The 67,328-nt window shown below is 56.1% G+C and overlaps 4 protein-coding genes and 1 long non-coding RNA gene across 11 annotated transcripts; 3 read left to right on the plus strand and 2 right to left on the minus strand.

Moving 5' to 3' along the window:
• Positions 1-9,659: 9,659 nt before the first annotated feature.
• Positions 9,660-30,818, minus strand: LOC111097476. 4 transcript variants are annotated; one of them, XR_005364837.1, is made up of 4 exons: positions 29,614-30,818; positions 27,502-28,374; positions 25,310-25,392; positions 24,806-24,962 (listed from the first exon to the last, which is right to left on the minus strand). It is a non-coding gene; the product is annotated as an uncharacterized LOC111097476 (long non-coding RNA). The 4 variants fall into 4 exon arrangements; XR_005364836.1 differs by having other exon boundaries at positions 29,303-30,818; XR_005364835.1 differs by lacking the exons at positions 24,806-24,962; positions 25,310-25,392 and adding exons at positions 9,660-12,408; positions 21,631-21,729 and having other exon boundaries at positions 27,502-30,818.
• A 1,213-nt stretch (positions 30,819-32,031) lies between these two features.
• On the plus strand, positions 32,032-39,807 carry PPP1R26 (protein phosphatase 1 regulatory subunit 26). Its single transcript, XM_038548869.1, is given in 3 exon segments — positions 32,032-32,237; positions 34,224-37,251; positions 37,253-39,807. Coding segments are annotated over 2 exon segments (3,549 nt in total). The 5' UTR covers positions 32,032-32,237; positions 34,224-34,746; the 3' UTR covers positions 38,297-39,807.
• A 3,194-nt stretch (positions 39,808-43,001) lies between these two features.
• C9H9orf116 (chromosome 9 C9orf116 homolog) lies at positions 43,002-46,637 on the minus strand. Of its 2 annotated transcripts, none has more exons than XM_038548870.1 (3): positions 46,475-46,637; positions 45,291-45,369; positions 43,002-43,422 (listed from the first exon to the last, which is right to left on the minus strand). In XM_038548870.1, exons 1-3 carry the CDS (start codon positions 46,618-46,620, stop codon positions 43,234-43,236), a joined length of 414 nt encoding a protein of 137 aa, XP_038404798.1. In that variant the 5' UTR covers positions 46,621-46,637; the 3' UTR covers positions 43,002-43,233. The 2 variants fall into 2 exon arrangements, with proteins under 2 accessions (XP_038404798.1, XP_038404799.1); XM_038548871.1 differs by having other exon boundaries at positions 43,320-43,376.
• A 627-nt stretch (positions 46,638-47,264) lies between these two features.
• MRPS2 (mitochondrial ribosomal protein S2) lies at positions 47,265-49,941 on the plus strand. The gene is made up of 5 exons (XM_038546057.1): positions 47,265-47,304; positions 47,433-47,558; positions 48,097-48,226; positions 48,820-49,329; positions 49,602-49,941. Exons 1-5 carry the CDS (start codon positions 47,265-47,267, stop codon positions 49,921-49,923), a joined length of 1,128 nt encoding a protein of 375 aa, XP_038401985.1. The 3' UTR covers positions 49,924-49,941.
• Positions 49,942-52,453: 2,512 nt separating this feature from the next.
• Positions 52,454-55,447, plus strand: LOC119873351 (collagen alpha-1(VII) chain-like). Of its 3 annotated transcripts, none has more exons than XM_038548872.1 (4): positions 52,454-53,639; positions 53,832-54,030; positions 54,428-54,676; positions 54,927-55,447. In XM_038548872.1, exons 1-2 carry the CDS (start codon positions 52,779-52,781, stop codon positions 54,012-54,014), a joined length of 1,044 nt encoding a protein of 347 aa, XP_038404800.1. In that variant the 5' UTR covers positions 52,454-52,778; the 3' UTR covers positions 54,015-54,030; positions 54,428-54,676; positions 54,927-55,447. The 3 variants fall into 3 exon arrangements, with proteins under 3 accessions (XP_038404800.1, XP_038404802.1, XP_038404801.1); XM_038548874.1 differs by having other exon boundaries at positions 53,934-54,030; XM_038548873.1 differs by lacking the exon at positions 54,428-54,676.
• Positions 55,448-67,328: the final 11,881 nt, after the last annotated feature.

The following is a 67,328-nucleotide window of genomic DNA, read 5'->3' on the forward strand; positions in this document are numbered from 1 at the left end:
GGGACGCCTGGGGCAGAGGCAAGGTGGAGCAGCCTCACGGGTGGTGGAGGTTGGGAGTCCCCCACCCACAGCAGCCATGAATCTGGCATTTTAGGGCCCAGGGGCCCCAGAGTCATCATTCACATACTCATTCAAGCCATTTTATCAAGTACCCAGGGTGCCAGGGACTCCACCAGGGACCAGACTAGGTGGCCTTGCTCACAGAGCACCAGTTTGGGGGAGATAGATGTGTGTGTCACCCTGGCCCACACACTCCTAGAGCCCCATGGGAGCCCCAAGGAGGAATGTATCTCTTCCAGGTCAGGTCTGTGGGGCGGGGGACACACTGGCTGCGTGGGCTGCACAGATCAGGGGCAGGACAAGTGGTCCAGCATCACAGGAGTAAGCAGAGAGCAGTCTGCAAGTCACTCCGGGGGGCTTAAGGGTGGGGAGCTTCAGGGTTCTCAGCAGAAGTGGACAAGGCCAGACTGATGAGCTAGGGAGAGGATTCTGGCTACCAGGGGAGGGGACTGTCACAGCATCCACAGCTAGTGGGGCACAACCTGGGGCCATAGGTAGGCACAGTGGGCCTGGTGACTGGGCGAGTGTGGGATGAGGGGAGAGCAGAGGGGACCCCAGGTCAGGGCAGGAGCTGCAGGAGAGCTTTCTAGAGGAAGAAGGGGCCTGTAGGTGGGGCTGGGGCCATCAGGTGGCTCTGTGGTCTCAGGTGGCCTGGGGGAGGCACTCAGAGGTGCAGGGTGACTGCGTGGGGCCACCATAGCCTCACAACCCTACCCCTTAGCCGTTGTCATTCTCTCTGACTCGATAGAGACCCCAGGGTGAGGGCCCTGCTCCACTGTCCGTGCCGGAGCCCCGGCACCTACCTCCACACACCCAGCAGGAAAGCAGAGGATGAGTCACGTATAGAAACCATGAAAGAAGCTGTGTTTGGCATGAGCCAGCCCACAGGAAGGTGCCTGGTGGAATGTGGGAGTGGGGTTCTGCTGGGACACCCTTGGGGAGGAGCCTGTGCACTGTTCCTGCAGGTCCACCAGCAGCGGTAGCAGAGACCCAGCCCCCCCCCCCCGTAGGTGCATCCCACTGGACCCTGCTGCCCAGTTTCCCTGTGTTCCCAGTGGAGGAGTAGCAGGGCTCACTCACCTGGGAGGAGGAGATGGGGGCCTTCCTCCAGTCCCTGAGTAGGACCAGGAGTCACGCTGGGAAGCCGTGGGGGAAGCTGGGACCATGAGCAAGAAAGCCTGTGCTCCTGGGCAGCCATGGGGAAGGGAGTAGCCATGGGGAAGGGGAGCGGCCACAGGGAAGGGGAGCAACCATGGGGAAGAGGAACAGCCATGGGGAAGGGGAGCAGCCACGGGGAAGGGGAGCAGCCACGGGGAAGGGGAGCAGCCACGGGGAAGGGGAGCAGCCACGGGGAAGGGGAGTGGCCACGGGGAAGGGGAGCAGCCACGGGGAAGGGGAGTGGCCACGGGGAAGGGGAGTGGCCACGGGGAAAGGGAGCAGCCATGGGGAAGGGGAGCAGCCACGGAGAAGGGGAACAGCCACAGGAAAGAGGAGCAGCCACAGGGAAGGATCCCAGGATTATTATCAATAGCACCCCATGCCCAGATATGTGCTCACTCTCCCATGGTGGTCCTAGGTGCTCTGGCCCCGTGTGACCCCCCTAGCCCTCTCAGGTACTAGATGGGATGACCCCTGCCATCAGGTCTGCTCAGCCCCAGGACTTGGCCCCAATATTGGGGCTGCCCTGACCTCTGAGCCATTTGCCAGCATCCAGCCATGGGCAAGCACCTCAGGCTGCTTTGGGCTGGACGCGGGGCACTGAGCCTCAGAGGGAGGCAACCTCACCAGAAGCAGGGCGGGCCAGGCACCCAGGGAGATGGCCCATACCACGTGAGAGCCCACCACACAACATGCAGGGCGCAGGACCCCTCATCCAACCCCTCAGCAGGACACTAGCAGGCCCCCAAACTCACAGCCCCACACTGCTGGGGAAGGGCCCTGACCCCAGCTGGGAGGAGTTAGCCCAGCCACACTCCAGCCACCTCCAAAGCCACTGCCCAACGGGCAGCTGCCCCAGAGACAGCTGAACAGTTTCCAGGGCCAGCTCAGAAGTACAGAGGCCACCAGGCTTTGCGAGGATTCATGCAGGTGACAGCCTGCCCTGAGCCCAGGATGGGCCAATGCCCAGGCTGGGGCTTCCTATTGCCAGAGGAGCCCCATCCAGCTACCAGCACTGCACACAGCCCTCCAGGGAGCGCCTCCATTGGACACACAGTTTTGCTAACTGGATCCTATTGAGTTCTCCTATTTGAGCACTAGATCCTATTCTGTGGGCCCCGGGGCCCAGACCACCGAGCTCTGCAAACTGTGGCCTCATCACCAGCATTCGGCCTTGTGGCTCCCCCAGGCCCACAGCCATGTCCCTACACACTGGGAAGCACGTGACCCAAACAAGTCCCACTCTGGGGATCAGACTTGCATCATGTCAAGCTCCTGTTGGACTGTAGGGAAAAAGTGTGCAGTTTGGAGCTGGATAGAACTGATCCCCTTCCGAGGCCACTCCCTGTGTGACTTCAACAGACTTCACTTGCCAGGCCTGGCCCCAGCCTAAGGGGACTGTCCCTTCTGAAGATGGGGGCTGTGAGGTTGCCCACCGCAGGGGTCGAGACCGGAGATCACATTCCCAGTGTGCGCTCAAAATCTGGTGGGAGAGGTGACCGAGGGGACAGTCCAGGGCAGGAGTGCTGGGCAGTAGACAGCCAGGACCCCTCTGAGAACACTGGCCGGTACTTAGGGTGGGCTGCCCACCCCCCTCCCCTGGTGCCAAACCCCCTTCCTTCTTCTAGGAGGTGGGTCCCATCCTGATGGGCAACTGTCTTCGAGAGACAGAGGGTGGGCAAGGCCCACCAGAGACGGCATTTTCAGAGTGGGCTCCCTCCCAGGGCTTCCCAGGAAACATCCCTTGGGGCAGACACACCAGAAAGTCCATGCTCGGCCCCCACAGCAACTCCCGAAGTGCAGAAATGTGCTGTCAGCCAGGAAGCACAGGGGACGTCGTGCAGAGTGACCCTCCCCAGATTGATGTGACTGGAGCTCTTTTCTCCAGGGCTTGCAGACTGGCCTCCCTGAGCAGGTGTTCTGAGTAGGATGCTCGGGACTGTCCGACAGAAGGGGGCTCACAGCTGGTCCGTCTGCGCCTGAGCTGTTCTGTGACATCCTCGTCCCCCAACCCCTGGCCACACTGAGCACAAGAAAGAGCCAAGTGTGGACCTGTCCAACGGCAGGATCTCCGTTCTGTGCAGCCCACCCAGGGACAGGGAATCTAACGTAATGAAGCTGCTCACACCCATGTCCACGTATGGGTCAGAACCAGACGCTCCCCCAAATGGACTTTCCAGAAACAGAGATGGGCTGGCCGTCTTCCCACAGGCTGGGAGGGGGGACATGGAGCACGGTTGACAGACAGAAGGCCCCCAGAGTCCCCTCCCACCCCGACTTCCCTTCTCAGCTGAAGGGACTCCCGTGAAGGCACGTCTGTCGTGTAAACAGGCATCTGGAGGGAGAAGGCACTGCCACCAGGTCATCCTGTGGCCTCGGGCCAGCCTCTCCCCTGCAGCCTGGTCCTCAGCCGTGGACACCAAGCTAGACTGGGAAAAGCTGGAAAAGACACACAGCATGAGAGAGCAAGCGATGGGGCAGCCGGTTAACTTCTGTGCCACATTTTAACCCTAAGCAGATATCAGGTTCCTGGCAGGTGACACTTGTGTCCATGTGCCATCTGGACTTGGGCTCAGATGCAATGGAGCACACTCTCCAGGGAGAACTTGGCAGGAGCCCAGAGCCGGAGGGGACAGAAGAGGAACTGTTCCCAGCAGAGGCAGGGGGACAGGGGGGTGCAGCTGAGGACTGACCTAGCCCACCACCAAGACTCGGGTGCCACCAGGCCCCCAGAAGCTGCGCACCCCCAGGACAAGTGCAAGGGCGATGTGGAAGGAAGAACCTTGATGTCTCCCGAGAGGGGCCAGGAAAAGTCCTGAAGAGACACAGTCACCGTGAACCAGCACGATTAAGATTCTCCCACGGGTGGGGATGGCGCCTTCAGAGCCAGTTTGCTCACCGGGCGATGGGTTTCCACCTACCCCGACGGACACTCGCACCTGCTCCTGCTTCGGGGAGCTTCCCACGGTCCTCCCCACTGTTATCACTGCTGTCGCTGCCCCTGCCGAGGGAGGAGCTGTGTGAGGACGCCAGGAGGGCTCCGCTGGGTTTCGGGGGTCAGGCGTGCCGGGCATGCTGGGCGTCTGGCCCGCCATCCAGACTCTGGGCCCCCTTGGGGGACACACTCCCTCTGGGGCCCAGCTGCCCCCTCTGCAGCAGGAAGGGACCCCCTGAGTGATGCTGAGAGTGCTCCCCACATGCAGCAGGGGCCGGGGTGGGGCTGGAGCCGCCAGGCTGGCAGCGGAGCAGCAGGCACACCGAGGCCTGGGCTGATCCTGGCAGGAGGGAGGAGCCCGAGGACTCCATCCAACCCGCCACCCAGGGCCACCCTCCCTAAGACCCACAGCGGCTCGGCTCTGCCCTGGGCTGGGCTGTGCTGAGACTCAACAGCCTTCTGCCCCACTCAGACTGGCAAAGTGCCACATTGCGGGGCCAGGGTCGGCTTCCAGGACTCGGGGCCAACCAGGAGGAGGGACGAGCTTTGACCAACCAGCCAAGGGACGGTGCCCCTCCCTCCGACCCTGACGGACAGCTCCAAAACTGGGCCTCCCTCTCCACACCTTGTGTGGCCACGGGGGACAGCTCCTGTTGGGCCAGCTCTGCCCACATGCCCCCTTCCGGGTCCCCCACCCCTGCTGGCCTGCAACCCACCTCCTGTTACAGGTCGACCTGAGCACCCCCCATTCATGTGGAAGTCCTGACCCCCAGCCTGTTAGGATGTCACTGTGTGGAGACAGGGTCTTGACAGAGGTGCTCAAGGTAAACTGAGGTCACTAGAGTGACGTCATTCAACCTGATTAGTGTCCTTATAGGAAGAGACCAGGACACAGAAGCGCAGAGGGATGCCTGTGTGTGGACACCGGGAGGACACAGCTGTCCGCGAGCCCAGGAAGGAGGCCTCGGGAGGAACCAGCCCTGCCCATACCCTCCGTCTAGGACTCCTGCCTCCAGGATGCGGGGATACCCTCGTGTGCTCTGAGCTGCCACCAGGGGCAGACCAATAACTCTTCCAATCAGCCTCGCCTCTGGGGACCCCAGTGCCCTGAGAGGTCTCCACAAAGCCCCAGGCTTGTCTCCCCATTGCTGAGAAAGTTCTGGAAATAGGCCCGGGGTCAGACAAGGCAGGTTCTTCGGGACTGGGTGCTCCTCTCCCGAGCAGAGCAGACGGCCAGGTGTTGCCAGAAGCTTTTCAGCAGCAGGCTGCCTCTGACAGTGCCCTCCTGGGGGGCAGGGGGCAGGTGGCAAGTGCTCCGTGCTCCCCTCCCCCCTCAGGGTCCCACCCCCAGAAAGCCACAAGGACGTTACAGGTCACCTGTCTCCAGCCCCTGCCTCTCCTCCTCCCCAGGATTTCTTTCCCCCAATCCTGCCCACATGGGCCTCCCCAGGGTCTCCAGAGCTGAGAGGGAGGGAGCTTTATTTGTCAGCTCAGGTGCAGCTGCAACGGGGGGCTCTGGGGGTTTTGGGCAGAGTGTGGGTGGGGGCAAGGTGGCGGTACCCTGAGGGAGCAGCCGGCCAGCGCAGGGTCTGAGAGCCCCGTCCTGTCCACCTTGCTGCGCCACCTCCCTGTGGCTGAAAGGTCCTGCATGGGCACCTGCTGCCCACGGGACCTCCCTCCCTGGCTCCCCGTCCCCCCAGGAAGCTGGCCCCCCTCAGCACCCCACCCCAGGCCCCTGATGTTGAGCTGTAGTGCCAAGGCTGAGGATGGAAAGAGGTGCTGGCAGTGAGGGCTGCCCGGGTCTGGCACGTCCCACATGGGCAGCAGGTGTTAGCCGAGATAGAAATCCTCACCAGCTTGAGCCCGGGCCCACCCACTCCCTCGACACTCTGGCCCAGCCCTCCTCCCCGCACACCTGACCACCTGGAAGCCCTGCCTCCTGCCCTTCTGCCCCCTAAGAGCTCCCTTTGGGTGGGTGTCCCCTCTCGCATGTATGCGCTGGCTCTCTTGCTGGCCTCCAGGCTGGAGCAGGCGCCCCTGCTCTCCCCCCATGCAGTGCACCCCGAGGCCTGCCCAGTCATGGTTGCTGCGTCCTCCTGCTGCTCACCGGGTCCCCTGCTGGACTGGGAGCGTGCCCAGAGCCCCGCTGAGCCTCGGGCACCTGTGTGAGCCCAGAGCGAGCAGGGCCCCCGGAGTCAGCGGCTGCACCCAGGCTGCCTTGTAGCTCCCTCCCGGCCGCCGGCTGCCCGGCACCATCAAACCTGGAGGGAGGACTGCCTGGGGCACAGGGCAAAGAGTGCCTCCCTCCTGGGCTTGCAGCTGGCTGTGTCCTACACGCGGCCATCCCTCTGCGCTTCTGTGTCCCTGGCCTCTTCCTATAAGGACACCAATCGGGTTGACTGAGGTCACCCTGCATCCTGGGACCTGCCTCCACCACGGGGGGTAGGGAGCACATCGAGGCATCCTGCCCCCTAGGGTGCTGCTCTGGGACCAGAGCCCCGAGGGAGGCAGAGAGTGGGGCAGAGCCACACCCACAGGGACTAGGGGTCCCAGCTCTGGGGGGACGGGGGGCACCAGCACCCTGACTCTGCGAGGCATAGAGAACACAGTGTCCGCAGCACCCGGGTCTCCGTGCAGCACCGTCCCGCGGAGAGGGACTGGAACCACACTTAAATAGGCAAGACGCCCGGGTAGCTCAGCGGTTGAGCATCTGCCTTCAGCTCAGGGAGTGATCCCCGGTGCTGGGATCGAGTCCCGCATCAAGCTTCCTGTGGGGAGCCTGCTTCTCCCTCTGCCTGTGTCTCTGCCTCCCTCTCTGTATCTCTCATGAATAAAAAAAAAAAAAAAAAATCTTTAAAAATACAATCAATCAATCAATAGGCAAGAAGAACAGGGAATGGGAATTCTGGGAATGGATTCTATTCAGCCAAAATATCTGAGTTGTCAATACCAGGGTGCGATCTATCACGTTACTCGTGAGCCACTTTGCATTTTCTTTACAAAAGTGGTCTTCGAGTCAGGGCGTATGCGACCCTTGGGGTGGGGGAGGGTGTTGCTGCATTGGCTGCATGGAGCAGGAGGGGCCAAAGACCCCGCTGGCCCACCAGGGGCAAGGACACGAACAGGAAAGACTGCAAAGGCGCTTTTATGAAACGAGAAGCATCTGGTCCACGCGGCAAGCGTGGGAAGGAGGTGTTTCTTGCTCCACTTACTTGGAGCTGGATTTTTCAAGCCCTGAAGCAACAGCCACCCCGCCCATTGCACCCGCTCCGAGGAGGCGTGAGTGCCCCCTGCTGAACGCGCACCCTCCTGAGCATCCTGGGCGAGGTGAGGGTGGAGCGGCACCCCTGCAAGAGGCGGCTAGGGTTCAGGTGGGGGGCTTGGAAAAACAGGCGCAGGGAGTCAGAGGTTCAAGCCGGGACAAACAGGTCCTGGGGCGTCACAGCCACCGTGAATCAGACCCCACTGCAAATGTGAAAGCCACAAAGAGAATAAAACGTTGTGTAAGGATGTGAAGCGGCAAGGTGGTAACGAGAGGTAGGGTCCTGGTCATTTTGCCGTACGTACCCACATCGAATCATGACATGTGTCCACCTGAAGTTAGTATCATGTTGTTGGCTGATGCCCAGAGCTGCAGGACCGGGAGGGAACGTCAGAGGTGGGGCTGAATGAGGTCAGGCCAGTGAGGCTCTGGCCTTGAGCACAGAATCATTTAAAACACCAGAAAACTCAGTCATCAAGATTTTTAAAATATGTTTAATGTAATTTTTAAATCAAAGGTAATGCAAAAGTATCCACTCTGGGCAAAATGTCAAATGTTAGGGGAGCCTGGGTGGCTCAGTGGTTGAGCATCTCCCTTTGGTTCAGGTTGTGATCCCGGGGTCCCAAGATCAAGTCCCGCATCGGGCTCTCCACGGGGAGCCTACTTTTCCCTCTGCCTGTGTCTCTGCCTCTCTGTGTGTGTGTCTCTCATGGATAAATTAAGTAAAATCTTAAAAAAAAAAAAAAAAAAAAGAACATTAAATAAATATGGATGGGACCCTGGCCTCCCCCTTGCCCAGCTCCAGTCCCTCTCAGTCTCAGGGAAATCACCCTGGGTTCACCTGAGGGGCCCAGGGCTCTCCCAGCCACCAGTGGGGAAGGGGCCCATTAACTCATGTTGTACCATAAAAGACCCCACAGATGGGGCAGCTAAAACTACAGAACTTGATTTTCTCCATTCCAGAGGCCAGAAAGTCCCAGATCAGGGGGCTGGTGAGTTTGGTTTCTGGTGAAGCCTCTCTTGCTGGTAGAGGGATGCCACCCCCCAGCCATGTCCCCACAAGGCCCTTCCTCAGAGCTTCAACCCTGGGAATACAGGCCAGTAGACGGACCCCAGAGCCTGCCTGGTACCTAGCACCTTTGGCAAAGATGTGGGTGAAGCATGAGTCCACCTGCCCCACTTGCCTACACGAGCCTCGACATCCCCACAGCACAGGACAGGCTCCCCTGCCTCTCTTCAGCAGCCAGGCCCTGGCACCACAGGCGTGACCACCTGCCAGCCCACAAGGCCTTCTGGGTTCAGGGCCAGCAGCAGGCCTATCCTCACAGGGACTGTCTCTGCTCCCATGAGGGTCCCAATGGTCCCAATGGCCTCTGAGCTGCTGGACGTTTGATTTCCGTGATCTGCCCCCCGATACCCCCAGAGGGGCCTATGGTCACCCAGGAGCCAACCTGGGACAGCCCAAATCATGCAGACCCCCAGCCCATGTCCATGCTGGGGCCAGCTCTGCCCCATGACGCCAGCCCACTGCAGAGATGGGACAGCAGCCTTGGCTTCTCCGGGCACCTCCAGCCAAACAGAACTGATCCCTTGAAACATGTTGCAGGAGGTTCCAGCTGCCTCTTCCCACAAATGTGGCCTGGTCCCGGGTGCAAGGAGCATTCAGCTTACAGTTTTCTCTCCAGGACACATGCTGGTCCCAACCTGGGGCTGCCTCAGAGAAACATTCTTGGAGCTGACGACAGACAGACCTCTCTCTCTCTCTCTCTCTCTCTCTCTCTCTCTCTCTCAAGTGCTTTCCCAAAATAATTGAAAACAGACATTCGAACAAAAACCTCCACACAATCCTTCAGAGCAGCACAATTCACAATGGCCAAAATTTGAAAACGATCCAGATGTCCCTCCACGGGCAGATGGATAAACACAACAGGACCTGCCCATCCAGCAGAGCATCACTCAGCCGTGGACGAGCCTGGAAACACGATGCCAGGGCAGGAAAGCAGACACAGAGGCCACGTGCTCTATGATTCCTTGCAAACGAAGTGTCCAGAACCAGCCAGTCCCTGGAGAGGAGAGGCCGAGGGGTGGTTCCCAGGGAGGGGAGGGGTGATATGGCTGTTCCGGAGCCAGACACAGAAGGTAGTCCTGGAACATGGTGAATGTGTGAGATGCCACCAAATTGTGTCTTTTAGAAAGGTTTGTATTTATGTTTCATGACTTTTGCCTTGGGTTTTTTTTTTTTTGTTTTTTTTTTTTTTTTAGTGCTTTCACAGTTGGACGGCACTCTCTCTCAGTGGCAGCAGGGAGCCAGCTTGAAGGCTGGGCGGTGTAAAGATCTGGAGAGCTCCAGGTTTCCTGGTGCACTCCAGAGGTCACCATGCACTCCTAGCACTGCAGAGCTGGTCCCCACTGTCCCCCGACACAAAGGACAGAAGTGTGTTCTTCCTTAGGAATTTTTGCACGAAGCTACATTCCTGGCTTGAAGAGGTCTTAGGAGCTCACGTGTGGCAGCAATAAAACATGACCCTGAAGTCTGGGACCCTCTTTCCTTGGGGTGGTGGGGTCTCTGTCCGTCTCCCCAGAGCGGGGTGGGCTCTGGCCGCTTCCTCCCTCAGCCGAAACCCGGGCAGCCCTCACCAGATGCTCCTGGAACGCCAGCTCCTCCTGGAAGCTCCCTCTCTGGACCCGGCCACAGCTGGGAGAGGCCCAAGCCCATGGAGAGGCGGATGGCAGGTGCTCCCTGCACTGCAACAGCGCAGCCTCAGTACGGCCCCAGCACTGGCTTGCCCCCAGCAAGGACTCACACGTTATGGTGAAACCATCCGGCTAGGTGGCACGCTTCACAGAAGCGGTCACATCCGGGACTCATCGACCGATAGTTGTCCCACGGCTTCCTGTCTCGAACAACCTGAAATTGGTTCGCTATCTAAACACTCACGTCTTACAAATGTCTGAGCTCACCCATGTAAGGACTTGGTGAACGTCAAGATCCTCAGGAGTACGGATCTGCTGGAAAGGTCTATTGGCCAGAACTTTCCATTACAAGAGGTGGAGACAAGGCAAAGCAGCTTACCCCAGGAAGGAAGTTTCCAGCAGCGGGGAGCTGGGGTCCAGAGACCAAGCAGAGGCTATGGGGCATTTCTGTCTCCCTCCTTCTCTGTCCCTCCCTCTGCAAATGAGCCTTCTCCACGTGGCCACAGGGTTCCAGGTTGGCACGATCCCACATCAGCCACCTAGAAGGGGAAGCTCTCCCCTTCACACGTGCACATGCATGAACACGCATGCACATTAACCACACCACCCATGTAGTGAACCTTTGGATCATAATTTGCATTTCTTTATGACCTGCATACACACACACATGCACAGGTGTGTACACACGCGTGCAGCATCCATGCACACTCATGTGTGCATACATGTGCATGCACGCAGACACACACACACTGGATTTTACGACCTGCCTGCATTTGCATCTTAGCCATCTGCCCTCCTCTCCCGACCAGAGCCCTGGATATCAGCTGGCCTGTGAGATTTTACAACCCTAGGCAGAGGGTCTAACTACCATGTCCTAAGAATACTTTCTATGAGGAAGGATGACACACTTTTGTAAAAGACACTTAACAGAGGGAAGCACTTGTGCTGAAATACATTAATATAAAAATTCCTACTCCAGAGAGCATTTTTTAATTATTGCTCTGAAGTTGGGAGCTGTGGAGCTTGGAGAGGGTTTTCCAGGCCTGCCGCATCCTCCCATGGGAGGGCTGGCACCCCGCTGTCCAGCTGTGGGAGCAGGGAGGGTTACTGGTCCCCATTGGGAGTTGGATCTCACACTCCTGCCTTTTCCCCATGCCAGCCAGGATTGCACACCTTCATTTATCCTACAAATATTTATTAAGCGCCTTCTGTGTGGCAGATGTGCATCCATCAACCAAAACTCTCCTTCAAGTTGGAACATTTAAACCAATTAATTCTCCTTTTGCCTTAAATCATCACGGTAGACGAGCAACCATGATTTTTGAGTTCCAAGAGACTCTGAGAGGAGGTAGTTCAGTGGGGGAGGGGAGCTCTTTCCTTGATAATAAACATATTTTTACACAAAACTATAAAACCCTCTATATTTCTTCCTGCCAAAATTCATATTGCTACTCTGCTTTTCCTGAAAGATTCACTGAAAGCAGGGTCCCCAGCCACGGCCCTCCTCCCAGTGGGGCTGCATGACTTCCCATGCTGGGGTCCCCGGTCACTGGATGCCAAATGTGGGCAGCAACCCCAGTTGTGACGGCCAGCAGTGTCCCTGGACGTGACCACATGTCCCCAGGAGGCCCTACCACCTCCCATCGAGAACCTCTGGTTTAGAGGGAATACTTTTCCTAGACCTTGGATCTTTTTTGAGTCTGGTTAGAGGGATTCATGTACTCGCCGTCAGGCCGGTCTTCATAAATCACTTGGCAGAGCACATACCTGGCAGCAAGGAGTCCCATGGGACAGGTCATTTGCACCTGGCAGTGGTTCAAGGCAGGCAATCCCCACCCCATTCACGTCCTCATTTTCCTCATTGTCTCCATCAATATAGGAGAACTCTCTCAGGTTCCCATTTTTTGGCTGAGCTTTATCATTCTTGACACATTTTCAACAGCCTCTTCCACTCACAAGGTTTGGATGAATTTGCTGGGAGGGAAACTTTAAGCTGGGCCTTTTACCTCGAATCTAACCACAAAAGAGCATTCCTATAAGAGAGTCCCTGGAAACCCGACATGTAGGTCATTTCCACAAGAGGAGGCCCTGGGGTTCGGGCTGGAGTAGACGGCTCACACCTCAGGATACTGGCCTGGCTTGAGAGTTCTGGCTCCTGTGAGTCCTTCTGAAGTTCAGCCTCCTTGTCCTGGAGGAGCTTCCCTCCCGTCTCCATCTCTGTCTCCATCCTGGTACAATTTCTCGCCTCCAAGCTTCACAGGGTCCCAGGGGGCACCCAGAGCCAGGAGTCCCCATCTGTCTGTAGACATAGATGATCTTTGAATCACTTTCCTTCTGTGAAGTGTCAGCAAGGAAAAATCATTTGTTTTCCCTCAAGGCTGTTCTACAAACAAGCATAATACCAAGCAGCCAGAAAAGAGGAGACGTGCCCGGTTCTTTTTTTCTCTTTAAAAATAAAAAACTAAAATAAATAAATAAAAATAAATTTTAAAAAATACATAAAAATCTAGTAAAATGTGTCCTTTTAGTTCACTCTTCTGGATGGGTTTGTTTAAATTATTTGTACTTAATAAATAATCTTAATAAGTTACTCAAAGTAAGTAACCTGGAATTATCACTGGGATGGGGTGGGAGGGTGGGAAATATACCCCTGACACAAGCATCTGGAAAGATTGAAGGTCCCAGGACAGATAAGATAGCATAAAATGCTAACCGAAGGAAAGCTGCTATAGTAACGTTAGAAAAAAAAACTTTAAAACAAAAAGCATTACTAGAGATAAAGAGAACCACTTCATGCTGACAAAACAATCCATTTATCAGGAATATGTAACAAGTCTAAATTTTTATGCACCTAATAAAATAGTTGCAAAATACATAAAGCAAAACCTTTCAAATAAACAAAGAAAAATAGAGAAACCTATGATCATAATGGGAGATCGTAACATATTAGAACAATCAGACAGAAAATCAGTTCAGATATTGATCAACATAAGGAACGAAATTGACTGACATTTTATTACTTCTTATGACTATAGGGTACATATCCTTCTCAAATGCTCCCAAAACTTAATCTATAAAGTCTAAAAAAAAATGCGAAAGGACTGATATCATGCAGACTATATCGTCTGACTACAATGAATACAATAGATTGTATTTTCCAAAAATGGCTGCAACGCTAGTTCTTTTCCAGAATTTTTCAGAACCTTGGCATTTCCCATTGAGAGAGGAACCTAATTCCCTGTTTTTGAACCTGGTGGGTCTTTGTGGCCAGTGGAACTGATGCTAGGGGACACCTGAGGCAGAGTTTAAAAGGTAACACCACTTTTACCTGGCTCTCTCTCAGAAAGATCTCACTGGTAAAACCAGCCATGATTCTATGAGGAAGCTCAGGGCACATGCAGGGGTCCTGTTCTGCCTGAGAGCCCCCAGTGGCAGACAGGATGGACCTTGAGATGATTCAGCCCCAGCCTCTGAGTCCCGCCTACTAAGCTCCACCCAAACTTGGAGTCATGAGCAAAATCAATGCCATTGGCTGTTGTCATTTTAAGACACTGTTTGGGGGGTACTTTGTCAAAAGCAACACATAACCAAAATAACAAAATTAAGCTGGAAACATTTTTTAAATTAATTTCAGAAATGGCCATGCTTGGAAATTACTATAAAATTACTATAAAAATATTTTTAACTGATCATGAAAATTTAACATATCAAAACTTGAGATGCAGGGGCACCTGGGTGGCTCAGCAGGTGAAGCATCTGACTTTGGCTCAGGTCATGGTCCCAGAGTCCTGGGATGGAGCCCTGAGTCGGGCTCCCTCCTCAGTGGGGGGCCTGCTTCTGTCACTCCCCCTGCCTGTGCTCTCTCTTTCTGTCTCTCAAATAAATAAATAAATAATAAATAAATAAATAAATAAATAATCATTTAAAAAAAATAATATGCAGCTTACTTAAGTCATGCCTAGAAATTTATAACCTTAGGAAGTATGTAGAAATAAATAAGAAATGCTAAAAATTGGGATGCCTGGGTGGCTCAGTGGTTGAGCATTTGCCTTTGGCTCAGGTCATGATCCCAGGGTTCTAGGATCAAGCCCCACATCAGGCTTGCCCACAGGGAGCCTGCTTCTCCCTCCACCTGTGTCTATGCCTCTCTGTGTGTGTCTTTTATGAATAAATAAATCTTAAAAAAAAGAAAAGAAAGAAATGCTAAAAATTGATGACTAAGCATTCATTAAAAAAAAAAAAAGACTTGAAAAAAAAGAGTAAACTAAGCAAAGAAAGTGGAAGGCATAATGGAAATAATAGAAATGAATGCACTAGAAAAGCAGTTCATAGAAAGTGTTAACAAAGTCAAAACACTTGGGAAGAAGAAGAAGAGGAAGAAGAAAGAAGAAAGAAGAAAGAAGAAGAAGAAGAAAGAAGAGGAGGCGGAGGAGGAGGAGAATCTAGTCCAGAATGACTAGGCTCTGGATACGTCGCCCTCCTCCTCCTCCTCTCTACTCCTCTCCGCTTCGTCATCTCCCTCCCACTCCCCTCCTCCATCCTCCCTCCCCCTCCCTCCCTCCCTCTCCTCACCCCTCCTCCCTCCTCCTCCTCCGCTCTCCCCTCCTCCTCCCCCCTCCTACCTCCTCCTCCTCCTCCCCCTCCCTCCTCCTCCGCCCCTCCCCCGTCCGCCTCTCCCCGGCTAAACTGATAAACCCATAGTGAGAAGATCAATACTGAAAACAGAGGGAAGGTAACCAAATACCAAAAATGGAGAGGGGCCATTGCTTCAAATCTCATAGAGTGCCAAAGATCCACAGTGATATTACACCCAACTTTAGGCCAAAAGGCTTGAAAACTACATTAAATGGACACATTCTATGAAAAATGAAACTTGCCAAAACTGATACAAATGTACATCCTGAATATTCCTAAAATTCCTCTAAAAAAGAAGCTTTTAAAAGAAATCCACAAGCTTTTTCAAAGACAGACCAAGGAACACAAAGGTGAAGACTTCCTCCTACCTGGTGTCAGGACAGCAAATGAGACCATGAGACCACGTGGTACTGGTGGGAGGGTGAGCACATCCATCAGGGGAAGGCCATAGAGAACGCAGACGCAGACATAAAACACACATGACCAACTGCTCTTCAACAAAAGTGCCAGGGCAACTTCACAAAGAAAGGACAGCATTCTCAAAAAGTGAGAAGGCCAGGACTGTTAGCTCTACCCATATGCCAAAAGAAAGAATCTTGACCTACATCTTGAACCACCTACAGGAGTTAACTTGGAGTGGGTCATAGACCCAACGTAAAATTTTAAACTCCAACCTCCTTAAGAAAACATAGGAGAGAATCTTAACGGCTCTGGCAAAGATTTCTCAGGTCTGACTTCAAAAGCATAAATCATAAAAGAAAAATATTGCAAAATACACTTCATCAAAAAACGAAAAATGTCAGCTCTTCTGAACGTACTGTTAAGAAAGCGAAAAGAGGAGCCATAGACCGGGGGAGAGGGGAAATACTGGCAAAACACGTAGCTGATAAGAGACCCGTATCCAGGATGTAAAAGAACTTCAAAGTACGAATGAAAACAAAACAAAAAAAAATTGTTAACTTCAGAAGTGGGGGAAGATTCACTAAGGAATAAGAATAGAAATGAATTCCATTCAGATAAGCGCACAGAACGAGACTCAGCATCTTTCGTCCTTAGGAGACACAGCCTGGGACCACGCTGCGATGCTGCTGCACACGGCTCAGAATCATCGAAACCCCCGCACGTGTGCGCTGACCATCCGGAGAGCAGAGGAGAGCATGGAGAGACTAGAACTCTCACTGCTGGTCGGAACGCAGCTACCGGAGCAAACAATTTGGCGATTTCGTAAAAATGTACCCAACGACCCAATGGTTTCACTCTTTGCTATCTACCCGAGAGAGGGAAACACCGGTCCATACCATGTTCCGTACAGTTTATGGCAACACTGTAGCAGCCTGAAACTGAAAACCACCCAAATGTCCATCAGCCGGTGAACGACAAACCTACCGTGGTACATCAGCAATTGACTATCCAAAACTTAAAAGGAAAAAATCAGTAGGAAATGCAGAATCGTGGATGGATTCCTAATGCATTACGCTAAGCGGAAGAAGCCATACTCAAATGGCTGCGTAATTGCCCCAAATTAGACTGTCCGTCAGCTGCTGAATGAATAATTAAGACAGTAATTAAGTAACTGAGACAACGTGGTTTGGCAATAGAAGATGGAGCTTAGAAACAAGTCTTTGCCTAAGTGGGTACTTGATTTATGACAAAGGTGGCATTGCAGAACATTGGAGAGGAAGTATTTCTTCAGTTAGTGGATCTGGACAAAGAAATATTCATAGTTTTAAAAATGTATGTCATCCGTAATTCACACAGTGTGCACAAAAACCAGTCCCACGTGGCCTGTAGCACTTAAACGCGAAAGGCAAAAATATAAAGATTTTAAAGGATGATAGGAAGAGGGATGCCTGGTTGGCTCAGTGGTTGAGCATCTGCCTTTGGCTCAGGTCACGATCCCAGGGTTTGGGATCAAGTTCCACACTGAGCTCCATACGAGGAGCCTGCTTCTCCCTCTGCCTATGTCTGTGCCTCTCTCTCTCTGTGTCTCTCATGAATAAATAAATAAGATCTAAAAAAAATTTTTTTTAAATAAATCAGTGAGAAAAAGATCATCGACACAGTGTACACATGGACAAGAGACTCAAATGGGGTCTTTACCCAAGAGCGCTTCTGACAACCACAGACCCACTTGAGAAAGCGCTGGACATTTCTAGGAATCGCAGAGGGGAATGTTTCAGGGGCGGGAACACATCGCATCCGCTGGGGGCACTGAAGACAAAGAGGCAGCAGTAACAAGTGTCAGTAAGGATGCAGGTCTGCTGGGACCCCCCGCCCTGCCTGGCCAGTGGGAGTGTGAGTGGTGTGACCCCTCTGGAAAGCTGGCAGTGGCTACTCGCAGTAAGGAAGTGCCTGCTGTGCTCCCCCAAAGTGTGCGAGCATGGGGACGTGTGCTGGAACATTCATAATCTGTCCGGTAGAAGAATAATGGATGAATTGTGACGTTTATGAAATGGAATTGGACAGAACTCAACAACTAATCCTTTAAAAAATGTGATTAGGGCAGCCCCAGTGGCTCAGCGGTTTAGCGCCACCTTCAGCCCGGGGTGGGATCCTGGAGACCCGGGATTGAGTCCCACATCCGGCTCCCTGCATGGAGCCTGCTTCTCCCTCTGCCTGTGTCTGCCTTTCTCTCTCTCTATGTCTCTCATGCATGAATAAATAAAATTTCTTTAAATAAATAAATAAATAAATAAATAAATAAATAAATAAATAAATAAATAAATAGATTAAAAATAGTGAAATGCTCTGCATGTATCTTCCAGCATCATACTTTTTCTTACAGAGAGCAGACTCAGATTTAAATCTGGTAATGGCAGGTGGGTTGGCCAGTGGCCAGACGATTGAGGTGTCCTTGGCTGGGACAGCTCCTTCCTGCCCTGGGGTCAGTAACGCATCATTCTCCCAGCCTGGGGGGGGTCTTCTTCCCACGGGGGTCTCAGAGTTCCGAGACCAGCAAGATCAGCAAGCTCCAACGTGCATGGACACTCAAGCCTCTGCCCACATCGCATTTGCTGACACCCATCAGCCCAGGCAAGCCACATGGCCAAGCCCAGAGTCAAGGGGTGGAAAGAGACCCCAGTTCTGGGTGGGAGGAGCAGCAAAGTCACCTTGAAAGGAGCAGGTATATGGGGTAGAAGCAATCACCACCCTCATTTGCAATCTCCCCCACCCCCACCTTGGGGTTTGGCTTAGGCGACAGTGTGGATGGGTGAGGATGGGTGACAATGGGAATGGTGAGTGATGGACAAGGAGCTGGTCCGCTCGGGGTCATTTTCAGTCCCAGATACCTGCTGGGCACCTAATGCTCGACTCCATTTCCCAAGTGGCTAACCTTTTATTACCCAGCATTCCTTCTGGATGTTGGCCTCTCCCTACAAGGCCATCCACCCTCTAAGCTAGTTGATTGGAGTAGACACCTGACCCAAGCACAGCCAGCCAGCCCCAGAGCGGTCTCTGACCTGTGACCTGTGACTGGGAGTCTGGGTTGGAAAAACGACCCCTGCCAGCCAGACTCCTTCCCCAGGAGCTGAGTTGGAGCAGTGAGGACAGAGCTGCTGGTTGTGGGGGAGCCCAGGGGACCAAGCGTCTGGGATGCAGCAAAGGCTGGCGGCAGCTTTTTGAGAGAAGCTGGTCAAAGTGAGCAATGACCTGGGACAGCGGCCCAGAGAGGCCACAGAGCTGTTGTAGGATAAAGCCTGATGCATCTGCACAGCCAGCCCTGGGGCTCCATCCAGGAGAGAGCATTGCACCCTACAGAAACAAACACCCTGCCACTGGAGCCCATTTGAACAACGTTGTGCTCCCTCGTCCTCCGGAGTGACGGTGGTGGTCTCCCAACTGTCCTGGACCTCGCTCCCATCACCTGGATTTATTATCCAAGCAGCCAGCTGACCTTTCTAGAACACAAACAAAAACCTGCCATTCTCCTTCCCAAAATGTTCTTACAACCATAGACCTCATCAGAAATCTGACACTCGACCACTGCGCCGGATGCTTCCCCTCCACCTCTGTCCACCATCCTCTCTCCCTGCCCTTGGATTCTGGGCTCCCCTCCCCCTGGTTGGGATCATCCAATGGGGGCCAGAGGAAGGAGGTGGGTTATACATCACCCCTCCCCCTTCCGTGCACCCTTGTCACTGATTGAAAGTTTACTACTAACCATGATGTCACATAGGAACAGTGGCCCCTGCCGGTGGCCATCGCCCATGGCCCTGGTGCCACCAGACCAGCCGGTTGGGGAGCCCTGGCCAGTCCCGGGGTCACTCTTGCTCCAGATCCCCACAGCCCAGCCCTGTCCTGGGTGCTTCTCTCCCTGCTTCCAGCTGAACTCTTTCACTACAGAAAAGTTCGGGCCTCCAAGGGAGTACAAGGAGGTTAGAAACGGTTGCCCATCCTCAGTGCTTTTAGGTCTCTTTTGTACAGATCCACTACCTTTTAGATTTTCCACAAGAAGCCCATATTGCTTTTATAAGTTGGGGAATAAAATTCAAATATTTTAGCAGACTAAAGATCAAATCCTTCCCCCCACCCTACCCCTGAGAAAGATGCCCACTCTGGAGGATGGCCCTCTGGGCCCTGTGAGTTGGCACACAGCAGTGCTGTCCAGGAGGATTTCACTTCTGCAGACATGAAAAGTAATCCAGGGAGAATTTGGGAGAAAGGTTTGAGTCACCAGGCAGGTTGTGGGTGTCAGGTGCAATGCGGGGCTTGATGAAATCACCCCAGGACTCATTTCCCAAAGTGGGCCATGATGGCTGTCCTGTGTCATGGGAGTGGGAATGGGGGTAGGGGGTGCTTGCAGCACAGCCTGCTGCTGAGTGGGGTCTGGTCTGTAGGAAGCAGCAGGAGCACGGACTCACAACAGGTTACCATCGACGTGGAGTCGGTTCACGGAGCTGGGGAGGGGGCTGAGCGTGCGGGAGGCCGGCTGCACCATGCAGCTGGTCCGTCCACCATGGGTGTCCTGGCGCTAGGAGGGAGCCTGCACCGTACGTGTCCACTGCCCCTCTAATGAGTGTGCAAAAGAAAGGAATGACTAGAACAGCTGTCTGGGAGGGCGGGTGGCTCTGTCCCTGCTTCTGAGCCCTGGGGACCACCTGCGGGCAAAGCTCCTTCCTCACCTGGTTGCTTAGCTTCCACATAAAAAATCAAACCCAGCCTGTCTCCCCGCCACAGAAAGGGTACCAACTTCACCTGGATGGTAACCGCCCCTGTGCTCTCTTCTTCCTGGAGCCTCAACCAGCCCAGAAGCTAAATTCCCAGTAGGGCTGGCCCCTTGCTCTCCCAGGGGTCCCCAGCACTCCGCAACAACAGAGGCTGAGTGGGCAGTGCCCGCAGGCGGGGCAGCCTCTTGGGTTGTGGCCCAGGGAGGCCGGGTCCCCTGGGGCCAGCTCAAGGGGGCAGCCCCACGGCTGGTGGGTGTCTACCTATCTGGGCGTTAGGACAACCGGGAGCCCCGAGGCCCACCCCAGGGCTTCTGATCTGATTGACCTGTCAAGGGCAAGACTGGCCGGGGGCAGAGCCGACCCTGGGGCAGATTCTGTGCACACAGGAGCCCCGGGGGACAGCTGTGAAGGCTGGAAGTCACGCCCCCACCCCCCACCAGGCCCACTGCACCTGCCCCTCTAGGGCGGCACCGGCCCACCTGGGCGGGGGTCCCAGTGCAGCTGCTGAATCAGAGCTCAAGGGAAGGAGGGGCTTTAGAACTTCCTAAGTGTGTTCAGGTCTCCAGCCTCGGCCACTCTGTTGCCCTGTGTGGGTGGCAAGTCCTTCACAACCGGGGCCTCTTTTCTTTAGCGGCCCGAATGCCACTCTGCAGCCCCGAAGAGGCCCCAGGGGGGAAGGACCCCATGTTTCCCCGAGGGGTCTGTCCAACACACTGGAGGGGGCAGGGAGGACCCTTCGGCCCGCCCCAGCCTGAGGTCACAGGGCTGGTGTGCCACCCCCAGGGCCACTTTGCACAACAGGAGGGCAGTTTTATAAAAGCTAAACCTGCAGCAATCGTGTGACCAGCAATTCCACCGTGACCAGCAATTCCACCCCCGAGTGTGAACCCAGGAGAAGTTACTGTGACCTGTCATGGCAGAGCTCACAGCGACCATGTTCATAAGAGCCCCAAGTGGGAAGCAGCCTGCGTGTGGGCAGCCAAGCACGTTCAAGAACTCTGGTCTTTCCGGCGCTGCCAGACACACAAGAAGGAACCCGCTTCTGACACACCTGATGAGGGCGCGACGTCTCAAAAATAGCACCGCAGGTACAAGAAGCCAGGCACAAGAGAAGAGCCCCGTGCCGTCCTATGGACAAGCTTCTAGAACCCGCGAAGTGACAGAGGGCCTCAATGGCACCTGCTCTCCAGACAGCTGCACCAACACCGTGCGTTCCCACCGGCGGCGTCCGAGGGTTGCAGCTGCTCCGCGTCTGTGCCGGCCCCTGCCCTCACCCCTGGTCCCAGCTGTCGCCACCGCGGGATGTGCCCAGCAGTGGCTGTCTGGGGCTCACAGGGGTCCTCTTAACACCGGAATCGAATTGTGATCCTCCCTCGTCAAGACTCTCCAAAATCCTCCTGGCCAAAGCAGTGACAATTCCAAAAACAACAACAGAAGTGTTAGGAACTAAGTACGACACATAAAATCAGTCATGAGTCCGGGCTTGCACAGACACATGGAAGGGAAAACGGAAAGCCTGTCTCTGCAGAACGACAACTGATAAAGACAGATGATGGAATTGGGAAAACCACCATCTGACAATCATCGGGGTCCTTTTTTTTGGGGGGGGGGGGGGGGGAGAATTGTCAGCAGGTAGCGACAGCAGTGGGCAGAACTGTGACCAGAAGCAGGATGTTGACATCGCCCCCGAGTACCCGTGTCCCCACCCAGATACTTACTTACTCAGGCCCGGAGGGGAAAGCATTTTCAGGCTGCAGGATCCCCTGACACTGCCCTGGACAGACGGCCATGCCTGCTGGAGGGACCAGGACACAAACCTGCTGACACATCAGAAAGAAAACCCATCGGGGCTTGCCCCACCTGAGCTCTTCAACACCGCCAGGGTCATGAGGACAAAGACCAGCAAAGGAGCGGAATCAAAGTGGGCTGGGGCCGGGGGCGGGGGGATTGAGGGCACCCACAGCCTCTGAGCCTCCTGGGGCACACGACCTGCTTGTGTTTGCCCCAAAGGATGAGGCCGGGACAGCTGGTGCCAGCTGAGTGCGGTGTGCAGGGCAGATAAAGGGGCTGCACAGGCATGAACGTGTTCCCGTCCACCACTGTGAACGTCCTGTCCCCCGACCCAGGGGACGGTCCCATGCACAGGGAAGGCAGGGTCTCAACTCTCCGGGGAACAGCAGTGAGGGGGTGGGAGGAAGACGCAGGTGCACCACGAGGCTCGTATCTGGGAAGGTCCGGGTTACGGTCTAAGCGACAGGTGTGTCCTCCTTTCACAGCTTCTCTCTGTATCTAACATTATTTCAAAATCAAAATTTATTAAAATAAAACCTCCAAATGGCATCATATGGCTCTTAGAAACCAATCAAGGCCTGCTCTTTCCTGGCCCTGGCCACCTTTCCTGCCTCCAGCCTCCTCCCTCCAGCCTCCTGCCTTCACCCTCCTGCCTCCAGCCTCCTGCCTCCAGCCTTAAGCCTCCTGCCTCCAGCCTTCAGCCTCCTACCTCTAGCCTCCTGCCTTCAGCCTCCTGCCTCCTGCCTTCAGCCTCCTGCCTCATGCCTCCAGCCTCCAGCCTTCAGCCTCCTGCAAACCAGCCTCCTGCCTGCAATCTTCTGCCTTCACCCTCCTGCCTCCTGCCTCCTGCCTCCAGCTTCCTGTCTTCAGCCTCCTGCCTCCAGCCTCCTGCCTGCAATCTTCTGCCTTCACCCTCCAGCTTCCTGCCTCCAGCCTCCTACCTCCAACCTCCTGCCTTCAGCCTCCTGCCTTCAGCCTCCTGCCTTCAGTCTCCAGCCTCCTGCCTGAAGTCTCCTACCTCCAGCCTTCAGTCTCCTGCCTCCAGCCTCCTGCCCTCAACCTCCTGCCTCTAACCTCCTGCCTCCAGCCTCCTGCCTTCAGCCTCCTATCTTCAGCCTCCTGCCTTTACCCTCCCACCTCCAGACTCCTGCCTTCAGCCTCCTGCCTCCAGCCTCCAGCCTTCAGCCTCCTACCTCTAGCCTCCTGCCTTCAGCCTCCTGCCTTCAGCCTCCTGCCTCCCGTCTCCAGCCTCCAGCCTTCAGCCTTCAGCCTCCTGCAAACCAGCCTCCTGCCTGCAATCTTCTGCCTTCACCCTCCTGCCTCCTGCCTCCAGCCTCCTGCCTTCAGCCTCCTGCCTCCAGCCTCCTGCCTGCAATCTTCTGCCTTCACGCTCCAGCTTCCTGCCTCCAGCCTACCTCCAACCTCCTGCCTTCAGCCTCCTGCCTCCAGTCTCTAGCCTCCTGCCTTCAGCCTCCTGCCTCCTGCCTTCAGCCTCCTGCCTCCCGTCTCCAGCCTCCAGCCTTCAGCCTTCAGCCTCCTGCAAACCAGCCTCCTGCCTGCAATCTTCTGCCTTCACCCTCCTGCCTCCTGCCTCCTGCCTCCAGCCTCCTGCCTGCAATCTTCTGCCTTCACCCTCCAGCTTCCTGCCTCCAGCCTACCTCCAACCTCCTGCCTTCAGCCTCCTGCCTTCAGCCTCCTGCCTCCAGTCTCTAGCCTCCTGCCTGAAGTCTCCTACCTCCAGCCTTCAGTCTCCTGCCTCCAGCCTCCTGCCCTCAACCTCCTGCCTCCAGCCTCCTGCCTTCAGCCTCCTATCTTCAGCCTCCTGCCTTTACCCTCCCACCTCCAGACTCCTGCCTTCAGCCTCCTGCCTCCAGCCTCGTCACTTACTCCTTACACACAACTTGCCCCAGGCTCCTTCTGTGTCCCAAAGCCACCAAACCCATTCCTGCCTCAGTGCCTTTGCACTTGCTGTTCCCTGCAGGGAAACCCTTCCCTCACATGCCGGAATTGCTTACTCCCAGGTATCATTGTGGTCTCCGTTCTGATGTCACCTTCCCTAAGCAGCTCTGTCCCGCCTTGTTGCCTGGCTGTACTTCATAGTGCCTTCCCCTTCAGCCCTCAGCACGTGGGCACGATGTCTCCTTCAGGCTATATTTATTCACTCGTTGTCACCCCACACACACACACCGGTCCCACTGTGCACTGCCCTCCCCCTGCACTTCCCCTCTGGGACCCCCCACCCCACCAGTATCTGACGAGAGGCCACCCTCTCTGCTAGCCATTCCTCCCCCTCTCTTCTTCCCAGGACAGCCTCCATTTGTCCATATAGAACCTTTGTGTGAATTAGCCTTCCTTGTTCAGTGAGCAATCTACACACCTGCACATGGCCACCCTGCCCAATTCAGCAGCCCAGGAGGGGAGAAGAACTCTGATCCTGCCACTCTCCTGCTTGCAGCTCGCCTGTGACTCCTTGGTGCATTCCAGTCCAAACCTGGATGTGCCTGACTCTGAGCTCCCCCGGCCTTACTCACACTGTACTGGCTGATTCTCACCGTCCACTGTGGCTCTTGGGGGACAGGGCTGGACTCTAACTTCCTCCGCACTGCCAGGCTCTGGCACCCAGAAGGCACTAAGCAAATGCATCCTGAGCCCATTTTCACCTTCCGTCGGTATCTGCTGGGTTCTTACTCCATCAAGTCCATGCCGGGCTCAGAGGACGCCCCGCACATTCTCAATCCTCCCCTGGGGGGCTGCGGGGTGGGGGGGGGGGTCACACACACAGCCTGTTGTTGCAGCCTGCGCCAGGAAGAAAAGTGGCAGGCTGCGAGAAGCCTCCGCCTGGGATGAACCAGTGAACCAAGTTGACACTGGAGCACCTGGCACTGCCTCGCAGGCCTCCCCACCATCCCTGCTCCCCAGGGCTTTGTGCCACAGGCCAGGGACCCCGGGTCCCCAGGTCTAAAGAATGAGCCCACGTTCTCGTGACACTCAGGTGGGTAGAAAGATGCCCACCTGGAAGGGACTCCCGGGGAATCCCACAGGAGGAGCCCCGCCCCACACTGCACCTGGCTCCAGCCCACCCAGCTCCTTCCTCACCCTCCACTTCACACGGTCTACATGCTTGGCCGCCCTGAGAGCGTCACCGGGCGGGTGTGCACCACTAGCAGCTGAGTTACAGGCATCACATGGCGGGGAAGACGGGGCTGGGGCCAGTGGGCGTTCAAAGGCAGCCGACCCTAACACGGAGCTTCGTCTACACCTGCAGACAGACACTTCACACTAAGGCAGCCCGACAGAGATCTCTCATCCCCATGTCTCCACGTTAATGACACTTCCCCGAGTCAGGCACTGGAGGGGACATTCCCACATGTTCCCAAACTGTACTGCCGGGGTATATCTCTGGAGGTGGCATTAGTTTGACGTTAGGGCCCTCCGGGATGTGGAGGGCCTTGGGCTCTCGCTTCTCCCTCCCAGATGGTTCACCTTTCTATCAGCTTCGGGTCCCAGATAGGCCCCAGTGGGCGTGGAGGGCACCACTCCCCATGCACCCCTTCCTACACCGCAGCAGCCCCCAAGGGTCACCACAGAGGACCCCAAGCCTTTTACCAAGCTTGCAGGATACTTCTCACCATCTCACATCTCAGAAAGGGACTGCGTGATTCGGGATACACATAGGCATCTTTACAGACCTAAGATTTTATTTTTTTTTTTTTAAATTTTATTTATTTATGATAGTCACATAGAGAGAGAGAGAGAGAGAGAGGCAGAGACATAGGCAGAGGGAGAAGCAGGCTCCATGCACCGGGAGCCTGACGTGGGATTCGATCCGGGGTCTCCAGGATCGCGCCCTGGGCCAAAGGCAGGCGCCAAACCGCTGCGCCACCCAGGGATCCCAAATTTTTCTTTTTTTTTTTTTTTTTTTTTTATGATAGTCACACAGAGGAGAGAGAGAGAGAGAGGCAGAGACACAGGCAGAGGGAGAAGCAGGCTCCATGCACCGGGAGCCTGATGTGGGATTCGATCCCGGGTCTCCAGGATCGCGCCCTGGGCCAAAGGCAGGCGCCAAACCGCTGCGCCACCCAGGGACCCCCCAGACCTAAGATTTTAAAAGCAGATTTAAAATATATATTTTTTTTTAATCGAACATTTTCGGTGTTGCCTTTTCAAACCTCAGAGAGTGCACGGCAGATTACCTCTCCTTTCTGCCAAAGGAGAGCTGAAATAGAATATTTTCCGTGGATGTGGGGAACTTTTTTGAGCCCGAAGTGCCGACTGTCTCGTGCACAGACCCCCCACGGGACCAGTTTTGCCAGAATTTGTTTCTTGTCTCACGTTTGCCATCAGGTTAATTCTGATGGTTAAAATTCTGCCTCAGGCCTTTATACCTAAGCTACCTCTACGTAAATCTTATAATTTCTTGGCCCATTTTCAGCAGCCTCTTCCACCAAGGGTGGTTTGGATAAAATGTCTGAGGGGGATGGAGCGAGGGGCCCAGCCCTCTGCCTGGGCCATGGAGACAGAGCTGCTGGAAGTCCTACAAGATTCAGTATATGTGATGAAGGGATGAGGTCCTGGACGGGTCACAAGGGGACACAGGGCAGCTGCCTGGATGCCTGTGGGCTGAGCCCCAGCTGAAAGGACACTCTTGGGCCACGGTCACCCCCTGCCTGGGGGCAGCTCACATACAGCAGCCCCCGGACAGGGGTGCAGAAGCCAGGCCCCTCGCCCCCACTGAGCTGATCCCCATTGCATCCACAGCACAGCCCCCATCTAGCCCTATACTTCAGGGGTCCCCCTGCACCGAGCCCCAGAGCACACTTCTCCTCGTGTGGCCCGAGGGGCAGTTCCCGCCCAGAGTTCCTCAGGTCGGGGGCATCTAATTACTGCTGGTCTTTGTCCCTTTTGCCTTTTTCTCAGAATGTTTTTCCCACCTTGGAAGGGGGCTCCCCATCCTGGCCCTGCGCCCCCAGTCCCACCACCTCCCAACGCCGCCCCCAGGTGCCAGTGGGCCTAGCAGGCAGAGGACAGGACAAACTTCCCAACATTGCCTGCTCAGGGGCTTCATCTACCCCATTTTCTGCCAAGAATCAGAGCAAGAAAATCATTTTTTCTCTCAAATCTTGAATTGGAAACTCTCCTGCTCCCTCTTGAATAAATCTGGGGTGACATGTCCTCATTCCTCATATACGATGTACTGGGCCCTCCAGAATAATTTCGTCTCAGGAGGCTTATTTTGTGTTCTCATTTGGGATGCCATCTTATAAACAAGCAATCGTAAAAGTCACGTTAGCCCCTGCAACGGTAAGTAATAAATTGGGTAAAATCCATGCCAGGGTGATTCTACGAACCTGACGCTCAAGAAATAAAACTGAGCAAAGCCATTAAAAGCCATTTCTGAGGTGAAAGATGTTTATAGTGGTTTGGAAGGAAAAGAATTTCCAACAACGGAATGGCACGGGCCGAGCCCCATCCCTGGCTCTGGGAGGAGCACCTGTACGACCCCACCTGCAGATAGGAGCATGCAAGCATGCATCCATGTGCATTAAACATCTCACCTAAGTTTTGTATGCATAGAAGCAAAAATGCCCATGACTTCAAAGGAAACGAGCATGAAAGCAGTCGGCAGGAACACGCAGCAGCTGGGCATTGCTCCCACTGCAGGCCACACCCCACAGCCTGAGATTGGAGGTCTGTCCGGCCACTGCCACCACCTGGGGTGGGGGGCTTCACCTCCACCTGTCCTAGGGGCACAAGGGCAGACCCCACTCTTTCCCAACGAGGTTCATGCCCATACTTACCTGACTGACCCTGCTGCTGGTCCCTGGGGGGTCTTCTGCTTTAAAGAGCCAAGAACAGTCTTCGTAGGGACCCCCTGTATGAACGGTGTGAGTGTGGCCTCAGACCAGCTTCCAAGTAGAGCCAGTGCATTTCTCATTTCACAAAGACAGGGATGAGGAGGAGCAGGACCCGCCTCCCCCAGGTCTTCGGAGACTGTCAAACTTCGAGTTGGGGGCGCCTTCTTTCATTTGAGTTTATGAGAGCATCATTATCTCTGTGAAGGGAAACAATCCAAAGGGCCCCAGCTTCTCTACTAGCACCACTCTGGTCCCCAGTGTCCCTGGCCATTTCCTTGCAGATGTAGACAGTAAGTTCCCTAGGGATCCACTGTTCCCATGACAAAAGGGCAAACGGAGGGCCAGAGGCATCTCTGGGGAGAGTGGCCTGACCAGAAGCCCTGCCACTGTTGCCTCTGCTCCCACAGTGGCCCAGCCAGCCAAAAGCACAGTCATGGACTCTCCTTCCTCAAAGCAGTGGGCCTGGGCTGACTGGAGGCCCCCTGTGGGAGGGGTGGACCAGAGTCCCCACCACCAAAGCCAACACCTCTTAGGATAAGAGAGGTTTGTCGTGTATTTGTTTTTAAAGATTTATTTATTTATTTATTTTAGAGGCAGGAGCAAGGAGAGGAGGGGCAGAGGGAGAGGAAGAGAGAATTTCAAGCAGACTCCATGCTGAATGTAGAGCCCAATGTGAGGCTCAATCCCACCACCCCAAGATCAGGACCTGAGCCGAAACCAAGAGTCAGACACTTGACCAACTGAGCCATCCAGGAGTCTTGACAGGAGAGTTTTGATGAAAAACAGATGTTGCTTCTTGTTCTTCCCATGAAGATCCTACAATATGCAAGAGATAAGGTTTCCAAAAGTTAAAAATATGTGTGGGTGTGCATGCATGTGTGTGTGTGTGCGCCTTTAAGTGCGTGTATGTGCGTGTGTGTGCATTTGTACGTGCATGCGTGCATGTGCATGTATGTGGGGGGTGCATGCATGCATGCCTCTGTTGTGTGCATGTGTGTGTTTGTGGGTGCGTGCATGTGTGTGCATGTATGCATCTGTGAGTGTGTGTGTGTGAGGGAGGGGCTCATATATATCTATCTGAAGGTCGTGCCTTTGGACAGAAGTGGAGAAAGCACCCTTCCTTGGAAGAGACTGTTTCTTCCACACCACACACTTTGGCCTCTGATTTCCTCAGGTGAACTCTCGTCCCCCTCGTGTCTTATCTAGTTCTCTTATTTGGAAATCTAGCCACTGAACTGGGGAAGGCTTATGAAATCTTGGCGTGGTGAAAGCTACCCTAGACTTTTCCCCAAAGCTAGAATCCATATCAGGAAACCTGACAGATTTAAAATCTATGCATCACAAACAAAAGGTGAATTCCAAAGTTAAAAAGACGAGCTGAAAAATTGATGTGATGCACATGAGTACATCGTTGAGAGGAGCTAAGCCCTTGAGTAGAGCTCTAGAGTACAAAAAAGAGAGGAAATAAGAAAATGCGTAAGAACTCATACAGGCAACCTTCCAAACGGCTGCCAGCAAAATCAAAAGATGTCCAACATCACCAATAGTCAAAGGCATGAAAATCAAAGCAAAGAAAGGCCCATTCCTCGAGTCAGCCTGAACCGGAATGCACAGTGTGGCCTGTAAGAGACAGGGGGATGTGGGGACAGGGCGTGGGACACCACATCAATCAGAGCCTCCAGAGGGCCCCGTGGCAAAATGTGTGGTAGTCTTTGGCTCAGTAGTGCCTGTTTGAGGAATTTACCCGGACGACACACTCAGGCCACTTCCAAGGACACTTCCAAGCAGCCCCCCACCTCCGTTCCTGCGGTGGCCACGGTCCAGAAGCAGGCGCTTCTGCCAGACGCTCAGGCCAGCAGCAGCCCCCCAATGGCACCCCACGCCTGTACCCCTCGGCATCCTAGAGGGGTGAGCACAGGGCGACAGGAGAGCAAGACCACAGCCACGTAACCACAGCACGGCATGCCGTTACTACCAGGCTATTTTATTATGTTATCATCACTCTCGACCTCGGCCTAGTTTACCAGCCAAGCTTAATCACAGGTGTGTATGTACCGGAGTGAACAGCCTGCGTGTGGGTCCGCAATGCCCATGGTTTCAGGAGGCCAATGGGGGTCTTGGAGCGTGTCCCCTGCGGATAAGGGGTGGGGGGTGGCTATAATATCGTCAGAAATGTTCATCACAGCACTATTTAAAAACTGGGAAAAAAAACACGCCAAGACAGTTATAGTCCACATCTCCACGTAGTTAGGTTATTAATTAGATTCACTTTCTCAAACTCTAATGAACGAGTATTACTCTTACAGCGAAAAGATGTGATTTATTAAAACAACTCACTAAGGCATTACAATGATGCTTTAATGGGTTTCCTGACACCTGGCCCCCAAATTCCCCAGACTGGCAAGATTAGAAATTCTCCCCCTGCCACCCCCCTGCCCGCTTCTTATTCCCTGTGAGAAAAAGCCTCTGGCTTTCATCCTGTCAAACCTCTGGAACATACTAGACGGGAAACGAACCCCAGTTCCCCCCAGAGGCATCTGGGTGGAGGCCAATGAGGCCAATGGGGATGTACAGACAGATGGCCACTGTGTCTTCTTTCCATCTGCCTCTGCCACCAGGCAGGCTCTGGCCACATGGGCCCAGGGACCCCGAGCAGAACCTGCGACACCCAGACTGTGAGCAGGGACGTCTGAAACATAAAACTGCAAAGATGAACGAAGAGAGGGAAACAGAACTTCCTCGTGGGGGGGGGGGGGGGGGGGGGCGTCAAAAGACTGGCTCCCCTCCTCCCCTCCCCTTGAACAGGCCCCCGGGATGGGATGTCTGTTTAATATGTATCTGCTCATGTTAGAACCAGCTGCAGGTCTGCACAGGAAGCCAGCCATGCAACCCCTTCCACTCCACCCCCCTGCCCACCTTCCCCCAGAACCCCAGCCCCAGGCCAGCCCAGGGACCACACGCCCAGGTGCTCGCCCAGGTGCTCGGAGACCCCATCCTCAGCGACTGAGCCTCGTTGCCTCCTACCTGCCTGGCCTCCCTGGGAGGGGAGGGTGACTGGCCTGTCCTCACCTCCTGGGGTCCCGACGTCTTACTCTGGGGCGAGGGAGCGCGCAGGCCGGGAAGCAATGGCCGCAACTAAAGGCCCAGGAGGCTGGCGGCCTGGTCAGCTTCCCCGGAGCAGAGCAGCGGCCCGGGGCGTGCGGGGCTGGGAGCGCGCGGCTGCGGCCCGGCCCGGCCAGGCCCGCGGGCGGGCTCGGCGCGGAGCTCGGCGCACACCCCGGCGGGAGGACCGCGCCGGGCTCGGAGCCGCGCACGGGCGGGACCTCACGGGGCACTTCTAGGAGCGCTGCAGCCTGGTGGTCGCGGCACCGGGCAGGGCCGCAGCCCCTCCGGCTCCCCACCTCCCGCGCTCCCCGGGCGCGCCCCCGCCGCGCCGGCACCCCGGGGACAGGGCGGGCCCCCAGGGTCGGTCCCGCCTCCGGCAGGGCGGGCGGGGGCCCCACGTCAGCCACCCCGAACTCCCAGGCGCGGGGACGCCCCGGCCCGAGCCAGGCTGGGCGCGCGGGGGCGGGGGCCGCGGGGGCCGCGGGGGGCGCGGGGGGCCTCGGGGGACGCGGGGCGCGGGGGGGCCTCGGGGGGCGCGGGGCGGGGGCGCGGGCGCGGGCGGGGGCGCCCCGCAGGGGCCGGCAGGTGGGCGCGCGCTCGCGGGCGGGGGTCCGGCGGGCCGCGCGCCTCCCCCGGAACTCGGCCGTGCCATTCCCATGATGCCCAGCCACCGGGCACGGCTTCCGGAGCGCGGCCGCCGGTAGGTCCGGGAGGGGGCGCCGCCGCCGCCCGCGCCCGCCCGCCCGCCCCGCCCCGGCCCCGGCCCCGGCCCCGGCCCGCGCCCGCCCGCCGCCTCCCCGGCCGCGCCCGCCCCTGGCCCCCGCCCTCCCCTCTCTTCCCCGGGGCGCGCGCGGGCGGCGGGCCGGGGGCGGCGGCGGGCGGGGCGAGCGCGGCCGGGCCAGGCGCGGGGGGAGCGCCGGGGCCGCCGCCCGGCGGGGGCGGGGGCTGGGGCGGGGCGGGGCGGGGGTGCGCCCCCGAGGCGGCCCCGCGTCCCTCGGAGCCCGCGGCGCGGGCGGGCCCAGGTGCGCGCAGGTGAGGCCCCGCGGCGGGCGCTTCCGGCCTGGCGTCCCCGCCCCCCCGCGCCCCCGACCCTCCGGCGGAAAGGCGGCCCCGCCCCGCCCCGGCCGCGGCTTCCGGGAGGGTCGCGGGCCCGGCCGCCTCGTCGGCCCCCACCCCCACCCCCACCCCCACCCCCGGCGCCCGGGGCCCGGGGCCCCGCGCATCCCCGGCGCAGACCCGGGCGCAGGCCGGCCCGCCCCGCGGGAGGTGCTCGCGCTTACCTGGCCGGGCGCCCCGGGGCTGGGGGCGGGGGCCTGGGTGCCAGGGGTCAGAGGGCCGGCGGGGGGGGCGGGGGGACTCGCCCGCCGCGCCCCCAGGCGCAGACGCAGGCCGGGCGGCTTCTCCCGGTGAGAGGTCGCGGCGACCCCGCAGAGCTCCCCTCCCGCAGGCCACGCCCACTCCGGGCGCCCCGGGCTCCCCGGCCCTCCTCCGGCCCTGGCACCCTGACCCTCGCCTCCCTCACCCAGGGGCGAAGCTGCCGCAAGAGGGAAGAACGGGAGCTGGACCGCCTTTTGGTGAGCTGAGAGATGTGTTGGGGTGTTGCTGCCGGGAGCAGAGTGTTCAGGTGACGAGCATAAGCAAGGTTCTCTCCTCCCTGGGGTTTGCTGTCCAGACCGGGAAGATGTCCCTGTGCCCTCTGCCGCTTTCTCTGTGTTGGCACCACCTGGCTTCGGTGCGGGGCTGGCTGTCCTTGCAGGCACCCTCCACACCTGGTCCGGGCTCTGGGGCTAAGGGCGGCCGTTTTACAAAGCCAGAGCCCCTGGCTGCAGCTCACGGTTCTCTCCAAGTACAGTTTTGGGGAATTTTTCAGAATGATTCATCTTACGTAGTTGATTGTTTTAAAGCCACAAGCGGTCGCTGGAGATTCCCTCTGAAATTTTAACCTCATTCTTGCACTAGGTGATTTGACAATTCAGAAAATCGCTCACTGGGAGTCCCATGGGGAACACAGGGAACATGGCTGGTAGAGACCAGAGTTCTTCCTCCCGCAGCTTTGCTCTAGAGTAGAATTTACTGCCGCCCAGCACCTTTGGGTTCATCCCTGGGCCTGTTTTTAAACACCGTATTGCTGCTTAAGGAGTTAACATTCTTGATTTAGACTCTTTGCAGCCCAAGGCCGATGTGAACATCTCACGATCTGTCATTTTGCCCAGGCAGCTCAGATAATGAGCACCACAAGGTGGGCATGGGCCCCTGACCCATGCAGGAGCCCCCCGCCCACCCTCGTCATACCCACTGCTCTGTGACTGGGAACCTCTTCAGAGGGTGATGTCTCAGGAGAGGCTGTGGCCGGCAGCGAGATATACACACGCTGCCCCTGGCATCAGAGCTGTGGCCCAGGACAGTTGTGAATTAGCTGTGATTAACTGCCTTTGACCGGAGGATTAAGATTTTCCAAATGTTAATTTCAAGTCCTTAAATTCATGCTCTTTCTCCCCCCGCTCCCCCCCCCCTCAAAAAAATAAAAAAAATCTTTACTAGCTGAAGCTTCAGCCTCTAAACTAGGTGTTTCTGATTTTCCTTACCCTGGCAGCCAAAAGTCTATTTCAGAAGTGGACAAAGGATGCAGGGGGGTGGGGGGTGGGGTGAAGAGATAATCCCTGAAATGCTTTGCAAACATTGACTGCTGTATCTTCCCACTAAAACTGGTCTTGAGAATTTCAAGGAATTACAACAAATGTGTTTACATTACAGTTTCACTCTTTGGGCACGGATCTGTCATAGCAAGCGGCTTCCTTCTGAATTTGTTGTGCCCTCTGGTTAATTGCTGGTTTCAACTGCCTGGGCATGTCTGTACCTAGGTGGCTGGCCACCCTTTCTTAGAAAGGACTATGGTACGTAGATACAAGATCACGTGCTTGTCAGGACCAAAGCTCCTGCTAGAAGAGGATCCAAGAAGAGGATCCAAGTTGAAAGCAAAGCAGAGAGGCAGGCTAGCTCCAGCCTACCCACTGGGGTTGTATGGGTGCCTTACATGGTGCTCTTTTGGGGTGGAAATCCACTTCCCTGTTCCTATAAATGCTGCGGAGCTGTTCTCTTGCATCTCAGCTATTTTGCATTCCAGTGTGAGGGTGCATGGGCAGGCAGGTGGTCAGGAGAGATCAGAAGAGCAGGTTAGGAATGAATAGTTCTGTGACTCTTTCCAGTGTAGGCCGTGCTCCCCTCTGCAGGAGTGGTCCTAACCTTTACTGGAAAGGCTGTGTGCGAGCATGGCTTCAAAGTGTCCCCAAGACAGGCCTAGTAGCTCTGCTGGTGCAGCCACCTTTGCTCTGAGATGCGGGAGCCCGAGTAACTGCACTGGATGAAAAAGGGCTCAACGGCAGCGTTTGGGGCAGCTTCTCTACTAATTAGCTAGATAGTGCAATACGAGCCCATAAGACTACCTGACAGATACACGTTTGATGTCTTTAAATAAAAAGGCTTTAGTATAAGTGACTCCTTCAAGATGTTCGAGGAAAGTAATTTTTTAATTGTTCATATCATATCACTTTTTATTTCAGGAGCTTGTTTTTTGCATCAAGAGTGAAATGACCCACGAAGTCTCACTAAGCTTAGATTCACATAGTCATTCTGTTTAACCCATGAGGAAGCACGTCTGGACTTGATCTCTCGCCGGCACCTCTTGACAGCCTTCACTGTAGATAAAACCTCAATTCTCTTACCAAAAAGATGGAAGGCCAGAGTAGGGACACAGGACAGGAAGGGACCGTGGCGTGTGCTTCTGTGTAAGTGCGGTGCCTGTGGCTCAGAGCGGTTCCCTCCTCGGTCTCCACAGCCGGCGCTTCCCCTGCAGCTGAGCACACCGAAGCCTAGGAAGCATGAGTGACCTGCCCGGCACCCCCAGCTTACCCGGCATCGGCCTCTGACCCGGCCCTCTGGACTCTAGCCCGGTACACTGTTCCTCGGCGGCCGTGTGTGCCAGCAGGGTAGCATCCTACCAACATCCTCTCTTTCCTCGCAAGATGTGAAACAGGCAGAAAAATAAAGAATCACCTCTCTGCACATCCCTCCCTATCTGCTAGAATGTTTCTAATGAACGCTCCTCCTGTGGTTGCTCTCCAGTCAAAATGGGAGGCTTTTGGCACACCTGGGAGCTTTAGGTTTCCCGGGTGCTTCTCGGAGCCGAAAGAGGGTGTCTCGAGAGCTTCTGTGAGTGCCAAAGTGCAGATGGTCATCAGCACGCTCCAGAGCGACAAGGCTGCTCTGGGCATGAGCGATGAGCTTGCCCTACAGAGGAGCCAGAGGGCAGAGAAAGGCCGGGACACCAGGCTGGCCGCCAACCCTGCATTTGCCGCCTGTGGTCTCGCTGCTGATTTTGTGCCCTCCAGGGAGGAACAAGCAGCGGATTTTGGCCCCTTGGTGCTGGATTCAGACAGCGATGACTCCGTGGACCGGGACATCGAAGAAGCGATCCAAGAGTACCTAAAGGCCAAGAGTGGGGCCACCCAGCCGCCTGGGGCCACAGACGGGGGCAGGAGGTCCAAACTCGAGGTTCGTCTGAGTAGCACCCCGACTGCCCCGTGTCCTCTGAAGCTCCCACCCAGCTCAGGAGGCGCCCCTGGCAGCCGCGTGGGAGCTGGCCAGGACCGGGGCTCCGCCTCCCCAGTTAGTGTTAGCAGTGACGACTCCTTCGAGCAGAGCATCCAGGCAGAGATCGAACAGTTTCTGAATGAGAAAAGACAGCATGAGACCCCAAGATGTGATGTTTCCATGGACATGAAACCTGACCCCAGCAATAATGCAGCCAGATTGGCATTTAGATCCAGCAAAGAGCCGACGGCCAAGGCACATCGGCAGGATGTGATGGGAACCTACAAGGACTTTGTCTTCCGGAAACCTCCTAGGCTAGCAAAGGTGAGCACACGGCCCCGAGGCCTCGGGTCCAGGGCCACCATTGAGCCAGAGAGTGTGGATGGCGCGAAGCCAGCTGCCACTGCCAGCCACCCTGCAGAAGCAGCCCCGAGTAAAGGTGTGGTCAGGAGGAGTGTGGGCCCCGGGCGGAGGGCAAAGCGAGCCAAGAGCACAGCCCTGGTATGTAAGGCATCCGGCTCCAGCAGTGACGATGGCATTGAGGAGGCCATCCAGCTGTACCAGCTGGAGAAAAGGAAGGAGGCAGGCGGAGACCTGCCACAGAGGACGCCCCTCGGGGAGGGGAAGGGGCCCGAGCCTCCTGCACACAGCACAGGCCACTCCACAAAAAGTGCCTTCCCGGAAACCCACAGGAAAACACCAGGCAGGAAGAAGCCAGTGGCCCCGAAGGCTGTGGACCTCAGCCCAGGTGGCCCTGACCCTGACCACCCCTCCAAGCCACCCAAGGATCCCAGAGCCACTGAAAACGAGCTGCTGGAACGGCCACCATGCCGGGCAGACACATCCGCCGAGCTGATGTGCGCTGAAGCTATCCTGGACATTTCCAAGACGATCCTGCCGGCCCCTGTGGGGGGCAGCGAGAGACCCCCACCTGCCAGCTCACTCTCCTACCCCCTGATCGTGCCTTCCCGCTGCGACGGGGACAGCAGCTCTGTGGACAGCAGCGACAGCATAGAGCAGGAGATCCGGACGTTCCTGGCTCTGAAGGCTCAGTCGGGGGCTTGGCTGGCCCGGACGGAGAGCTGCCCACCATCCACACAGAGCCCCGCACCACCACCAGGCCCCAGGGTCCCCGGCTCTAAAACGCTGGGCCTGTCACTGAGCTGCAAGAGGAAACGCAGAGGAGGCAGCCACGCTGTGCCGCCATCCACACCTAAGAAAGCGAGAGAGGCAGTGCAAGAGGCCGCCCGGGATGTGGACCACGGCCCAGCCAGCACACAGCCTGGCCAGGCCCCCAGGGTGGAAGGCCAGAGCAGGGGCCAGCCCATCCCCTGCAGGCCACTTGAGCTAAGTGACCAGCAAGGTGCCCCTGATGCCAGGGGCAGCACATGGCCCAGCCGCGGGAAGGCAGCCCCAGCCAGGAGCACTGGTGAGCGGGGGAGCTCCGAGGACAAGAGCAGCTCGCTGGACAGCGACGAGGACCTGGACACTGCCATCAAGGACCTGCTGCGGTCCAGGCGGAGGCTCAAGAAGAGGTGGAAGGACCCCAGGGCTGCATGTAAGAGGAAGGTCAGGTTCAGCACCACTGAGCCCCAGTTCTTGGATAAACTAGGCAGCTTCCGGAAGGACTGGAAGGACAGAAGCCCCCATCTGTTGAAAAGCTGCCTCTCAAAGCCCAAAAGAGATGGCAGGGAGAACCTGGGGAAAAAGCCTTTGAGCGTCTCCTGCAGAGACACGGAGAGAAGCAGGGTGGACGGCCCCAGGGATGCAGCCCCGGCCCTCCAGCTCAGGAGAAAAGTCTCCGAAGGGAATCTGTTCTGCCCGGAAGTAGATGCTTGTGAACCTCTGGCCACCGCCCCCAGCTCCCAGCCCCCGCCGGACGACAGCAGCTCTGTGGACAGTGATGACAGCATCGAGCTGGAGATCAGGAAGTTCTTGGCTGAAAAGGCCAAAGAGTCCGGAAGCGGTTCAGAAGCCCCAGGAGGGGGCCCTGCCGCCTCTGGGGATGGGGAGCGTGCCCAGGCCGGAGCTGCCCTGTCGGAAGGTGCCGCCACCTGCCCTGGCCCTTCAGCCTGGTGTGTGCACACGGAGCCAGCGGGGCAGGGGCAGCCTGCAGCCGGCCAGAGGTCTGGGGGGCACAGGGAGAGCCTTCCTTCCGGGCGGGAGGAGCGGCCCCCGAGCAGAGCAGGCCTGCCTCCCTGCAGCTGTGGCCAGGCACACCAGCGGGGCAGGGGCCCTGTCTGCCAAAGGGTCAGCTGCTGGTCGGAGACTGGTTTGCACTCACAAAGATCAGAGCTCAAGAGGGACCGAGTGTGCCAGGCAACGTGCTCTCGGCCCCCTGCCCACTCAAATTGAAGCGGGTGCCCAGGCAGAAAGCCCTGGTGTGGCCTTTGCTGCAACCACACAGGGCCAGGGCCCACGGACTCGGAAGCTGGGAGCAGATGGGCCAGGGAGCCCCCAGGCCGGCCTCGCCCTCCCGTGGGCCGACTTCGCCCACCAGAGTCGGCTGCAGAGCACATGGGCGCTGAGCCCAGAAGGCAGAGAGGCCACGTGGAGGGGGGGCCTCGGGGGCCAGAGAGACCACGGGCCAGAGGGCCAGGACCCCAAGAAAAGCCTGCCCTTCACAGGTTTTTCCTCGCTGCTGTCCACACAGCTATTCCACTTTGGAAAGAGTGTCTCCTGGGGGGGCAGGCAGGCCAGTGTCTTCAGCCCACCCCTGAGTCTGCCCCTGCAGGGCCCGTCCTTCTCAGCCTTCAGAGAGACCCCTGCTGGCCACAGCCCCGTGTTTGGGAGCTCGCACCTGCTTACGAAGAAGGAGGGTGGACACTGGCCGGCCCGCAAGTCCCAGGTGGCATGCGCTCTGCCCACCAGGAGGAACTCAGGCTCCGAGGAGGACGTTCTAGACTTGAGGTATAGGCGGAGGGTTATCAGTGGAGGCGATGAGGCCCGGGAGGCCTTGGGCAGTGACTCCAGCGAGCTCAGTGACACCTCCATGGAGGAGGGTGGTGGCCCGGAGACCCAGGGCAAAGCCCTCCAGCCGTAAGGACACTTGCAGGCTCCGTCTTCATGGGAAGCAGATAGACACACATGTATCCGTGTGTGTGCCATGACGCTCGCCGTCCCAGGAGAGAAACCAGAAATCCCTCTGTGCCGCCCTGTACATATTATATCCGCTGGGAGTGATGGTGTTATTTAACAGATGTGTCCTGGAAAATATGATTTTTGTAGCTTTTTTGTAAATTATTTAAAGTGCTGTAAAAAGTATTTTTGGAAAATACAGTTGTTGGATTTCGTAGGACGTGCCTACCTGCAGCTTTGCGTGGTGTCCATGTGAGTGTTAGACGAGTGGACACTTGACCACCGCAGCCAGGGTTAAAGTGACCCTGACTGATAGTTTGGGCCGATCGCTGCTGGAAAGGGCTGGTAGTATCTGGGAAGCAGCAGTCGCCACCCACCCACCCGCCCCAAGGTTCACAAAAGCACCTGCAGAGGTCTCCTCTGGGAAGCTGCTGGACAGCACTTGCAACATGAAGGCCCCAGCCCCACAAGGCCAAAGTGAGCCTTCTGGACACAGCACTTGTGGCCTCGATAGGAGAACATCTCAAAGCACAAAGGCCAGCGAGCGCACAGGCCGGCCATCCCCAGTTGCATGTGGAAATACCGAGTGAGGCTCGGTGGCACGTCTGGTCCATGTCCCGGCCCATGGGGTTTAACGTCCAGCCCTGTGCAACCCCTGCGTGATTCTAACAGCTTAATAAAGCTCTTTTTCTATTGGAGCCACTGTTCTCCATTTTCAGTCACGGTTCCAAAATTTAACAGACAATGTGTATGTATTAAACGTCCCCGTCCTGATCCGTGTGCAGGAATACACGAGGTGAGAACTGCTGGACAAGTTCTGGTGCCCAGACGCCTCTAGAGCCCAGGATGAGGCCCAGCACCCTCCAGGGACCAGGGCCTCTTCAGGGCAAGCTCACACTGCACAGCACAAGGTGGGCAGGGCACGGGGCCTCATGTTGCATCATAGCCAAGCCAGGGCCTTGCAGGGTAGAGAAGAGCGTGGCTTCCAGTGCCTTCTGCCCAGAGGCTCTGTGCTTGTGGCCGCTGTGAAGACAGGAGGGGCCCTGTCCCATGGGCTGGGCACTCAGCAGTCACAGTGTTGGCATGCCATTGTGTGGCAGACGTTCATTAGTGACCCCGACTTTTACCACCCATCTTAGCAATTTAGCATGATGGGCTTGGAGCCAGGCTGACTTCCCAGCCGAGGTTAGTTGGTCTTCTAACATACAAGTGAATTTCCCAGGGTTTAGCAGCGATCCACCCCTGTACCCGCATGCCAGTGAGCACCTGTGTGCCCTCAGCCTGCCTGGCTCTCGAGGGGTGCATTTTCCAGCTCACTTGGCTTCTAGGGAAAATAATTCAATTCCTGTAATCCATGCTTTAAATTTTATTTAATTTTTTAAGGAGTGCTTTTAACACTTGAAAATCAAAATCAGCCTGTTTTGTACATAAGAAATGGGTTTTTAAAATGCTAATAAATGAAGCACTGCTCATGAATCAGCTGACCCAGCCTGTCTTCCCTGGGGTGGCCTTTGTGGGATGGTGATAGGGTCCACTCGTGCCTTTAGCTCTGAGCATGGTGGGTCTCCCCCAGACCCAGTACCCTCTGCACATGCCCCCTCCCTGCCTCCTGGGTTCCTGCGGCCTCTGCGACACCCACCTCCATTCTGCGTGGTTACTGGGCAGTGCAGGCCAAGCCGTTCACACGCGCCTTGTGTTCACACACGCTGGGCGTGGGTCCTGTCCCTGGGACTGCCAAAAAGCTCTTGCTTCTGCACCCACACAGTCAACTCTGGCGCACGCTGGGCCCCTGCACCCTGTCTGGAAAGGGGGCTGTGGTAGGGTGAGCGAGGAAGGCCTGGCGCTGCAGCTGCAAAGGGCAGTGTCCTGGGAGCTCCCGCGTGGGATGCCAGATAGGCACCCACCTGGGCCATCGGAGGGATGATGTGTTACCAAGTCAAGCTGTAATCATTAGGAGCTTCCATGAGTCACATCCAAGCTACACCCTCATTTCCCAGGGAAGGAGGGGTTTGTGGGGTGGGAGGGCCAGAGGTTCATTCATTTCATGCAAAGAAGGGGAGAAGCCTGATTTTCAGGTCATCCTGGGACTCACTGCATCTTTCTGGAAAGAATGGGCACAGGTGGAATAGAAGGGAGGTGGGAGGGGAGGGAGGGCCCTGCTGGCTAATCTGTGATGCCCACCACCCACATCTAGAGAAGAAGGGTCTTTCTCCCACAGGCAAGGGTCACTAGTTCTTCCTGTTGCTCAGAATCTGAATTGTCAGGTTTTCCCAAGCTGAGACACACATGCATCAGGAAACCAGGCCCTAAATCTAAGTAACTAGCACCTGCTCCTATAAAAACATGGAAGTATTGCCACCTCGATTCTCAATCCCCCTCCCCCAAATTAATTTAAGGGCCTACTTAAGGGACCCACCATCCCTGTCTGCAAACCACAGCCAGGTCTGCTCCAGGCGAGGCTGACCAGCAGTGGGGAGCAGTTATTTCCAGAATCTTTGGTACTTCTGCTCTTCTGTGTTCTGGACAGAGGGATACTCTTCCCCCACCCCACCCCCCCGCCGTGTTGACGAACCTCCTATCTGTTTGAAACTGTTTCTTCTAAGTGACTATAACTGAAAGGTGAAAAGCTACTGGAGAGAAGTCTACAGACGGATGTGAAAACCCCTGTCCAGTGAGGAGGTCGCTGCTCTCGGCCCCACCCACAGCCACACCGAGTGACAAAGTAGCAAAGTCTTCTGAAGCCCTACCTCTCGGGGTTTAGTCTTCTGGTGAGGAAATTGTCCCCACAGGGCCAGGCCTCCTCGGGGGTGAAGACAGGCCTCCCCGGCCACACAGTCTGGAGATGCTGCACTCGCCTCTTAGCTAACTTGTAACTGCGGCAAGTACTTCAAGAGAAGTCAGGACCCAGGTCAGAGAGTGGAGAGGTCCTTCCCGCCCCTCAGCACCCCCACCCCGACCCCAGTCGCAGGCTGACTTGGGGTGTGCTCCTGTAGCCCCCATAGGACCACCCACCGACAGACTCTTCTCCTCACTCCATGCGTAGAGATTCCAGGCAGAAAACGTACCAAAAAAGAGACATTCATCATCACCAGAGTTTCTGTATGACTTGTGTGCAGAGTCGAGGCCAGGCCCACAGGCCCTGATGCCCGATGCCCGGACCCTCCCCTCCCTGGGCCACCCGAGGTGGGCTTCAATCCAGGGGCTGCAGGGCTGGGACTTGCCCCAGGAGATGATGTCACCTTCATCCAGAACCCCAGTGGACAGACAGGAGCAGGAGTACAGCCACCCCATGCTCCAGAACCCCGACGCCAGGATGTGGCCATGGGGAGCTCGAGCCAGAGTCACTCCCGGTCTTTCCTCAAGATGGGCACATATGTTCTATCAAAGTTACTTCTGTTTTCCATCTTCCCAGACATTTGTTCTATTTAGAGGATTCTATTTAGAATACATGCAGAGTCTAAGCTTTACCTCGTTCGCAGCTCTGACACAGAGAGCAGTTTGTTGGCTAGGACGCGTGAAAGCACCCACGCTCCCTAGGAGGCACAGGTCACGCTGGGAAGCCCACTGGCCAGCTGGCACTTCGTCCTTCCCCGGAGTCGCTAACCCGCCTTTCATAACCACCAAGGAAGGAATTCATTCTTTTTGGTGAGTTTAGAAACTTGGTTTAAAAGGCACTCTATTTCTTGTTTTGGTTTCAACAGAAGCTAAACACAGAAGTATCCTCAGTATTTTGGTATTTTTAGCAAAGTGCTGTACAAATTCCCTTCCAGTCTGACGCCTGGAGAGCCCACTGGTTCTGCAGCTAAGAAAGGTGCCGCACCGGTCCTGGCATCAGGCTCCGCTTCGTGTCTTTTCATCAACGGTATCGATTTTCTCTGGAAACCATTTCCATCCCAAATTGGACACCAGGAATGTTGCCAACGTGTTTACTTTTGTGTATTAAAAATTAAAAGGTTTTAATAAAGAAGTAACCAGGCAGGGTGTTTGATTTCTTGCCATTTTCATGGGACTAGAATTTTTGTAAGCAAGTTACCATCAGTGGTCGGTAACGATGATGCTGCCCGTGGACAGTGCTTTCCAGGCTTCCTACGGTGAACCTGCCCTGCTCTCAGGAAGGGAGAAGGGACACTGAGGCCCAAGAGGAAGATTCTGGTATAGGAAAACTTTTCTCACTGAGGACCCCCTAGAGCATAGCAAACATCAATCGAGAGCTACAGAGATAAGAGTGTGTCATTCCCTGCCTGCTGCTTTTTGAACTTTTTATTGAAAACTGAAAGTGCACACAATGGGAGAAGTCCCTTCCCCCCCCACCCCCCGGCCAACAACAAGAGGCACTTGCCAACCCCACACCACTGACCAGGGCTCCCGGCCCAGCCCCCTCGGTGCCTGCAGGACATTCCCGGGGACTACAGGCTGGCCAGCATGGGTAGGGACGGTCTTCCCTCCCCAAGCAACCCCCGTTCTCACCCCAGGCAGGGCACCCAAGCCTCCTGCCATGCCATGGCCTTGCCAAGTTTGTGCGGATTTCCGCCAGGGTGCGTTAGAACTCCATAACCTGTCACGAGTATAAACCGGCTCCCGACATAGGGTAGGGGACCCAGACATTCCTAGCATCAGGCCAAGATTTGGGTCCCTGGATGGCCCTGCTCCAGTTGCCAATGAGTCAGGAATTCAGGATGTGGCAACGTTTTTAATGGAAAGTCAAGCCATGAGGATCTTTTCCATGTTACACTTAAAACAGAGCAAATAGGACATTACAGCGCCATCTGCATATTTTTCTAATCTAGAGAGAGAAAAAATGTTTCCAGAGAAAGCAGTGAAGTCTGTACTTTTACAATCGGGCAAATGATGAGAGATTAGGGGTCACACTTGAGGTCACCCCTACTGGCATCCCGAGGTCCCTCAATCACAGATAGATGGCCTATTGATGTTGTAACTGGGGTGGAAGTTGAACCGGTCATAGGAGGTGATGTAGTTGTCGGGACCTGTCACGATGCTCTTCTCCATGTAGACATTGAAAGTGTTGTTCCGGAACATTCCACCTGCTGCAAGTTGTCTGGAAAACTTACTTGAATTTGGATAAAATACTTTCTGGAAGCGAAAAGGGACACTGGAATTAATAGGGTGTGGGAACGCCCCTGAGCAGTCAGCCATCAGGCATTTCTGGAAGAAAGATAAGAATTTGTAAGAAAATGTCATCTCTGTTCCTAGGAAGCAGAGAAGCCAGGGTGGGCAGGATGGCCTGGTTTGCCCCAGACCATCCCCGTTTATACCTGATGTCTGGGAATAACCACTAATAGTACCTCCATTCACCCTACACGGACAGGAGGATCATACACGGGCATAGACAACCCTGCCACACCTGACCCCAAGTAGAGCTGGTTCTGTTCCTGCCAATGGTGCCACCGGGCAAGTTGCTGGACCTCTCTGAACTACACTTTTCTCTTCTGTAAAGAAGAGACGAACTCCACATCCGTGGGTTTCAACCCCGACTGCACACTCAGATCCCTTGTAGAGCTCTAAGATGCCTCTGATGCCCACACCCCACCAGCCCAGGGGCATGGGGAGGCGCTGCCCTAGTGAGGTGAGGGCACGGTGGGGAGCACAGCCGAGTCCATGCACGTGTGCGCAGGCACCCAGGGTGGTGATTGGACCAGCAGCACAGCGTCATTGGGGAGACCCTGAGATTTCTGACATACAGGGCCAGGGCTAGGTGTTTTACCCTGGACAGGTGGACCCGCTCTTCAGCTCTCCTCGTGTCAAGATCACCTGATACTCTTTTTGCTTGGCAGGAGGCAGGAGCAAAAATAAATGTCTTCAGTGCATTTCTTTCTTTTCTTTCTTTTTTTTTTAAAAAAAGATTGTAGGTCAGAAGGAGGTTCTTCCTGCTGCTTACTGACCAGCTTTAGCTGCAGCCCGCTTTTCGGTATCCTGACCTGAGTCTGCAGGTAAAGCCCGTCAATTAGCAGCAGGAAGAACCTCCTTCCGACCCTGCCTGCAGAGCATCTAGTGCTTCACGGCCCATCACCTGCTAAGACCAGCGAGGGGCAAACCCCCACAATTTAAAAAAAAATTAGGAAACTTTTTTTTTCAATGGTCTTGTTTCTAAAAGTAAAACATTTGGACCCATGTTAGTGAGTTGAGTGTGCTGGTATTTTTCATGTTAATACCTGATCCTGGGAAAAATGTGGAATCATTTTGATTCTGGGTGAGTGACCCTTAAATGCTTTAGAAACTTTCTAGATAAATAATCTCCTCACAAGGGCTGTATCTCCCATGTGAAACAAGCAAATGAGCAACTTGGCCAGATCTCTAAATGATGAGTATTTCAAAAGAAACAACAGCATCATCAGCCCAAAGTGGGTGGCCCTGCTGTCCTGAGTTATCCAGGGAATGCTTACGCTGGTCAGCCTGGCCCTTCACCTGGGCCCAAGAGAGACACCAGGGGGCTTCAGAAGGGGGTTCTAGAGCTCCAGACTGTGACATCAACCTCCAGAAGGGGGTGAGGATTCCCCAAAGGTGCACAGATCCCCACATCCAGCCACGTGGGGATGGATGCCTTGTCCGCCAAGAGGATGCCTTGTCCTCCTGCCACCTGTGATTTTGGCCCGTCCTGTCTCTTTAGGCCACAAGTTCATTAAAATCAAGTATTATTCCAGAAAGAAAGCAACTGTTCACTTGTCTGCCTCAAAACTCATGGCCTTAAGATGACAGAGGGGGTGGGACGTCTCAAGCCAGTCTACACACACCTTTTCCATCTTTGACACATTCCATCGCTAAGTTTGCTCACTCACTCATTTCCGCTCTGCTCTGTCTGGAAAGGACTTGATGTGCCACCTCCAGTTTTGTGAGGTTGGAAATCTGGGCCCTTCCCCACCGCCCCTCATGAGAAATCCAGGGTCACAGCCTCCTCCTGGAGATGTTCCAATGACACACAGGTGCTTCCAAGCTTGGCTTACCGGCATCTCATGCACGGTGGGGGCCCTGCTCCCGTAAGCTTGGTTACTGGTCCTGTACATGGAGACAGGCTCCTTGGTCCTGGCAGATGAGAAACAGTTACTCCAATTCTGCCCAAGCCTGTAGTCTTAGAATATTCACTTGGTGGCGCTCTGTTGGGAATGCCACAGGTTGGTGCTGAGGCTCCGAAGGTGGGGTGCCGCGGGAGGCACGATGAGCCTCCCTGCCTCCTCGGCTCACTTCCACCCTGGCTCTTCCCCAAGGGAGGCCAAAGCCCTAAAGAACTCCCGGAGGGGGATCCCTGGGTGGCGCAGCGGTTTGGCGCCTGCCTTTGGCCCAGGGCACGATCCTGGAGACCCGGGATCAAATCCCACATCGGGCTCCTGGTGCATGGAGCCTGCTTCTTCCTCTGCCTGTGTCTCTGCCTCTCTCTCTCTGTGTGTGTGTGTGTGTGTGTGTGTGTGTGTGAGACTATCATAAATAAATAAAAATTAAAAAAAAAAAAAGAACTCCTGGAGGGCAAATGCAGACCTCAACCGGGGTGGAGGCTTGGCACATACCGTCATTTCCCGGGGAAGATGGGTAGGTCAGGACCCAGGGCTCAGCCTCCACACCCTGCCACCCCAGGGTGGGAGGGTCCCTTCACTTTCAGAGCCCTGGGCAGAAAACATGCCTACAGTCTCTAAAGCCCAGGCTGTGGTTGGGATGTCAGCCGTGCCTTATGCCACCAGATCTGGGGCAGGATGCTATGCTTCCACCCTCAGCAGTCTCTCCTGGAAAGCAAGAATACTAACAGATCTGGTCTACCGGCCTGCAGAGGAGACTAGGTGAGGGAGGGCAGGGCAGGTGTGGTGGCGGGTGTTCTACTACTTGGGTCTAAGGCTTTGCAAGAACAGCTACGGGGGGGTGGGGTGGTGGTTGCGGGATTCGGATTCTGCAGAGACTGCGCTCAGCTGGAGAGGCGTGCGGCTGGGTGCGGCTGCCTGGCCACCCCGCCCCTCCTGCAGTGACCCGAGCACCCCCGCAGGCGGGTCTGCAGCTTCGGGCGGCACTTCCTCGCTCCCTGGGTGCTAACCGCGGGCAAGTCCGTTGACCTGGGCTGCAGGGCGGGCTGGGGACTGGGGAGCCCCCCGCCCCCTCCAGGCCCGGCGCTGGCCCGGTGGCCCCCGACCCGATCCGTCCTCACCCGTAGCCCCGGAACCACGCCGGGTTGTTGAACCTGACGGGCAGGTTCTCGTCCACGCAGTAGTAGTCGCTGGTCCTCGGCGGGGGCCCCGCGGGGGCGGGGGGCTCCTCGGCCGCCGCGCACTCTCGGGGGCTCGGCTCCGACATGCGCCTGGGCTCCCGCGCTGCGGCGGGTGGGAGGCCGCGAGAGGCGGCGCGGCGTCCCGTTGCCAGGCGACGGCCGGGTCAGCTGCCCGGGCGGCCCCGCCCCGAAGGCGCCGCGCTCCCGGAGGCCGGCGACCGTGGCGGCTCCTCGCGGTGGGGTGGCGAGCGCGGATCTGCCCCCGGGCCGGCTCAGGCCGGGGGAGCGGGAAGCCCACGCCCAGCTCCGCACGGCCGCCCGGCGCCCGGAGGTTCAGGGCAGACTCCACCTGCGCCTGGTCCTCCGGGATGCTCCTGGGGAGAGCGGCAGGTTGTGCTAGACCGGCCGGAGGTGAGGAGGGCGCCCCGGGGCCGGGACTCGTGCGGGCTGCGGGGCCGAGCCGGGGGCAGGGCGGGGGGCGCGCCCCGGTGACTCCCGGCCAGCGGCGGGCCGAAGTGGGGCTCGCGGCGCGCGCGGACGGGGGCGGGGCGGGGCCGAGCGGCGGGGGCGGGGCGGGGCGCGCAGGGGCGGGGCCGAGGGCTGTGGGCGCGCAGGGGCGGGGCGCGCAGGGGCACCTCCGGGCCGGCAGGCGGCGCTGCGGCGGGGGCGCCGGCGGGGGCGGAAGCAGCGCGGCCCGAGAGCGTGTCCCCGCCGGGTCGTCCTCCGCGCCATGGCTCCCGCCGCGACCGCGCCCCGGCTGCTCGGCGCGGGTGAGTGCGCGCGGAGGGGCCCCGGGGACCGCGGCGGGCGTGGGGGTGCGGGCGGGAGCTGCCCGGGGCCCGCGGGGAGCGGGGTGGGCGGGCGGGGACAGCGCGAGGACGGCCGGCTCTCCCCGCAGGTGTCTGGCCCCGGGCGCTGCGGCCGCCTCTGCTCGGGACGGCGACCCCGGGGCGGGCCCGGCCCGGCGGCAGGACCTTGGCAGGCGCCGCGATCCCCGCGGTCGGCGAGCCGGAGGGCAGCGCGGGTAAGGCAGGCTCCCCTGCGGCGGGGGGGGGAGGGGGCGCCTGGCCCTCCCACGGGGGCTGAGTCGTCTGCCACGAGGAGTCCCGAGTGCGAAGCTTGGGGGGTGGGGAGCAGCGGGGAGCAGCGGGGAGCGGGCCCCGGAAGGCCGGCAGGCAGCAGACCCGCGGGCTGGGGGCTGGGGGCTGGGGGCTGGGGGCAGGGGTCACTTGCACCTGCAGCGGCGGGTGGGGGGGGTAGACGTGCGGCCTGGCTCCTTGCAAGGGCCCTCCCGGGACTCCTGATGGGGACCTTCCTTCCTCTGCGGGCTGGGCCGTCGCAGAAGGACCTCAGAAGCCAGCTGGGCCCCTCCTTTCTGGGTGAAGACTTGACAGGGACTGCCCAGGAGCAAAGCCGGGGTCAGAACCTGGCTCCAGCCCCAATGTGTGGGGAGGACCCGGTGGCCATCACCATCTGCTGCTGGGCCTTCCCGCCCCCATATAGCTCCCCTCCACAGTGGGAGCCAAGGGGTCGCAGAGCACAGCATCCTCTCCCTGCCCCAGATATCAGCCACCATATCCTCAGTGAGCCTCTCAAGCACTCAGATTTCTTCAACGTCAAGGAGTTGTTTTCTGTGAGAAGTCTCTTCAACGCCCGGGTGCACCTGGGACACAAAGCCGGCTGTCGGCACAGGTAGCGGACACCCTGGGCCCAGTGTGGGGGTACCTGCGGGACCTGGGGCACTCCTGCCTTGGGGTCCTCGTAGTCCAAGGCATCTATCAGTATGCGTGCAGCCCCATCCTGTTCCACACAAGGCCCCTGAAGCTCAGGGAGAAACAGGGCTCTATCCTCAGACTCCACTTCAGTCCCCACCCCAGATTTCTTCCTCTGTGTCTCAGAGTCCTACCCGGGGCAGACCCACCACCAACAAGTCCTGTGAGCTGGGGCCAGGGGTCTCCAGGGTTACTGAGATAAGGCTCAACTGCCTTGACGATGTTTTGGAGGGACATTTGGGAAGCCAGGGAGGGAGGTGGTGGAAGACATCTAGGGGAACAGCAATGGGGCCCAGCTCCCAGGGGCAGAAGAGCTGGGGCACCCTCACCCTATCCTCACTGCCGCTTGACTGTCTCTGGACACTGCTGTCACAGTGGCAGGATCGCAAATTGTGCCCAGGGTTGGGGAGCCCCAGGAGGGACAGGCCTCGCAGCCCCCAAGGCTGTGGCTGGTGGGTGGGGGGTTGGCCACATGCCCTTTGCCCACTCTAGCCTTGGTGGGGTCTATGGCAGGTTTATGGAGCCATATATTTTTGGGAGCCGCCTGGGCCAGGACATCATCGACTTGGAACAGACGGCAGTGCACCTGCAGCTGGCATTGAATTTCACGGCCCATGTGGCCTATCGCAAGGGCATCATCTTGTTCGTGAGCCGCAACCGGCAGTTCTCACACCTGATCGAGACCACAGCCCAGGACTGCGGCGAGTATGCCCACACCCGCTACTTCAAGGGTGGCCTGCTGACCAACAGCTCTCTCCTCTTGGGCTCCATGGTCCGCCTGCCGGACCTCATCATCTTCTTGCACACACTCAACAACGTCTTCGAGCCCCATGTGGCTGTGAGAGACGCGGCCAAGATGCACATTCCCACGGTGGGCATCGTGGACACCAACTGCAACCCATGCCTCATCACGTACCCCATCCCTGGCAATGATGACTCACCCCCGGCTGTGCACCTCTTCTGCAGGCTCTTCCGGACCACCATCAACCGGGCCAAGCAGAAGCGGAGGCAGATTGAGGCCCTGTATGAACTTCAGGGCAAGGAGGGGCCGGGGGCCAGGGGACGGCTGCCCCTCCTTCCCTGAAGGCTTAGACCAGACTGTTCCTGGGACACTCCTGGGGACCTGCCTGCTCTGGTCCTGAAGTAGAGTGGCAGCCCACCCTGACCCTGAGCAGGAAGACTCTTCCCATGTCTGGCTGGGTCCTTAGCAGGTTCCCCATTGCTCTAGGCATGGATTGGGTCCCTGCTTCTGGTCACCATTTGGCAGCTGCCCCCTTCCCCCCCGACCCCCGCAGGGCTCCACTTGAGACCTTTGGGGCCCAGCAGGCCCACGGAGGACACGCAGCCTGTCCAGAGAGGACCCGGCAGGAAACACGCTTGTCTTGGACTCTGAAAAGCCTCACTCATGCCTTGAATCGGGTCCTGTGTGCATCGGATGCTCCCATGCCAGGTGACTTTTCGTTCCCTACCAAACTATGCCAGGGCCGGGCGGCTTCCTCCACTTCACTGTTTCTGGAGCTGCTTTGTAACCTAAGGCTGCAGGGCAAGTCCCCGCAGAGGAGCACACCCAGGTTGGAACAAACCAGCAAAGCAAACCCCAGGATTCCCACAGAATAAAATTTAGGTTTGAACAAATGAGCGTTTGGGGCCTGCGAGTTCCACGTTGTGGTTTATGTGCTTTTGCTTGTGGATATGGCATTTGTGCGACACCCACAGGGCCCACAGAGCACACAGTGCTCTCAAGCCTCATGTGGGTCAGAACCAAGGGGTCAGGGGTCTGACCACCAAGGGGCAGGCCACCACACAGCCCGCACTCTCGGTGCTCAAGCAACGCGGCACTTGGCGACACCTGCTCATTTGGGAGGCCTCTGCAGGGGGCATCCAGGAGTGGAATCTGGGACCAGGCAGCCCACCTGTAGGTGGACACGTGCCACCTGTGCTAGTCCACGTCCTGTGCAAAGAGGCACAGGGAGACGGGTTCCGGCGTCCACCTGGCCTCTTCCTGGGGCAGGTGAGGGTGCATGGCAGGGCGTCCCTGCTGTCCTCCGCGGGTGCCATGTGCCCATGAGATTTACAAGGTGCAGGGAAGGGAGCACCGGCTGACCAGCACCGCTTTAACTTGCACACTTCAGAATGAAAATCCAGATTTCAGGAAGGTGACCTGAGGGTCCCTCTGTGGCTTTCACCAGACGGTGCTTCCCGCTGTGGGAAGGACATGGCCCTGAGGTCTCAGGGAGGTGTTGGCCCCCCACCGCTCGGAGCTGCAGAGAGGCCAGCCGTGAGGAGCCAGGAGACCTCAAAATGCAAACACAGTATACAACCCAGTTGTGAGCAGCGGTTCCTGGGGGTGGGGTGGGGGGACAGAGGCATGCCAGGCTGCAGAAGCAGGCCCTGTGGGGAGGGGCGGCCCAGGCTGCCCCCGGGACTACTCAGGTCTGGGCAGCATAGTCAGCGACACGAGGAGGCCCCCGTCCTGCCCTGGATGTAGGGGCTGGGTGCAGGGCAGCGGCCCCCACCCACACCACCTAGGATACTGTGCTGGTGCCCCACCTGGCCCCCGTCATCCCCTGTCCCCAGAGGGTCCCTTGGAATGCTGCAGGGTGAAGGCTGGTGAAAACCCAGGGGTAATGGGACTTGTTACTGGTCACCGCTATGCTCCTGGTACTGGGGGTGCTGGGGACACAGGACAGGGGGAGGGGGGGAGCCCCTGCCAAGTGAATAGCAACCTGGACGCGCAGCCACACTGAGCAAGACACTTTCAGGGCACTAAGGACCCAAAGGCACAGGCGGGCTTCTGGGACAGGCAGGTGGGGTTGGGGTGCTCCAAGAACATCTAGGGGGCCCTGGGGGCTACTTGTAAACCGACAGAGAAGGATGATCCTGGCAGGAGGGGACCTGCAAGGTTGCCACCCTGGAGATGAACCCCAAGAGAGCCCAGGCAGCCAAAGGAGAAGGTGAGTGTGCTTAAGGCCAGAGGGAGGCAGGGACCGGCCTCCGGGTGAGGAGAGGAGGGTCGCCCCCAGCCCTCCCCCTGCTGCTGCAGTGCTTGCTGAGCCCGCTCTATCTGACCTCTGGGCCCCGGCGGGGACGCACCCTGACCACCTGGTGACCTGACGGTGTTGGGGGCGGCCACCAGGACAATGACCCGGGAGGGCTGGGCTAGGGATTCAGGACCACGGTGCGATGAGTACCATGCCACCAACCAGGGGCCGGGGAGCTCAGGGGGCTGTGATGTGGAGAGGTCCCCAGACCCCGGCTTGGGGAGGACCAAGGGAGGGCCTCCTGCCCCAGGTCATCCAGGAGACTGACTCCCCGGGGTTCCCCAAGGGCTTTGCCCCTCATGTGGCCATGACCTCAACCCAAGGAGTCTGGGCCGCTCCCTCCGTCCACCCCCGCCCTCCCCACCCCGGTCAGCCCCAGCCCTGACCAGGGACAAACCACTCTTCACACACGTGTAAGATGATCCGAATCACCTGTTCACAAACAGTTGCCCTTCAGGAGGCGACAGGAATATTTTTGCACGGTTTATATTGTGAAGTGTCCCTCCGTTGTCCACAGCTCAGCCCCGTAGTGACAATGAGTCAGCCCTGCAGGTGGTGAGAGCCCGAGGGTGTGGAGGTCCGTGCTGCCACCCTGGGAGCTGCTGGAGCCAGGGCAGCGCCCTCTCCTATGTCACCTGTCCTGTGGCCGCCCACGGAGGGCCCAGGGCTGAGGTGGGTCCTCTCCGCCCCGGAGTAGCTCTCTGCCTCAGGCCCCGGATCCTGTGTCGGGGCAAAGCCGCTGTCCTCACAGTCTGGCTGTGACGAGGTCGCAGATTCCATCCGGGGCCCCATCCTGGGTGTCCCAGAGCAGGGAGCCCTGGGGGCTGGCAGGGGGCCCCAGACCCACTCAGCCACCTGGAAGCTGCTGGGTGGGCTTCATTCAGTCGCCAAATGGACACGAAGCCCCTTCAGGACATTGTGCATGATTCAGCGTCTGCGGCAGACACAGCTCCCTGGGCTCGGGGCTGCCACTCGAGTCGGGGGTCACCGGGAGCCCTGGACCTGGGCCTGGTGGCCTCCTCTCCACAGGGATTCCTCTGCCTCTTTGTCAGAAGGTTGAGGGACCCGAGGACGAAGAGACCCCCCCGTCTCCGAGGTGGGGGACATGCGGGGCTTTGGGGGTGGGGGGGGACAGAGCCTGGCCCCCCACATCCTGATTCCTGCTGCAGGGCTGAGGTGTGGGGGCCCCTCGTGCAGGAGCACGGGAGTCAGAGAGCGGGGAGGGGCAGGGAAGCTGGGGGCTGAGGTTGTGCCTTGAGGGGAGTGGCCCCTCCACTGCCCACCCCAGCCCGGCCTGTCCTGACCCGACCCTGGGCCCCCCACTCACATCCAGGCCTCACACCTCAGTCCCCCAGCCCCGCGGCATGTGGGAAGTGGACGGGGTGGGGGCTGCCGTCACCCAGAGCAGCTTCAGGGAGAGGAGGAGACCCCATGTGCCCTGAACGGAGTGGGACAGCTGTCGGTGCAGGGGCGGGGCGGCGAAGGGCCCTGACAGGGACACTGGGCAGGCTGCGCAGGGGATCCGCCTGTGCCTCCCCCTCACATAGAGAAGTAGCAGCACCTACTGTGTGCGGCCAGGGCAGGGACAGGACAGACCCTGTGCCTGGCACCTCCAGTGCAGAGGGAGGACCCAGACAGACAAGGGAGGTGGGAGGGGGGTCAGCTCCCCGGAGGCAGGCAGGGGCGCTCACACCATGGATGGAGGGCTCCCCCCTGTGGGGACATCCAGCCCCGCCTGCTGCCCAGGCCTGCCCCTGCCTGGGTGGCCTTGGGGGTGGCTGGGGTGGGCCCGGGGTCGGGCTGGACCATCCCCAGGGGCTCAGGGGTCTGCGTGGGAGGGTGGGCCAGGCCCCTGAGCTGCTGTCTGCCCTCCTGCCTCCAGGGCACCTGGCGGGACCGGTCCTCGGAGGACCTCTGTCAGCCCTCAGACACGTGTGTGTCCGACCTGGGAGCAGGAGGTCGGGGCGCAGGACAGTGGAGAGGGCCAGGCAGGCTGCGATGCCTCCAGGGGGGCTGCCGGGCACTGTCTCTGCAGAGCGCCACACAGGAGATGGGCAGGGGGCTGGGCAGCGGACACCTGCTCCAGCTTCTGGAGGGAGGGCAGGGGCACCACCCCGCCAGTGCAGGCCAGTAGAGGCTCAGGATGGGTACAGCCAAGGAAGGGTTTCCAGATCCAGGGCCCGGAGAAGGCCGGGGAAGTCCTCCTGGCCAGATGCTGCCCTGGTCACTGCCCTGCTGGTCCTGAACCTGACTCTGCTCCTAGAGGCGGAGCTCACGAGGCCGAGCCTGAGGGTGAGCCCAGGGGTGGGGGGGCTGTGTGGGTGAGACTATGTGGACAGGGCAAGGGGTGCATGGTGAGCAAGGAGCCTCTCGGGTGGAGGGCGGTCGGGGGCACCTGTGTGAGGAGAAGCTGGGTGAGGAGGCCATGTTGACCTCACCTCCCTGACCAGACACCCCCCCCCCTTTTTGGAACCGGGTAACCAGGCACCCGCATTCCAGAGACAGGCCTCTACATGCTCACTTGGTTGGAGATCATCTATCCAAGAGCATGTTTTCCTGCTGCTTCCATATGTCTGGATGTTGCAGAGGGAGGACTGCACGCCCTGCCAGCAGTGCCACCCGCGGGGAGTGTCCTGGCAGGGCTCCCCGACGCCTCTGGCCACTTAGAAGGAAGGGTCGAAAGGTAACACGGGAACCCAGGGCCATCCTGCCAGCCCCACACCCCTCTGACCAGAACTTTGCAGCCCTGGGTCCCCTCCCCGAGGGTGCATGTGGGAGGCGGCAGGGGTCATGTGGCATGCGAACAGGAGAAGGCTGATGAGGGGTCAGAACCTGGTGGGCAGGTGGTGGTCACTCCCCAGGTGCAGGCTGGCTGGTGGGATGGGGTGGGGGGGCCTGCCCTTCGGCCCAGGGCTGACCCCGGCCCTGCAGGGATGGGTCGCTGCGTCCCGGGTGCAGGGCTGTGCACACCCAGGTCTGTGTGTGATCTGGGAGCACAGGGGGAGTGGGCAGGAGCACAGGGAGGAGGGCCGGGCGGGGCTGTGAGGTCTCCGGGCAGCTGCCCGTCCCCCTCTCTGCAGAACATCAAAAATGAAGTGGAAAGGAGGCTGCAGACCCCGCTTCATCCCCTTACTGAGGGGCAGTTGTGCCAGGCTGCCCAGCAGGGCCAGCATGGAATCCGACGCAGAGTAGCCGCACATGGCTCCCCTCACAAGGGACCGGGGCTTGTCTGGGAAGGCCTGTGACACTGCCCAAGCCACTGTACCTGGTCCAGGTCCTACACCGGACTCTGGTCCTAGAGGAGGAGCTAACAGAGGCCGAGCCTGAGGGTGATAAGCCTGGGGCTGGGGAATTGGGGTGTCTGGGCAGGGGTGGGTGCTGGGACCCACAGGGAGGCGCCCCCAGAGGCTGGGGTGGGGCCAGGAGCCACAGTTGGGCTCAGAGCACCCAGCTGGGGGATGGCAGTCGGGGAGACGTTCCATGGTGGGATCTTGGCGGCGGCTTCTAGAAAATGCAGTGGGATATTCCTACTCTGGAAAGGCCCTTCTGGAAGGCAGACATGTTGATCTCCTCTTGCAGCTTCATGGTCGCCTCAGCAGCTCGTGGTGGCTGCAGCCACAGATCCTCTACAATCTGAAGATCTCGATCCAGCCGCAGAAGCAGCAGCAGAAGCAACGCCAGCTCGGGATCTACAGGCATTTCCATCAGTCCGCGTCATGCTTCCTGCAGCAGCAGCTCCGCCTCTAGTGCCCGCCTCCTGCAGGGGCTCCAGAAAGCAAGCTAGAGCCAGGGCAGGATCCACCACCTGGGGACCTGGAGCCAGCTCTGCACCTCCTTTTGCAGAAGAGATGGAGCCAGCTTGGGACCCAGCAGCCCTCAGGGAGCGCCAGCCCTGGAGCTACCCTCACTGCCAGCTCCCAATGCACGGTTTCAGCCCGATGCCCCACTCAACACTCTGTGGAGTGTTCCTCTCCCCTATTGTGGCTTCTGTTTGCTTTTGTGTTTGTTTTTACTTTGTCTCTTTTTGTTTTTGTTTTTTCACATTCTTTCTGCTGTTCTCTACTTTGGATTTTAAATAGATTTAGTTATTTTCAATTGAGCAACTCATGAGCATTAAGTACATTTCCAACGCTAAGACACAATGTCACAGAACTTAGGTGCGGAAAGGACATCCCGAACCAGAAGCCCTCATCGCTCCCCAAAGGACCACCTGAACCAGAAGCCCTCCCTGCCCATTTCTACCCAAACCAGCCCCTGGAACCCCTAAGCTGCTTTCTCTCTCTGTTCCGTTACCTGTTCTGGATGTTTCCTACAAGTACATTCACCTAACAGGTACCTTTGTGTCTCTGCCCATGTATTTTCAAAGGGACCCTTATGTGTGTGTTTATTTGACCAGGTTTCCCCTTATTCAATATTGAAATCTGATCCCAGAACTGGCAGGAGAGCTGAGACTGGCGCTGCCCCAATTTCTGGAGCTGGTGCAGGCATCAGCGTTGGACCTGGCTCTAGCTCCGGGGCAGGTGTTAGAGCTGTGAGAATGCTGAGTCCACCTCCATGGAAGATCTAGAGCTGGTTCTGCATTTGGATATGGTTCTAGAGCTGACGCTACCTCTGGTGCTGAAGCTAGAGCTACCACTGTGGCTCTGGCTCTGGAGCTGACACTGAAGCTGGCTCCGACTTCCGAGTGGGTGCTGGAGGGGCTTTAGCTGTGGATCTTGTACTGAAGCTGGCCGCTGCTCTGGGGCTAGTGATATAGCTGGCACTAGAGTTACAGACGGCTCTAATCATGGAAGTGGTACACGAGCTGCACCAGTGTGAGAGCTAGTGTTAGAGCTGACTCTGGCTTTGCATGCTAGATCTGGTGCTTGTGGCTCTAGTGTATAGCCAGTTCTAGGTCTAGCTCTGTAGCCAGTGGTAAAATGGGTGGTAGAGCTGGTTGTAGCTCTGTGCAGGCTCCACCGATGAGGTTGGCATCAGGGCAGAGGCTAACACGAGAGCAGGGACAGGATCTGGCCCAGGAGTTGGTGTATAGCTCGTGCCAGAGCATGATGTAGCTTTGAGGTGGGTGCTGAAGCTGGTTCTTTTCTCTTGAGGGGACACTGGATCTAAGTCTGCTACTGGTTGGTGTCCGCGCCAGCTTTCACTCTGGAGCTGGTGCAGGAGTTGGCACTTGTGAGAACTCCAGCTCCGGACCTGGTACAAGAACAGTTGCTGGTGTAGCCTCTAGCTCTGATCTTGGTGCTGACTCTAGTTCTGGAGCCAATGCTAGAACAGGTGCTGGAGCGAGCTCTTCCTTGGAAACTGGCACTGCCTCTGAATGCGCTTCAGGCTGATTCTCACTCTCAAGTGGGCACTAGAACTATCACTGGGCTGGCACTAGAGTTGGCAAAAAAAGAAAAAAAAAAAAAAAAGCTGCGTCTAACTCCGGAGTTGATGCAAGTGTCAGAGCAGGAGTTAACCTTAGCTGTGGAGCTGGCCTGAACTCTGTTGCTAGAGCTGAGAATGGAACCGGCTATAGTAGGGGATCAGGTGCAGAAGCTGGTGGTAGCATTGACTGAGTCTGGAGCTTTGGCTGGAGCTGGCTCAGGAGCTCCCTCAAGCTCTTGAGCTGGTGCTGAAGCTAGTTCTGGCGCTGGCACTAGCTCTAGAGATGGCTCTAGCTCTACAGCTGCCTGTAGCTCCAGCTGTGTTGCCAGCGCTAATACTGGAGCAGGCCCCAGTTCGTTTCTGTCATCTGTTAATCTGGAATTTATGTGGGGTCTGATCCAAACTCTAGAGCTGGCTGGCACTGGAGCTGGCAAGGATGTTGGCAGAGCTGCCTCTATCTCTGCAGTTGTGTGACAAAGCTGGAGCTGGACCTGGTTCTAGCCCTGAAGCTGGCTGGAACTTGTTCTGGAGCTGGCTAGAGTTCTAGGGCTTTTACAGGAGCTTAGGTTAGAACACCAGCTCTGGATTTGATACCATATCTGGTGATCAAGCTGGCTCTGTGTCTGCAACTGGCACTGGCTCTGAACTGGAAGTGGCACTGGAGCTGGTACTGGCTCCAGCTCAGGAACTGTCGCATGCACTACTGCTGGACTTGGCTCTAGCTCTACACCTGTCACCACATCTAGCTGTTGGGCTGGTGCCAAAAATTACTCTAACTCCAGATTTGGTACGGGTGCTGGACAGGAGCTGGCAATGAAAGTGGTGCTAGCTCTGGAGCTGGGGTGGAGCAGGCACCAGAGTTGGTACTGGTGCTGCAAGAGGACAGAGGTTTGTCAACATGATCCCCTTCCCACGTGCCCTGTCCGGAAACAGACTACTTTCCAGTGCCTTGCAGAGAAGCCACACCCCAGGAACCCACCCCAGGACGTCTTCCTGCCCTATAGACTGCGTGTATGTATATCGAATAAATTTCTTTTCTTCCCTTCCTTATCTTCTCATCTCATCTAATCTCATTTCGTCACGTGGCAAAATATAGATGCATTAAGAATAGTTAACTTCACATCATACTATGCAAGTTACAGGATATCAAAGAAAAGAGTGCACTTCACCCAGGAACCTTGAATCCTCGTTGGGAGAGTTTTTGTGTGGTTTGAATTGTACACTGGAGAGATGTGCCATGCTAGGAGGAAAATGACTTAGGTATTCTCTTCATTTGGAGATTACATATGGCTAAAGGGGATGTGTGGGTGCCAAGTTAAGGCTGGGTGGGCTGTGACCCTCAGTCTTCCATGTCAACCTGACCAGGCCGTGGCGTGAAGTGACCCAATGTTATTGGATGTTTAATCTCCTTGCCGGGAAAAGTGTTTTGTAAACACAGATAGCGTGCACAGTTAGTTGACTTTAAGGGGAGTGCCGTCACCAGTATGGCTGAACCTCATCAAGTGAGGGCCTTATGAGCCACACCGGATGTTTCCCCAAGAAGGAAATCTGCCTTGGGACTTGCAACAACTGGAAACCCGCCGGACTTTCAACTCTCAAGCCTACACATTTTGGACTTGTCAGCCCACACGATCACTCAAACCAACATATTAAATAAAAGCAATCTCAACTCTTTCTGCACACACACACATACACACACACACAGTGTACACATGTGCATGCATGTGTCCCATTGGTTGTTTCTCTAGAGAGCCCCAACTAACACAATGATAAAATATCTTTGTCCTTCTCAATCCCACCTTAGAATCACTGTTATATATGAGCCTTAGAGACTGAGTGCCAGGTAGTGTGCCGACAAAGTGTCTACCCAGTCCAGACCTCACACCTCATAGTGGGCTCTGCACCCTCTTTCTGGGAATTCTGAGAAAAGCCTGGCTTTCCCGGCCTCAGACATACAAATGACGCTCCAAGCTCTCTTACCTGTAACGGGCCAAACTGGGGGGCTCTCACTCCTGAGGCCAGCTGGCAACACCATCAGCATCCAAACTCCTGGAATAGAACAGAGGAGACGTGCAACCTCTGAAAATATACCTAAAACAGTATTTTCACACCGTGGATGTCCACAACAGGAGGTCAGTACGGAATATGCTATCCTCCCTCTAAGGATGCATGCTGGGTACGCAGGGGAGGTGGCCTATTGGTTATTACCTGTGAGGACACACACTTGATACGCTCTGTGTCCCGTACAGTCCTCTCCTTTAATGCTAAAGATTTGCACATCAGTAGGGAGAAGAGGGAACCAAGGCCTGGATATTACCATTAATAATTCAGTTTCTAGTCTTCACTCACTTGGGCTGTCAACTAAAGCAGCCCACGCCCAGGTACACAGCAGCCAGAACAGGGACAGCCAAGGCCGGGAGATCCAGAACTTTCATTTAACCATCCTGCAGCAAGGATTTAATATTTAGATTTGGATTGGCTTCCAGAGAAGTTCTCTCTCTCTCTCTGTGTGTGTGTGTGTGTGTGTGTGTGTGAGAGAGAGAGAGAGAGAGAGAGAGAGATAAACAGAAGAAGAGATAAGGAGAGATGACTTGGTGCAGAAAATCCTCTACAAAAATCCAAAACTATTTCACGACAAATACACTCAAGAAAACTAGAACCAGAAGGGAATCTCCCGAGCCTGATAAAGGGCATCTGTGAACCATGCCCAACTCATATCACACTTAATGTAGAAAAGCCTGGAAGCTTTGTCCTTGAGGTCAGGAACAAGATGATCAATGTGCACTTTCCCCAATTCTAAGTCTACACTCTACTGGAGGTTTCATTCATGTCAATTAAGCAAAAGAATTGAAAAAAATTCATTTTCGATTGGAGGGGAGGAATAAAATTATCTCTATTTGCAAACCACATGACCATGTATATAGGAAATCATAGAGAATACCCAGTAAAGCTACTGGAGTAATAAAGTAGCTCAGAAGGCTGCAGGAGACAAAAGAGCAATTGTGTGAGACCGTAACTTGGGCAGCCGCAGTGGAAAATGACATGGAAGTTCCTCAAAACATTAACCATAGAAATACCATATGATCCAGCAATCCCACTCTTGGGTATTTATCTACCGGAAACAAAAACACTAACTCAAAAAGATATCTCTCCCAACATATTCATGGCAGCATTCCTTACAAGGGTCTAGACATGGAAACCACCACAGTGTGCATGATGGGTGGAGAGATAAAGATGGGGGGCTTGTGTGTCCATACATATGGGTGTGTGTGTGTGTGTGTGTGTGTGTGTGTGTAAATACATAATAGAATACTACCCAGGAAATCTTACCATTTGTGACAACCCGGATGAAAGAGTGATGAGCCAAAGATATCGAGATGCCTGGGTGGCTCAGTGGTTGAGCGTCTGCCTTCGGCTCAGATCATGACCCCAGGGTCCTGAGATCGAGTCTCACATCGGGCTCCCATGGGGAGCCTGCTTCTCCATCTGCCTGTGTCTCTGCCTCTCCCGCTGAGTTTCTCATGAAAAAATAAATGCCTTAGAAAAAAGAAAGGAAACTTGGGGATATTATGCTAAATGAAGTAAGTCAGAGAAAAACAAATATCATATTATCTCACTTATATGTGGAAACTTAAGGAAAAAAATTAGAGCTCACAGATACAGAGAACACAGGCGGTTGCCAGAGGCAGGGGCTGGGGGATGACTGAATTGGGTGAAAGTGGTCAAAAGGTACAAACTGCTGGTTTCAAACAAATACGTTACAGGCATGTAGTACACAGCATGGTAACTATAGTTAATACTGTGTTGCACATTGGAAATTGCAGAGAGGTAAATTGTAAACGTTCTCATCACATGAAAACAATGTGCAACTATGTGAGGCGATAGATGTTAGCTGGACCTATTGCGTGATCATTCCGCAATATGCACAGCCATGGAGCCATCACGTATATCTGGAACCAAAAGAACAGCACATATCAATGAAAAGTCCATTTCTATACACTCCATGAAGAAAGCCAGTTGCTTTATAATAGCATCTGAAACAATGTGACATTGAGAATAAAAAGCCCAAGACTTGTACCATGAAAGCTACCAGGAAGCTACAAAAGATTATTCAATGCAACTCAAGAAGACCAAAATAAATGGAAAGTCATCCCATATTCACGGACCAGAAGACCTTATAGTATTAAGATGGCAATGCTCCACAAACAGAACTGCAGCTTCAGTGCAATCCCCAGCAAATATCAGGTGCCTTTCTTTTCTTTTTCCTTTTTTGCATAAATTGACAAGCCAATGATAAAATGCATATGGAAATTCCAGGGAGCCAGAACAGCCAAAACAATATCGAAAAAGAACAAAGAGGGAAGACTCACACTTCCTGATTTCAAAACTCATTACAAAACCACAGCAAGGAAGACCCTGTGGTAGTTGCATAAACATAGACCTACAGATTGGTGGAATGGAATTAAGAGTGCAGAAATAAACTTTCGCATTTACAGTCACCTGATTTTTGGTGAATGATGAGACCAAGGGAGAAGGAAATTTTTCCACAAATGGCACGCGGAAAACCGAATATCCACAGGCAAAGAAGGAAGTCGGATCCCTTCCTTACAGCCCGACAAACAAAACAGATGACAGCTAATCATAAGAGAAGACTCTTAGAAGAAAATATAAGGAAATAAAAAAGTTTTAGACCATGAATTAGGCAGTGGCTCTTCTGATATGACATCAAAACCACAGATCTAAAAACTAAATTTTAAAAATAACTACATACAGACATGGGACTTCATTATGGTTAAAAATAGCTCGATTGAAAGACAGTATCAAAAAGGTAAGAAGACACCCTACTAAACAGGACAACCTATCAGCCCATTACACATAACATGAGAGACTCATGTGTAGAAAATAGATGGAATCTTACAACTCAATAATAGGAAACTAATAAACCAATTTAAAAATGGGCAATGCGGGGGCACCTGAGTGGCTGGCTCATCAGTTAAGCATTCGGCTCAGGCCATGATTCTGGGGTCCTGTGATGGAGCCCTGCTTCGCGGGGAGCCTGCTTCTCCTTCTCCCTCTGCCTCTCCCCCCACTTATGCTCACTCTTGCGCACGCTCTCGAGCTCTCTCTCAAATAAATAAAATCTTTTTACAAACTTTAAAAATTAAAGTGGATTAATACGGCTGAATAGATTTTTTTCTCCAAAGAAGACATACAAGTGGCCAGCAAGCCCATGAGAAATGCCCAACATCACTCTTTGGGATGCAAATGCAAGTCAAAGCCACAATTAACTAATGAGATATGATCTCACATCCACTAGGATAGTTGTAATTGAAAAGATAGCTATTAAGAGGTGTTGTCAAAGATACGGAGAAACTGGCATCCTCCTACTCTGCTGGTAGAAATGTAGAATAACGTGTGTGGCCCTTTGGGAAACAGTCTGGCAATTTTTCAACATGTAAACACAGGTTCCACACCTAGGTATAACCCACACCTAGGTATATATACCCAATATTCCACACCTAGGGGTATACCCAAGAGAAACGAACACATATGAAAATCCTGACCAAGAATATTCCTAGCATGGTTAGTCACACTTGCCCAAAGGTAGAAACAAGCCAAATGTCCACCAGCTGATGAATGCATAACCAAAATGTGGTGTATCTATCCAATAAAACTTACTTGGCATAAGGCTGACCAAATTATTGATACTGCTCCAAACATGGGTGGACTTTGAAACCATCAGGCTATGTTACAGGAACCTTCACAGAACAGCAGGTCTTGTATATTCTGTATATACAAAAGGTCCGAAATACACAGCCTAGCTACAGCTATGCACCTGCTACCAGGCCACCATAGGGAAGTGACCCCAGGTGTGCCCCTGCCCACAGGCCCACCTCTCTCCCTACAGGCGCCCAGGTGGTGGGGGAGGGCAGTGCTGGAAGAGGGGACTCTCTTTGGTGACATAGATCAGTCTTCTCACGGGCAGGCTGACTGGAGTCGGGGTCCCCCGGCGGTCACAGAGGGATGGAGATCTCCAGCTCGTCCCTCCTCACCCGAACGAGGGCAGTCAGTCCCAGACAGAGGATCGAGGCCCCCCAGTGCGGCACGGCTAGCAAATGGCACCCATCCTTGCCCCAGCATGAGAAACTCCTCAGGGACTCTGGGCACTGGGTGACCCGGACCAGGGACTGTGCATGCCCCTGGCAGGCAAGGGCCACCCTGCACCCCGCCTCTGACCCACACACAGCGCGCAGGACGACACCCCATAGGGGCTGGAGGAAACCGTCCGACGTCCCAAGGGACAGGGACCTCCCAGCACCAGGATTGGGGAAGCGCGTGCTCAGGCAGGTCCCGGGCTTCAGCGGCTGTGGACAGAGGCTGCGCCCCCAGCACGCCCACCGCCCCAGCATGCCCCTGCCAAGCACACACCCCTCGCCCCTCCACCTCCCGGGTCGTGGCCAGCGCCCCCCTCCACCCACCTCAGGCTAGACCCCCACCATGCGGAGTTCATGGCAATGCTGAGTGAGGGATGCGGTTCGATCCAGGCCTCAGGGACAGTTGGGAAAGAGACCAGAGGACGCAGGATCCCCAGGCCCGGCTTATAGGAAAACCTGGCTGCGCACTCCTGTGTCCCCGCTGTTACAGCGATGGGAAATATTGTGTAAAGGATGGGGCCAGTTTCCCGCGGAATAATTAATATGGACACGTTGCAGGGAGGGGTGAGACATGCTAAGCGCGAGGCTCCAGGAGAGTCAAGCGTCCCCACAACCCTGCACCTGCCCGCAGCCCCTCGACCCTGCGCATCTGACCTGTGTCTCCTGGCACGGTGCTCGCCGGGCCCTGGCAGCTGCCCTGCCTCTGACTGTAGGGTCTCTTGTTAGAAAACCCAGAAGGAGGTTGTTACAGAGAGATGGCGTGTGGTAGTTTGCGCGACTCCCTGGTGTAGACTGAACTGTGTCTGAAAGTAGGAAAAGGTCCAAGATGGGCAGAGAAACCCAAAATCCGCCCCCACTCACCCCCCCCCCCCCGCTGTATCCCGCCCCCCAACTCAGGTCGTGCTGGGCATTGGAGTTGGGATCAAAATGGGAACAGCCTGCCTGGCTCTCACCGTCCTACTCCCAGTGTGGTAGCTAGAGGGACCGACCACCTAGAGGTCAGCTGGTCAGCTCGCCCTGGATTTACAGGTGGGCAGGAGGCTGGGATGGGGAGTGGCCGAGGCCCGGGCTCTTCTCCATGCCCTTCACCTGGAGGACACGTGGACTCCATCCCCGTCATGCTCCTCCCTCTGTCACAAGCCACCGTCTCCCACCTCCCTCCCTGCCTGACAGGGATGGACGGCAGGACCCACCTGGACCCCAGTTATGGATCCCTGCCCAGCCCAGCAGGACTCAGTCCTCTCACTGAGGGAGACAGGGCACCGCACCTGACCATGGAACCACCGAGTCCCCGAGCTGACCATGGGCCAGGGTCTCCAGAGAGGAAGAGTGGGATCCGGGCTATGAACCCGTCCCCCACGTGCCAGAGCCCCCACGGTGCGGTCGGGCCTCGGCACTGACCCGCAAAGAGCTTGATCATCATGCGGCTGGGCTTGAGGTGGGAGCGCAGCACACGCACCAACGGTCTGAGCTCAGACTCGCAGCCTGCGTGGACTGACCAACGGGAGCACAGCGGGGACACAGGGCCCACGAGACACCACACTGTTGACCCGCCGGTCACCCCGTCGTGCGCGCACCCCAGGTCCCTTCCTCTGTCCCCCGAGGGGACCCCATAGTGTCACTTCCAAGTTGGTTTGTCTTGTGTCTGACCCTCAAGAAATGGAATCAGAGTGTCTCTGTCACGTCCGGCTTCTCTCATTCTGCTTCTGGGACTCATTCCTAGTCTCAGGGGGGCTCTGGTGGTTTGTATTCCCCTATAGATTCCCCTATAAGACGTGTCACTCCCTCTATCCCCCACGCCGCTGCTGAGACACTCCCGGGTGGTGGCCCTGTGCTGACAGGAGAGGAACGCTGCTCTGAGCCCTGTCTGCACACCGGGGCACCTCTGAGTTGGGGGGCGGGGGCGCGAGAGGAATGGGAGGGTCCCGGAGTAAGTGTGTGGCACTCTTGGGAGTTTGGACCCCAGAGATTTCCAGGTCTACCCTCATAGCCAGTGTGAGAGCCCCAGTGCACCCTATCCTCACCCACACGGGGCGGCTCAGGTGTGTGTGTCCCCAGTGCGGCCCACGTGTGGAGGTGTCTCACTGTGGAATCCACCTGCACCTGCCTGAGGAGGAGTGAGGCGGACACCTTTCTGTGCACTTGTTCCCATTTGGTTATCTTTCCTGGGAAACGCCTCTCAGATTATGCCCGTGTGTTCTGGTGGATTGTCTGTTTCGATGAATGTATGGTAGGTACGAATCCTAGATACCAGTCCTCTGCCCAAGAAGTAGATGACACATATTTTTTTCTTTTTTTTTTTTCTCGTTAAACTTTTGTTTTAATGAGTCTCAAAAGTCTGTGACAGATTTTTGGTCAAGTTATTTCCATTAAAAAGTACTGGTTTTATGCACTGTTGGGGATTTACCCCAAAGATACAGATGCAATGAAACGCCGGGACACCTGCACCCCGATGTTTATAGCAGCAATGGCCACGATAGCCAAACTGTGGAAGGAGCCTCGGTGTCCAACGAAAGATGAATGGATAAAGAAGATGTGGTTTATGTATACAATGGAATATTACTCAGCTATTAGAAATGACAAATACCCACCATTTGCTTCAACGTGGATGGAACTGGAGGGTATTATGCTGAGTGAAGTAAGTCAGTCGGAGAAGGACAAACATTATATGTTCTCATTCATTTGGGGAATATAAATAATAGTGAAAGGGAAAATAAGGGAAGGGGGAAGAAATGTGTGGGAAATATCAGAAAGGGAGACAGAACGTAAAGACTGCTAACTCTGGGAAACGAACTAGGGGTGGTAGAAGGGGAGGAGGGCGGGGGGTGGGAGTGAATGGGTGACGGGCACTGGGTGTTATTCTGTATGTTAGTAAATTGAACACCAATAAAAAATAAATTTAAAAAAAAGTACTGGTTTTAAAAACTAATAACTTAAAATGCCACACACGCACAAAAAAACACAAATGGGCCACAAAACATTCTCCTTTCCTTCTGAAGGTTTTATGAGGCGTTGTTATCATTAACCAGTCTTTTACTATTAAACTTAAATGGCCAATTGACACAAACTGTCTGAGACCGTTCTTCTGCCACTGATTTAGACTGGGGTGGCAGGTATTGGGGATAATATTCATTTAGCCTTCTGAGCTTTCTGGGCAGACTTGGTGACTTTGCCAGCTCCACTTGCCTTCTTGTCCACTGCTTTGATGATACCCACAGCAACCTTCTGTCTCATGTCATGAACAGCAAAACAGCCCAGAGGAAGGTAGTCAGAGAAGCTCTCAACACACATAGATTTGCCAGGAACCATATCAACAATGGCAGCATCCCCAGATTTCAAGAACTTGGGGCCATCTTCCAGCTTTTTTCCAGAACAACGTTCAATCTTCTCTTTCAGCTCAGCAAACTTGGCAAGCAATGAGCTGTGTGACAATCCAGCAAGGTGCATATCCAGCACTGATTTGGCCTGGATGGTTCAGGCTAATCGCTTGAGCCGTGAAGCCAGCTGCTTCCATTGGTGGGTCATTTTTGCTGTCACCTAGGCACATTGCCACGACGAACATCTTTGACAGATACGTTCTTGACATTGAAGCCCACATTATATCCAGGAAGAGCCTCACTCAAAGCTTCATGGTGCATTTCAACAGACTTTATTTCAGTTGTAACATTGACTGGAGCAAAGGTGACCACCATGCCAGGCTTAAGAACACCAGTCTCCACTTGACCCCCTGGGACAGTACCAATACCACCAATTTTGTAGACGTCCTGGAGATGCAGATGCAAGGGCTTGTCAGTTGGACGAGGCAGTGGCAGACTGCAATCCAGAGCTCCAAGCAGTGTGTTCCACTGGCATTCCCATCTTTACGGGTGACTTTCCATCCCTCGAACCAAGGCATGTTAGCACTTGGCTCCAGCATGTTGTCACCATTCCAACCAGAAATTGGCACAGATGCTGCTGTGTCAGGGTTGTAGCCAATTTTCTTAACATAGGTGGTGACATCCTAATGATTTCCTCTTATCTCTTCTGGCTGTAGGGTGGTTCAGTGGAATCCATTTTGTTAACACCAACAATTAGTTGTTTTACACCCAGTGTGTAAGCCAGAGGGGCATGCTCATTTTTCAGTTTATCCAATACCCAGGCATACTTGAAGGAGCCTCTTCCCATCTCAGCAGCCTCCTCAAATTTTTCGATAGTTCTTTTGTCGATTCCACCACATTCGTAGATCAGATGGCCAGTAGTGGTAGCCTTGCCCGAATCTACGTGTCCAGTGATGATGATGTTGATGGGAGTCTTTTCCTTTCCCATTTTGGTTTAGGTTTAGCGGTGGTTTTCATGACACCTGTGTTCTGGTGGCAAACCCGTTGCGAAAAAGTTAGATGAGTTGTTCATTTTTATAGCTTCTCCTGCTCCTCCAACCCCTCCCCCTGCCTCTTCCTCCTCCTTCACTATTTTTGTGTTT

Source organism: Canis lupus, chromosome 9 (assembly GCF_011100685.1).
Source record: "Canis lupus familiaris isolate Mischka breed German Shepherd chromosome 9, alternate assembly UU_Cfam_GSD_1.0, whole genome shotgun sequence".
Lineage (NCBI taxonomy): Eukaryota > Metazoa > Chordata > Mammalia > Carnivora > Canidae > Canis > Canis lupus.

What these genes read in the sequence shown, in the direction of transcription:
- C9H9orf116 (XM_038548870.1), bottom strand. Translation starts at nt 46,620, where the DNA reads ATGTCGGAGCCGAGCCCCCGAGAGTGCGCGGCGGCCGAGGAGCCCCCC. An exon ending in GCGTGGTTCCGGGGCTACGG is followed by an intron (nt 45,370 to 46,474) that starts GTGAGGACGGAT and finishes CTCATCTGCCAG; the next exon opens with GACCAAGGAGCCTGTCTCCA. An exon ending in CCACCGTGCATGAGATGCCG is followed by an intron (nt 43,423 to 45,290) that starts GTAAGCCAAGCT and finishes TTTCGCTTCCAG; the next exon opens with AAAGTATTTTATCCAAATTC.
- MRPS2 (XM_038546057.1), top strand. Translation starts at nt 47,265, where the DNA reads ATGGCTCCCGCCGCGACCGCGCCCCGGCTGCTCGGCGCGG. An exon ending in AAAGCCGGCTGTCGGCACAG is followed by an intron (nt 48,227 to 48,819) that starts GTAGCGGACACC and finishes GGTCTATGGCAG; the next exon opens with GTTTATGGAGCCATATATTT. An exon ending in CGGAGGCAGATTGAGGCCCT is followed by an intron (nt 49,330 to 49,601) that starts GTATGAACTTCA and finishes CGACCCCCGCAG; the next exon opens with GGCTCCACTTGAGACCTTTG.
- LOC119873351 (XM_038548872.1), top strand. Translation starts at nt 52,779, where the DNA reads ATGTGCCCTGAACGGAGTGGGACAGCTGTCGGTGCAGGGGCGGGGCGG. An exon ending in TCACGAGGCCGAGCCTGAGG is followed by an intron (nt 53,640 to 53,831) that starts GTGAGCCCAGGG and finishes CCGGGTAACCAG; the next exon opens with GCACCCGCATTCCAGAGACA.